This window comes from Hevea brasiliensis, chromosome 7 (assembly GCF_030052815.1).
Source record: "Hevea brasiliensis isolate MT/VB/25A 57/8 chromosome 7, ASM3005281v1, whole genome shotgun sequence".
Lineage (NCBI taxonomy): Eukaryota > Viridiplantae > Streptophyta > Magnoliopsida > Malpighiales > Euphorbiaceae > Hevea > Hevea brasiliensis.
In genome coordinates, this window is record NC_079499.1 from 87,641,920 (window position 1) to 87,714,008 (window position 72,089).

Genomic DNA, 72,089 nt, shown 5'->3' on the forward strand with positions numbered 1-72,089 from the left:
CAGTAATGCAATTTTTTTTTTAAGTTGATTAAAATCTTTAAATTCTTCACTATAATGAGGTAATGGTTATTTTTCCCTATTTTGTTTTCATTTGATTTGAGTTATGGCCATTGATAATGTTCAAATATGTTGTTTCAAATGGCCATATTCTTTGGTCAACGTTTTAATATTAGGTGATCAATTTTAAATATTTTCTTGCAATGAGTTAACATTCCTTTTTTTCGATTAAATAATAATTAGTGATAAAATAACACTTTAATTTAAATGACTTCTTTTTTTTACCTATAAATAATTGATACCTTGTGGCCCTTGGGACACACCACCAAACAATAATAAAAGTCATTAGAAAAGGTTTTTCTTCTCATATTTTGCTCTCAAATTCTTTCTTTGATTTGCTCCATTATTATTATTTTTATTTAATATTTATTGTTCTTGATTCTCAAAACTTATTTATATTCTCAAAACTTATTGGTCAACTGCACCAAAAACTTGTCTGCTGGTTTTACAACTATCACAAGTGTACGGATCGCTAACAAGTAATAAAGTAATAAGTAGAGTATCGTTCTCATGAGAACCGTGTTGAGTACCGAACTATAGTGATTTTAATTATCTAAACAATTGAATTGTATAGAAATAGTAATTAAATCTAAATTAAAAGAAATAAAATCTAAAACAATTAACTAAACTTGAATATTAATGGATAAAGGCATTCTAGAGCTGAGGGTTCACACTTCAATCAATTATAGAATCAATCTAATTCATTCAATAAATGAAAGATTATTACTTTGATAGAAATTAATCCTAAGTTATCTTAAGTCCTCTCTCAAGGCACTCAAGGTGTATTTTAATTAATCTAAACCCTGCTTTCATTGGTGATTAAATTAATTAAAATCCTTTAAGATCTTTGATTAATTTTGAAACTCCACAAAGGTCATCAGCCTATTTCTAGGTCAGATTTCTTAGGTTTAAAATCTTGATTTTCTAATACTAATCTTCACCTTTCAGTTCTTCAATTAGTATCTTAGATCATAGTTAGGTGGGTACCAACACATAGCATGCATTAAGAATACAAGAGATTGAATCATAGAACAAAACCTCAAAATATATTAAATAAAATCAAATCAGATCCATAATTTAATTGAGAGTGCTACATCCCTAACCCTAGAATAAAGAGATTACTCACATATGGTGAGTTTTATAATCAAGTTTATAAAATAAAGAAAAGACATGAGAAGAAAAAGAATGGAAGAACCTAGATGGAGAATCGCAGCTTTAAACTTTTGGAACTTTAGTTGAAAATCTCTCCTAGTAATCTTACAAATCTTGTTTCTCCTTTGTCTTTCTTGAAGTTGATGTGTATTCTTGAATGTAAATTCTCCTCTTCCCTCTCAATTCTTGACTTGTTATATTTATATATAATGTAAAACCCTAATTTTAGAGAGCTAGAACCCTTAGAAGCCCATCTGGGTCAGGTTGGAAGCAAGAAAAGTCGAGTCAGAATTATTGTCAGGACACTTTACACAGCCCGTGTAAACAACCCCATGTACTTTTCTAGGATCTAGCGCTTATCACCGTGCCAAAAGCTTAAACTGTTAGCAGAAGGGTAACCCAATTTACTTATTGCATCGCAGCTAGAGCCACTGTCGCAAGGTGTTTTGCGGTCGCCTGAACGAACCCTCACCGAAGTGAGAAAGAGTGAGGAGTCACCACTTTAATTTTGAGGGAAATTAAAGAAAACCATTTGCGAGAATAAATTAAAATGAAACCACTTCAAAAACAGAGATTCTAGGTTTGGGGTCCGTAAACGGGTGGGGAAGGTGTTAGGCACCCCACCTCGTCCCTCAATGAGGGTAAGCAGATTTAACTTCAAGTTCTTTATAAGCTAAAATTAATAGTTAAGAGGTTCGAACAGAGATGTTAATCCTCTTGGTAAAAGGGAATATTTGATTTTTCACTAATTTGGGTTTCTCATATACATAAATAAATGAGACGACCCTTAGTGAGTTACTGTTGCGTATCAGTTTTGTTTAAGGGGTTATTTTGCATATTTGTTAGAATTTGATTTGAGAATCGGATAAGAACTCTCCTCCGATCTCTTTTTAGATTAAAATTACGATTGGAGATCGGATAAGAACTCTCCTCCGATCTCTTTTAGATATTTATTAGAATTTTTGGATTGAGAATCGGATAAGAACTCTCATCCGATCTCTTTTAAATATTTATTAAATTTTTAGCTTGAGAATCGGATAAGAACTCTCCTCCGATCTCTTTTAAATATTTGTTAAAATTTTAGTTGAGAATCGGATAAGAACTCTCCTCCGATCTCTTTTAGATATTTATTAGAAATTTTTGGATTGAGAATCAGATAAGAACTCTCCTCTGATCTCTTTTAAATATTTGTTAAAATTTTGGTTGAGAATCGGATAAGAACTCTCCTCCGATCTCTTTTAGATATTTATTAGAAATTTTTTTGGTTGAGAATCGGATAAGAACTCTCCTCTGATCTCTTTTACTTGAATGGGAGTCGGGTAAGGACTTTTCTGACCTTTTGAAATCTTACATATCGTGAGAGCCTAAGGCTCATGGTTCTGGCATTCAAAGATGCCGGGGACCTGAATAAGGCTTCTTTTGACTCACTGGTACCCCATGACTTGACAGGGGGTACAGATCGAATTTTACCGAACTCCTATGTAGTCGCCTTAACAGCACCTTTTGGCAGGCGATACCCGATCTGTCCATTTGCTTATCTATGGTTTGGTTTTACTCCACCTTGTGACGTCTTACCCAATTGTCTTTTGTGTTATTCTAGTGATTCGACTTTACTATTTTCCTGACTTATTATTCAGACCTTTTATTATTTTAAAGAGACTCTTAAGATACAGTTATCTACATTTTATCCAACTACTTATACGCTACTCGGGACTAGAACTCTTGCATTTAAAAGTAACAAATATTAACAAAAAGAATGGACTGATCAACAAAGAAGTAAACTTGAGAATAACCTTCTTCGCGTTTTTTAAAGCAATATAAACTTGGAGAAAATTACATACATAAAAAGAACAAAGGAAATACGTAAAATAAGAACGAACACTTAATAAAGCGGCAATATGAGCACTCACCTGTAGGGAGCCGAATCTATTGAACTAACTACGAAATCACAAAACGTAATAGGACTGCGGGCTGATAGCCTGAGGGCTAAGGTTCGCCTTGAAATGAAGGATGCTTCTCTAAAATGCAGTCAGGTCAAAATAATAACCGAGTTTGAATGAAGTTGAGCTTGGACAATGGGAGTGGAAATAAAGATAACAAAGAACTGAAAGTGTCACAGGATAATGAACGAACTGAAAATGGAGAGTTTCAGTATTCAAAAATCCCTTTGCAAGAAAATACTTCAGAAAACTAGTTTCTAAAGTTTTTCTTATGAAAGCTTAAAAATAGCAGAGTAACGAACTAAATTAAGTTTCAGAGTCCTTCCGCTATAGTCACTACCTTTTTTTTCGTCCCCCTTGAACAGTTTTCATGCAGGTATTTATAGGAACCGGGTGCTCCCCATGAAGGGTCAGGATTTATTTTGAGGGAGATGGAATGTTGGGATTTTAAAGGACATGATCTGAGGTTCAGGAATTAAAGAGGATCAGAACGAACGGCTGAGATCCCTTTCAGAATATTTTTCCTTTCTCTCTTCTAATCTGACGGCCCAAAATTTCCTTGTCAAGGGCAATCCGAGGGCTGGGAGTGAAAGGCGCTGATCTTGTCGTCTTCTTCTTTGATCCAAGGGCTCCAGGCTCGTCCTTATAAGTAAGATCAACGGTGGAGATTGGGATGTACAGCACTGTCATGACATACTCTGGCACATGTCAGTAATGCGGGCGATTCTGGGGCGTGCGGTGGAGATTTCGTCTGCAACGCTTTAACTACCTCGGCTCTGATTATGACGACAGTTAGCGAAAGTTGTCTTATTCCCTTTATTTTCTGACCTCCCCTCCCTTTCGATCTTTCTAACATGATCCTTTTCTGATCTTTCATGCCGCGCTCCCCTCTTCTGACCTCTCCAACTCCGATCTTCTCCTTCATCTAGTCCGGTTCCGTCAAAGCATTTATTCCTTCGATTTCCGAGGCATCTGCTTCGTTTTCTGCTTGAAATAAATGCTCAGATTTTCCCTATATATATACCTTCAACGGGAAAGCCCTCCGCATTTGATTTTCTCCTCTTCCTTCTCACATTTCCTGTTCTAACTGCTCCGGCAATAGTCCCGGCCATGATAGTGGCCTTTGATCTTTTTCCGATTGTTCTTTTTATTCCCCGACAGAAAATTTACGATCCCGGTGATTGGGAAATAACCTCATTTGATGATAGTGAGAGAACCGGACTAATTTGCCGACCTGGATCGAGGACTTCAATCGTGTCGATCTCAAATCGTTCGACCGATATAATCAGTGAACTGATTTCGGGCGAGAAGACTGCTGATACTCCCCTTAACATTGGTGACTACCCCTTGAAGTTCATTTGGCTTCTCACCACATTGGGTGTCCCGACAGCGGCTCGATTTTGAGCGATAACATTGATGACGACCTCTCTCATCTTCATGAGAGTCATAATCCCCCCCATCTGAGCAGTACATCTGTCCACATCTTTTGATTCAGCCACGAGACTAGGCTTTGACATAGGTCTTTATTAGATGGTATGTACTGCCGATCTATAGAGATCACCCCTATGATGTGATCAGACCTTCAATGTAATCCGATCTCTAGAGATCGCCCAAATGATGTAATTCGACTTTTAATGTAATCCGATCTCTAAAGATCGCCCAAATGATATAATCCGACCTTTTCGGAAATAAAATTTTATTTTGACAACCATCATTTTTATTATTATTGCATTGACTATTTTCCGATCTTTGATGTGTTTATCCGATCCGGTTCCTAACTGAACAACCCTTAACCGATCCACCTTAATTCACCGATCTGTAAATAGCCGATCTCTTTTATTATGGAATTTCTGGAATATTCGTGAAACGTGTCAGAAAAGCTGGCGAATCCCGTTAACCGATGCACCGCCTGGAACACTGTGAGCATTAAATGCTCAGACGGGTATAAATAGGGGATGGGTCAGCCAGTTGCTCTCTTATGTCATTTTCAGCATCCCGCGAGCGATTCCAAAATTCTCTCGATTTTTCAAGTTCTTCCGACACCGATCAAGCTCCGGTAAGGGCTTTGATCCTTCTTTTAGTTTAAATTCTCTATTTCCTTTGAAAATGAGCGACGCCGAGGGTTAGAGAGCGGCAAGCCCCCCTTCCATTCAGATCTCATGGTCGTCTGATGAAGTGGAGGTGGTCGGACCAAGTGTGCGACCTGAACCTCCTAGGGCCTCTGTTCCAGCTCGGGAACAAGCAGCACCATCAAGGCATGTACATTCTTCAGGGAGAGAAAATCTTCCCATGGACGAGCTGCCATCAATCCTTCAAGAAACCGACCTGCAGTCGTTCAGCCAGGAGTACAACATCTGGCCTGATTCATACGAGCTGATTAAGTGTCACGGCGATCTTCGTGCCGATCACTTCTTCGAGGAGAACGATATGATCATGGTATACGAAGAACAATTAAAGGCCGGGCTACGGTTCTCTCTCGATGACTTCTTCAAGGAAGTTTTAAAATTTCACCAAGTGTGCATAGTCCAAGTTCACCCGAACTCATGGTGGATCCTAGTAGCCTTCAGAGGCCTTTGCCGAGCCAAAGGACTCAGCCCTACAGTTAAGGTATTCGCCGAACTACATAAGCTGACTAGTCGAAAGGACGACGAGTATTGGTTCTTCCAGGCGAAACCACATTGTGGTCTCTTTACCGATCTGCCCTCCCCCCTGAAGAATTGGAAGAATCGCTTCTTTATTCTGAGGAGCAAAATTCCAAATGGCTTTGAGGGCTTCCCTCTCAGCTGGCTGCACCAGGGCCCCTTACTTCCGAAGCGCATCACCCTGAATAGGGAAGAAGGCCTGATGGTGATGGAACTGAAGATCAGGTGGCCAGAGAGAAGTTCTCTTGTTTGGATGCAGTGACAGCCGAACTGCATCACTGGACAATGGAGTTGATCACTAGCGAAGATCGCGGGCTTCAGCTCTGTAACACCCTCTCAGTAGCAACTCCGTACATTCTACTGTTCCGGTGACCGGTGTCAGTCCGGATAGCTAGAACGTCCGGAAAAATATTTAAACTAAAGTCAGGAACCATAATTAACTCAAATATTAATAAGAAAAATTTAGGAAAAATTTTAGAAATAAAATACAACCAAGTTAAACGAGCCGGTGCCCAAGCGATGGGTAACCAGAGGGAAGTTGCGGTTCTCGCAACGAGGAGCCCTAGACCTGGGGAAAAATTCATAAAATAATTTTTGGGACTGCAGAGAAGGGTCATTGAGGTTCCTATGGCATTAGAATGCCAAGAAAATATTTAGAAAAATTTTTCAATCGGTACAGACAATTTTGACCCGTTAAGACAAACGGAGGGCATTTTGGTCATTTTGCCTTCAGAGACGATTTTTGGCCGACTTGTCCAGTTGAGTAAATAATTATTATGACACAAAATGTGAATAAACATTACTAAAAATTAAATTGAAAATGAGTAGAGATGAAAAGAAAAGAAAATGAAAGAAAATACCTAATAATGACATCATATGATGTCATTAAAAACCTATCCACCAATCACAATTTGTTAAACTCATTAAAAGAGATAAAAGTGACCAAAATTTTGAAAAACCAATCTGCATCTTCAACCTTTGGGCAGCCTAAAAAACGTTGAGAGAGAGAGAGAGAAGAGGTTCCACCATTAAAGCTCCCTTAAGCTTCGTTTTCCACTTCAAACCACCTTAAAACCTTGTCCTCCCTTCACTAAAAATTTCCCTTACCACTAGAGCAAGACTTGGGCAGCAATTAGAAGAAGAGAAAGTGGAAGAAAGTGAGGTGTGAACAAGCTTAGAAAATCACCAAAGAGGTTAGTGCCATAACCTTTGCTTTTACATCTTTCTAATCATGAATTTGAGCTAAGTTAAGTTAAAAATTTGACAAAAATTGAATTAATGAAGCATGGTTATATTCCATGAAGTTTTGGCAGCCTTGACATGAGTTAGGGTTAGGAGAAATCTTTGGTTTAAAGTGACATATTGCTGCCCCTCTTATAAATTATATGATTAGTATAGCAAATTAGGAGTGGGATGCATGAATTGGAGGCTTGGTCAATTAGGGTTAGGGTTTTGGAGAGAAACTTGGACCTTGCTTAGGTAATGGTGAATGAACATTTTAATGGTCAATTAGTGACCATTTGAGGTAAATTGACCATGACTTAGAGTGAATTATAGCATTGCAAACTGGTTTGGTATGCTGCCTAGGGTAACCAGCAGGGTGGCTGTGATTCCAGCCCACTTGGACTGCCATATCTTTGGCTGTTTTGGTCCAATTGGTGTTTGGCCAATTGGACATGAAACTAGACTTATAATGGCACATTTTTGCTGAAGAAACCATGCCCAAAAGACTAAAGAAAGAGGACCAAAAGTTGGCCCCAATCCGGATACCCTGCACCCAGAAACTGCAAAATGACCAAATGAACAGTAACTGTTCATTTGGCCATAACTCACTGTAGATTTGGTCAATTGACCTGACATTTTTACAGCAACAAGTTAAGACATAGGCAAACAACTTTCATGAAGAAACCTACCCCAAATTATGACCAGAACCTAACCCAAATGGCAGTCACAGTCACTGTTTATTGTACTGTAGATTTGGTAATTCTGCAGTTTTTCCAATCCGGCCAGCTGTGGTTTTTGGACCATATCTGGAGCTACAAAACTCTAAATGGAGTGATTCAAAAAAGAAAATTCAACTAGACAAAATAAGGAACAACTTTCATGTTTACCATTTCCTCAAATTTCCACTGTAACAGTCCCTAATAGAACAGTAAACTTATGGTACAAAAACTGAAAATTCTGCCACTTAGTGTTAGGCTTAGAAATGGTAATGGTGATCACTTCCAACAAGTTTTAAATGCAAAATGTGGTATGTTTGGAGTGTCAAAACCAATGTACCTATTTTCTATCCAAAAGTCAACATTTTTGTTGACCAATGAGGTGAATAGTGACACCAAAACTTGAAATTCAAATGTGAAATTAGAAATGCATTTAGGGGACTTTAAATTGCAATTGGCAATTAATACTAGCAAATGTAAAACTCAAAATGTGGGATCTTGGTGTAATTAGAATTAATATATCCACTAAGTATGAAAAAAGTCAACATTTTGGTTGACTAGTAAGGTGAATAGTAATCAAAATGATTAGTAAATTAAGATGAAAACCTAGAACCAATTCTAAGCTTAAATGCTTAGAATTGTATGACAAATGTAGACTATGCATCCTAGTCAAAATTGTTAAAAAGGAATTAAGGCCATAAATTTGAAATCCATGAAATGTTTATGGATTACTTGAAACATGAAAAATAAGTCACCTAATTGATGTGAATAGATAGTTAGAGCTTATATGCCCATCACAAATTGAATTCATAAAATATTAATAATTCAACTTGAAATATAAAATTTGTAATTATATAAGTAGATTCTTGAATATATAAATGAGAAAAGGGAAAATGTTTTGAATACAATGGTACATGTGAACCATTGTTTAGAATTGTGATTAATATGAATAACATAAAGAATGAATAAATGAACCATATTAATGTATGAATGAGACATTAGTTCTCATTATTGTAGAAAGGAGAAGTATTTTGAGTACAATGGTATAAAAAGGATAATTGATGTGAATTGTGATCATATAAATGATCAAATGAATGTATGAATTATAATTGAAATTTATTATGAAATAATGAAGTCATAAAACACAATATATTAATGTTTAATGATATTATATGCCCTTGTATTGCCTAGACATGTGTGTCAGATTGGATAGTTTGGCATGCCAATAGGGTATTGTTTTAGCAGTACTGTGAAAGGCTTTATGCCTGTATTCATGGCTTTATGCCCGCATTCATGGCATTATGCCAACATTCATGGCTTCTATGCCCGATTATGTGTTATCATGGCTTTCTAGCCATACTGACTGCATACGTGGTTGACGTTCTGCGTCCCATGGTATGACGGCCCGAGGCACCAAGGTGTCCAGTGCCAACGACCCGTTATCCAGTTTAGTCAGCTTGTCATAGGTTACTTGGGCAGTGAAATTTATTGAGATAAGTTAAGAATATTAGCAATTTAAAATATTAGAAATTAAATAAAATAAATGAGTAAGATGACCTAAAATAAATTAGAATAGTTATTTATTAGAAAGAATCGAAATGAACTGGACAGATATTAAAATTTACTTATTATGAGATAATCTGAGACAACCTAGCAAGTATTGGGAAAATGCTAAAAGATTAGCAAAGAAAATTATAAAATAAATAAATATTGCAAATGAGACTTATATAATAATATAAGTATAAATTTATTATTTTCAGATCATTTTTTTTTCTTGTACATTATTACTGTACATTGGCGAAATAAACGCTTTCAAAGAAGACTAAATTAGGATAAAACATATTAAATTTTAGAAACCGCATGTGAAGTATAAATAGATCTTAATTATTTGAATGATGTTTTATTTCTATCTTTATTTGTATATTATTTCCTTGTTATATTATTGCACCACTAAGCAGCAATGCTTAGCGCGATGGAATTGTTTCCTCGCGCAGGTACTGAAGCTAGAACCCATTGGACGTTTGACTGGAAATTTTGAGAGTTCAGATCTGCAGAGTGTCAAAGGTTGTCACCTCCTCAGCAATGCATGTAGATAAGGCTCACATTAAGCATATCATATATTTTGTGTATGTTAATTATTTCTTATATTGTAATATAAATTAGCAAATTGTAATTAATTTGTATATCATGTAAATTATGAAATTTTGTAATTATTTTGTAAATTATGTAAATTAAGGAAATTTGAAAATTTTGCTTATCTAAATTGAGAATGTTTACATATGAATTGAGTACGAATGGAAATGTATGGAAATGATTATGAAATTGAAATGTATGAATGAGATTTGAAATATGAGAAAATTATGAGAATGATTGATGAGAAAATTATGATTAGCATGGATAAGATTTTATTTTGGAAATATTGTTGAATTTCAAACAGGTGAATATCGAAATACGCTAAACGATAATAAAATAGGGGAAACTCCACTGGTTTCTCCGTTGAAAAATAATTGATATTAAATTAAATGAATTCAAAATTATTTAAATAAAAATAAAGTAAGATAAGTTAGGGTGCTCCGGCACCGATTGTAGCATGCCTTGCTCGGCTACACTGTAGTCGGGTGAGGGGTGTTACAAGCTCTCTGACCTCGGCATCGGTATTTTCTATATCTCTGATCTTTGGGCCTTAGGGATCTCACTGACCTCTTCTTTGTGCAGGTATGGCAAGCGGCGAGGCTTCCAAGGAGAGCCGAAAGTGGAAGAGGGAGGTCTCCCGGAAAGTGCTGGAGATGAAGCGTTCCGAGTTGCTTCAGACACCCAGGCATGATGCTGGGGAAATACAAGGAGGCTCGTCTCAACCCTCGGGACAGCCGAAACCCGACATAGAAGTGGTCCGGTCTCCTCCTTGCCAAGAAGAGCAGCCTCCACCTCCTCCAGTTGCTTCCAGTGCGGAAGGGGGCCCTTCCCAACCTCCTGTGAGGACCCTTTCCCGCGGCGCTCAAGTTCTGATCCACTCGCTGGAGAAGAACCTGACTGTTCGGGAAAATCCGGGCTTAGCCAAGGTCTTGGGGGCCTCGATCTGCCTTCAAAAGGATCGGGATAGGTTATCCCTGAACAATCTTGATGACATCCTGACCCGGACAATGAGCCTGAACGTGGAGAGTTTGGTGAACCAGCACATTGTCCGGGAGAAGGCTTACCGTCTGAGTAAGGAGGTCGAGAAGATGGGTCACGAAGTGGCTTTCCTTCGATCCCAACTTTCATCCGCTCAAAACTACATATCTGAAATTGAGGGGCAAATGAAGTTCTACGAGGATAAGCTGGCTGAGCAAGCTCAAGTTCTGGCCGAGCGAGCTCATGTTCTTGAAGAAGTTCAGGCTCTCCGAGCCGGTGAAGTTGCTCACCTCACTGAGGAGCTCAAAGCAAAAGAAGAAGAGGCGATGACAAGGGAGGCCGGCGCTTATGTGAACGCTCATAGGGATCTCTTAGCCGAGCTCAGAAAACGATATCCCGAGGAGGACTTCTCTTGGATGGTAGATCTGGCTCCCCAGGACGAAGGTGAGGATAGTGAGGAGGAGGCTAAAGGTGAGAGAGGGAGTGACCAAAATGTAAATCAGGCTGGGGGTGATCCCCCAGCCGAATGACTTGTATAAATTTTAATATGAAATGAAATGAAATTCCCTTTTTGTTCAATGATTGGATGTGATTGGAAAGTCTCTAAATTGCATAAGCACTTGATTGTCTGAGGATATTAGAACAATATCTAAAAGTGATTATTAATCTAAGTGTAAGAGGTCGGAAAACACAATAAGCATGAGATCGGCTGAGAACCAACACTAAATGGGACTTGATTAAAATTGGAAATTTGACTTGAACACTTAAGATCGAGATCATCATTAAAACGGATCGAAACCTTAACTTTATTATTCCTAAACTTTTAAATGAGAGATCAGCAATAAGACTGGTGGCACGAAGGCCTAATGTTGGTTCAATCTCATTTGACAAGAAAGATCGAAAATATAATTGACTGATCAGGGGACTTGACAATTGGTTTGAGAGATCGGTGAGGCTTTAAATGATATGGGGACTTAGTATTGATTATATTCCTTTTGAGGAGAGATTGGAAATGTGGTTAGTTGGCAAAGGGAGACTATGTGTTGGGGATCGGCTTCAAAGTTTATTGATTTCGGGGATCAGCCAAAATATGGTGTCGATAGCCACGTTTCGAATGTGACTCAGCCCACTTGGCCTCTGCCATGGCAGAGATGCTGGACACCCCCAACAATCCCTCCCCCAGCACACTATTGGGATTCGAATACGCAATCTAATCTGATACCAATTGTAGGATCGAGTATTTACCACCATGTCAAAAACTTAAGCTGTTAGCAAAGGTGCAACCCAATTTACTTATTGCATAGCAGCCAACGCCACATTTTGAATGTGAGTCAACCCACCTAGCCTCCACCACGGCAGAGATGTTGGACACCCCCAACAATAATGTTAGAAAAAGTTTGTTAGTTATGCTAGAATTATGCCATCAAGCCTCGGACTGATATTTTGATCATCAATCATTTTATTATCATTCATTTTCAATAGAATTATTTTCCAATTTTAGTTAAATAGCTATATTTTTATGTAGAAATCATTTATCAACTAACTATATTTTTTTATACCAACAGAATCTCAAAGATAGATGATAAATATGATTATATTGAAAATTTAACTATAAATAAAGATTATTAAAAAATTAAAGTTATAGTATCAAAATTATGAGAATTATCTTTTGAAAAATAGTATATATTTTAATATTTATTCATATTTGGAGGTAGAACATATTTGGCATTATTTTCCTTCTTTAAATTGAGTAACCATTCATCATCGTCTTTTGTATTTTATTTCCTTCAATAGTTTTATAACAAGGGTGTATCAATTTTAAGGTTAATGGTTATAGAATTAATGCTTTTTTTATATATTTATTTGTCTAATACTCTTATTCTTTTGTAAAAGTGACTATGAAGTCTGCTTTGCACATGGTTTAATAAGAAATTAAAGTTGTTCAATGAAAAAAAAAAAAATCAAAGGATCTTATGTCAAAGTGAATTATGTGCTAGTGCTTAAACATTGAAAGAGACTCTTAAAAAAGAATGGTACCGTGGGAAGATGAGTAATCTTCCGTTTAAAGTCTATTATTTGAGTAAAGGCATGCTCATATTCCTCTAACCTGTTTTTTGATCAACAAGCCATTGTAACAAATTAAGCAGCCCATGAAAAAAATTGTCCCAAAAAAAAGAATTCAGGAAAATTTCATGAAAAAGGGGGAAAATTTTAAATTCAACTATTTCAATGACAATACTATATTAAGAAAAATTACTTGCACTTATTGTTAGAGTTCAAATTAAATTAGAATTATGAAATTAGATAAAATAGGAAGTTTAGTAAAATTTAAATTATGAAGTTTAATAATTTGAGTCCCAAAAGGACTAAGAATTAATGGCTTATATATATGAATAGTTGATTAGTCATTATATTGTATTTGTAGAGAGTTCACAAAGTGGAGAGGTTTGTCAAATTTCATGAGTTTTTGTTTGAGTGACTTGGAAAGATGAGAAAAATAATTAGTTGTTGTAATTATTTTTCCTTGATAGTGAATTTATTTGGTAGAGTAGGTTTATACCGAACCATATTAAATTTTATATTCTTTAATTTGTGTATGTGATTTTCATAACAATTAATATCAGAGTTATAGTTCAAGATGTCAAAGATGGCAAGAACAAAATTTAAGGTGGATCCATTTGATGGAAAAAGTAATTTTAGTTTGTGGCAAAGCACCGTGAAAGATGTCCTTGTACAACAAGGATTAATTAAAGCACTGAACGAGAAGTAACCAACGATCATGAAAGATGATGATTGGGAGGAGCTTTAACAAAGGACCATGAGTACGATTATATTAACGTTAGCCCCTTATGTGAAGTATAATGTCTTGGAGGAGACTTCGCTAGTTGTTTTATGAAAGAAATTGGAGAGTCTGTACATGTTAAAGTCACTCACAAATCACTTATACTTGAAGAAGGAATTATACCAACTCAAAATGAATGAAAGTACTGATGTGAGGGGTCACCTTAATGTTTTTAATAAATTAATTACTCAATTGAATAGTATTAGTGTGAAGGTAGATAATAAAGATAAAGCCCTCTTGCTTCTAACCTCTCTCCCACAATCTTATAAAAACTTAGTGACAGCCCTAACAATTGGGAAAGAGATTTTAAATGTGGAGGAGGTTATCGTAGTTATTGGAAGAATACAAGTTGAAGCAAGAAGCAACATCAACAATTAAGAGTGCAAAAAAGAACCCAAGAGAAAATTGACTTTTGCAGAAGTGTTGATGACTAATTGTATTTGACTTGCAGGTGGGGTTGTTAAAGTCCAAGTTAAATTAGAATTAGGAAATCAGATAAAATATGAAGTTTAGTAGAATTTAAATTATGAAATTTAAAAATTTGAGTCTCAAAAGGAACTAGGATTTAGTGACCTTATATATGAATAGTTGGTTTATCATTATATGTATTTGTAGAGAGCTCACGAAGCAAAGAGGTGTGTCAAATTCAGTGAGTTTTTATTTGAGTGACTTGTAAGGGTGAGAAAAATAATTAGTGATTGTAATGATTTTTTCTTCATAGTGGATTTGTTTGGTGGAGTAGGCTTACGCCAAACCACATAAAATTTTGTATTCTTTAATTTATATGTGTGATTTTCACAACATTTACCTTGAAAGGAGAGTCTAAAGTTGTGCGGTGGGAGAGTGAATGTGTGCTTGAGAGAAGTGAAAATGGTGGAGGAAGGAATTCAAAGGGACAACAGTACTACTAAATGAGGCAAGTGAGAATGGGGGAGGATTTTTATATTAGGGGTAGGGCTTGTGAATTTATAAAAAAGCAAATGGTATAAGAGTAAAAATGAAGTTCAATCCACTCTTTGAACCTCTAAACATTAGGAGATATAATTTTTTATAAATCACTAATTGAATCTCTAAAAGCTAGTATAAAAGATAAGCTACTAAACAATATAAATAATAAAGGTAGTGTTTTGACAATAGTCAAAATGCTATCTCAAAAATTGTTGCTGAACAGAGCCCAACTGTGAGGCATGCAGGAGCCCTATAGTAACGTCAAACGCACAATAGTTGATCCATTCATCAATCCCATCACAAATGAGATCTGACTTTAATCCATTTCTTGCTCTCAGATAGCTTAATGTTAGCCACAACAGAGGATATAAATTGATATGGCTCGAATAACAAAATTTGAAAGTTTGTTTAAGCAAAAAGTCTATCCAATAAATAAGTTCTACAATATAGCAATTTACTCATGCATGACTACATAGTAAGAGAATACAACCTTCATAGCTCCTTCGAAAAAAAATAATAATGAAAGGCAAAATGTCATGAACCATATGAAGTAGAGTGGAAATAGGCAAAAGGTTCAAGTTGAGTAAATTGTGCAAGAAAGCAAGATGTTGATAAACATCAGAAGTTTTAGTAAAAAAAACACTTAAGAGGTTCAATTTGGGATTAGCCCGATATTCCCCCCACAAACACACCGATATTCCCCCCACAAACACACACAACCCCACAAAACCCCCCTTCCAACCCCCACCCCCCCCCCCCCCCCCCCCCACAAGGTTCAATTTGGGATTAGCCCGATATTCTCCTCCCCCCCCCCCCCCCCTTATTTTCCTTTTTTCAATATTTTGCTCTTAATTCCAACTCAATTTAATTAAATTTTATTTTTTAAATTAATTAAAACATAAAAGATTTATGATAAATTTTAAATTAAAATAAATTTTATTTGTAAGTATTTAACATAATATTTTATTTTTTTATTAGGTGAATTTCATATTAATACATTTTATAAAGAAATAATCTTTTATGTGTCACGTTATGAAATTAGGGTATTTATCACTTAAATAATAAAACATTAACAGATGATGTCAAAGTGTTCAAAAAAATAATTTTAAATACCAAATAATAAAAATACAAAATCAAATACTACTTTTCCATTAATTCTGCTGAAAATAGCATATCAAATTTTCATATTAATCAAATGCATCATTACACACTTATCGTGTTTAAAATTTATCGATTGAACATTTGAATTATTTTTTTTAACTTATTAAATATTTAAATTTTTTAAATTAATTACACTTAAACATAAATTTAAACAATTTAGAAAAAGTGAATTGCACGGCTCGGTGAAATATTTATCTTACGCCAAATAACAGAAAAATACAAGCTACCAATTATAAGAGCTTTGACCTTTGCAACGGTCAAACTTATATATATATATATATATATATATATATATATATATATATATATATATATATATATATATATATATATATATATCTTATGACCGAGGAGATGAATGGATTAGACTTGAGCCGGACCTTTTATTCATTATGATTTTAGTGACTTTAAGGGTTCTTTCGGAATAAATCGATTGTAAGGAAAAAAAAAATCTCACACAATAATATATGAATTTTATTTCTTTTAAAATGAATTATTTTTCAAAATAAAAGAAATAATCCTGTTTTTCATTTTAAATATGAAAATTAATAAAAAATTATTAAACTGAATTATGAAAAAATTATAAAAAAGTGCTATGTGTTTTCACTTATTATCACTTTAAAGTTTATAATTCACTTTGTGATAAAGTGATATCCTAAGGTTTCACACAATTAGCAAGACTTTTTGTCTTCTCTCCTCAAAAAGCGCTGATGTGGAAGAGAAATATTTTTGATGTGGAATAAAAAAGAGAAAATTATAAAATGGTATCATTATTTTCACTTCAAGGTCTGTGATTCATTTTGTGGCAAAGTGGTACTCTGAGGTTTTACACCATTAGCAAACTAAGTGACTTACTTAACTCTCAGAAATAGTCAGAAACTGAGATCCTTCACTTTTGGAATACCATAAAAAAGTTTTTGCATGTTCTCTTTAAAAAACTTAATTTGATGGTTTCAGTTTTTTCTGATTAGCCAAGTCTCTAGGCTAGTGCCTAGAAGTGCTAGAGAGTTCGGGAGGTAGCTTTAGCGATAAACTCCACAAGGCAGTGTTGATAAAAGCCATGCCCAAAGTGAAGAAAAGTATCAACCATTAGGATTGTGTATGATTCTTAGGGGTCCCAAATCAAACCGAAATTATTTTGATGGTTTGGTTTAGTTTTAGTTCTTCACTAAAAATTAAACTAGAATCGTACCAGAACAAAATCAAAAACTGAATTTATATATATTTTTTCTATGATTTTTTATATGTATTATATATATTTAATATCATTTTATATATATAATAGTGATTAATGTATTTATAATTAAAATTATTAAGAAAAATATAGAGAAATTATATATATATATATATATATATATATATATATATATATATAAACACATTTGTATCTTATAGTTAAATATTGTAATTAATAAATAGTTAAAATATATATTATATGATATATATATACTATTATATTATATAATATACTTAATTCTAAAATATATATACACTTTAAAGTTAAAAGATTATATAATTTAGAAATATCTAAAAGATATATTATATGATATATTATGCATTAATAACGAAATTCAAAACTTAAATGCTAATTTAAATGTGACTTTTTAAGGAAATAATTATGTAAAATTATTTTAAGAATCAAGAACCGAATTGAAATCGTATCGAACCGAATCAGAATCGAAAAACTGAGAGCCGTATCTAATCAGAACCAAAACAACAAAGAACCAAAAAAAAAAAAAAAAAAAACTAGAATCATATCGAAATTTCAATTCAGTTTTGGTTCCTAGACAGACTCCAAATTGAATCGGAGCCGCACACCTCTGTCAGCCACCTCATAGAAGGGAGGAACAGGTAATTAGTCAGCCAAAAGCACTTGTTCAATCTAGCAAATCTAATAGTAGAACTATTGCTCATATCCAAATTCTTAGTAATACGAATCGAATAAGTCATCTAGAAGTTTATGCAATATCAATTATCTTTGATAGTGATTTCAACAATGAAGGTGCAAACTCCAATTTCAGAAACATGTTGATAGTAATTTCGAAAGACAGGGTCTTAATGTAAAACTTTAGATCAACATACTTTCACTTTGGGAATCATTGTGACTAAAGTGAATAAAGTCTCTTTCTTGTATGAAATATCTCAGCGGCATGTGAATTATTATTTTTTATTTAATAATATTATTTTGATATAATATCAGTGAAATTTGATACCGTCAAACAAAATACTGTGATTTACTAATAGAGTCTTACCACAACATATTACTTTATCGTAAAGTAAAACTGAGTGAAACCATATGATACTTTTTTTTATAATTTTTTCATTATTTTGCATTCCATATCAGCAATTTTTTCTTTAACATTAATCGTTTTCTTTTTCATATCAGTAATTTTCTCTTTCCCGTCATAAACTTTTGATAAAAAAAATTGGAAAATCGTTTGTTAACTGTATAAAATTTCAGGATATTACTTTATGATAAAGTGAATGACATTTTTTTTAATTTTTTTTGCAAAATTATTATTTTCAAAGAGGGGTGAGTATTTAACAAGTCAAAAAAATTAATTTAAATTTTTAACCAGTAAATCTCAAACAGCAGCGGACCTTTTCATAAATCTTTCCCGAGTCTGTGGACCGGGTCCGGGGCCGGGCCCGGGTCTAAATGATTTGTAAAGTGCCAGGATCAAAGCCTGCAGAGCGTAGACTATTGTCGTCGTCGACTTTACCTTCGGGTGTTAGAATCGCTAACAAGATTTATTAAACTGAAGATGACAAACGCTTGAAAATATGACCACTGCCACCGCCGCTGCAGCTGCCGCTGCCGCTACCACCAAAGCTGAAGTGACCATGACCTCTCCGACTAACTCTCAGAATCAAGCCCCAAGCTCTCCCTCACAAGATCCCAATCACAATCAACAACAAAACCCCCCACAATCAAATGATCCCGAATCCCCTAAAACCCTAACGCTAGAAATTCCGGAAGCAGAACATCCTAACCCACAAGACGATGATCCCAACCAAGATGACCCAGAAGATATCATCCCTATTTCTCCAACAATCTGCGATCCCCACGTCTCCTCCACCTCTGTTGCGACTAATTTCACCGCCTTTCGCCGCGGCGGAGGCGGCGGGAAACGTAGTAAGCGAAATCATCACCAGGAAAGGAAGTATCAGAAAAGGCTCAAAATTCTTGTTGGAACCCTTAACCCCGTACCGTTTGTGCTTGTCAAAGCCCTCGATTTCCCCTCCCATGAAGCTCTCCTAAGACGACTTGGACTATGGGAATTTGTTCACCTGCAGTTCGATGTCAACATCCGCACCGATCTTATTATGCAATTGATTCTGACATTTAACCCCGCCGGTCGCCATAGCTACGTCAACGGGTGTCGCATCAAAGTCAGCCGCGCTGATTTGGCTCGCGCATTGAATCTGCCGACGAAAAAGGATAAGGTGGACACTGTGCAAGAGTTGAAGGAGAGCGAAGAATCTATAGGATTCATGCAGGAATTCGTGTCTACTTGGTTGTTGTTGCATGAAGATACCTGGATGATGACTGACGATATTTTGAGTGTGACTAATGCGATTAAAGAAGGGCATTTTGAGAAGGTCGATTTTGCTAAGTTAATTTGGCTTATGCTCGAGAAGGAGTTGGCGGCAGCACCCAATTTAGGTAATTGTTATTATGCCTCACATTTGCAAAAACTGATAGAACATCAGAAGAGTGACTTGTTTAAGGAAGAGCCTGTTAAAATGGAGGTCGATGTGAAGGACGATGGAGAGGAGGAAGATGTGAAAATAAGTCACGAACTTCGTGTAGGATCAGAGTTGGAAGAGCATAATATTGAATTAAGTCTTGGTGGACTGGATAATTCAGGGAAAGATGATGGTGGAAAAGAGGGAAAGGAACAAGTGGGTGATGAGGATACTATGGATTTTGAGGAAAGTAAGGAGGATGAAGAACAGGGGCAGTGGCTAAAGAGCAGCGTGGGTGGGCATTTTCTGCGGCAATGTAATCTTGGTGAAGTTGGGGATGTGGAATGTGAGGAGAGAAAGCAGAAAGAAGAGGTGGGAGAAGAAGAGGAAAAAGAAGGTGAAGATGGAGAAGAAGATAATGATGAGGAAGTGGGCTTTAGTATTTCACCGAAAGGGGATACTTTGGATGGTGTAAATTCTGAGAATCTAATTGCAGCCATGGAGGCAGCACAAATTCCTTTTAGTTCAGGGTTACAAATTCGTGATAATGTGTCCTCAGGGGACTTTATTTCAGAGTTACAAATTCGTGATAATGTGTCCTCAGGGGACTTTCTTGCATCTAGGGTTGATACACAAACAATTCCTGGTAGTTCATCACTTTTCAGTAACGGTAATGGAAATAAGAGGGAAATTGAGCATCTTGAGAATGATATGCCCCATCATGCACTTAATGGGGGTAATAAGAGGATTAGGAGTGATGGACTTTGGGATATGAAATCAGCATCCGATTTTGAAATTTGTATGGAGCAAATGGAACATTTTATGGGGAAAGCTAGGATGTTGTATGAGACAAAGGAGCAGGCTTACCAAGATATGAGTATGAGTCAACAGTTGTTGCTTAGTGAGTTGCAGAAGCGGGATATGGCGATTCAGCATTTACACAAGGCCAAGATGGAGGAGCAACAAAAAAGGCAGTTAGAGGTTTATAGGCTTGAACGTGAATTATATACGATGGGAAATCTTTTAGAAGGATATAGAAAGGCTTTGAAGGAGACGCACAAGGCATTTGCTAATTATCGAGCAAAATGCCCACTGCCTGAAGAACCAATTTACAAGGATACTGGGTCTGGGGGACTTGTTTTGAGCACCATAGAATTGGAGAAGGAGTGTTTGAAACAAGTGGAAGAAGAAAGGCAAAAACGTTTGCTGATTGAGAACAAGATTAAGGAATTTGAGGTAGGTTGTATTACTAAATTTGAAGCATATAAAGATGGGGTGGAGTTACTGGGTAACAAGTTACTGGAGGTTGAAAAGGAATTCAATGTCTTGAAGGAAATATTTGCAAAACGGAAGGTTTCAGAGATGCCAGAATGTCCTCCTGCTGAAGAATGAGTTTGTTGAAAGTATATGGAAATGAAAGTGAATGCCAGCTATTATATGTAAGTTTAATGGCACAACTGTACCTGTGTTGTTGGAAACTAGAAGCTCAAATTAATGTTAATTGCTTACGGTTTTCTTACTTGTGATTTGTTGTATGTTTGATCAGTAGTTTGGGGGTGACACTGACAATGGGTTTTTTACTTGGTGGCTAAGATGTGAATTTCAGGTCCGCTTAAAATGGGGTAAAACATTGCAGCAGAACTCAATTTTACAGATTTCATGTTTGGTCCATTTCTTGTTCACATTGGTTTGGGTTGGATTGAGCGCACATGTATGCTGTAATCTTCAATTTGGCCCCCTATAGGAAATTTGAATTATCCACTTATTAAGAGGTATGTGCTGCCACAAGGCACATATTAATCTTAACCATTTGTGTCGTAAACGCAACCCACAAATGCAAAATAGATGTACCTAGAAGGTTAGCTTCTTGACTAGCTTAGATGTTTGGGGTTTGCACTGGTCTGCTTTCAAATTTTATCCAGAATTGAAGTTTAGCAGGATAGTATGCTATAGGACTGTTAGCTTGCTAAGGGCTAAACATTTGATGTTTTGTAGTGAACTTTTGCTAGATTTACTTGAAGATTAGAAGATACATCCATACTTGGTGCCAAACTCCAGTTACTCAAATTGATAAGCATCAAACTGGGAGAGCCACATTTTAGTAAACAAGCAACCAAAATAAAATAAAATAAAATAAAATAAAATAAAACAAAACAAAAATAGTGCTAATAGAAATCCTACAACAATTTTTCCATAATAATATTTATGTTACATGTGTACCGATTAAGCATTAGAGCTCTGATTTCTGATCCAGAAGCTCAGGTATTGGATGGTAAGGCTCACAAGTCATAACCCATATAAGAAGAGATTGAATTTGTTTTGTGGAAATAAATGAATACAAATATAAGCTAGCAGTAGATGCAAAAGCAAATACGTAAGCAATGAGGCAATATTAAAAAATCTGGATAACTACTTGTCTGCTGTGCAAAACTAGTTAATAAAATTGTCCATGACAACAGACTACTTCTGTAGTCAGGAGAATAAAGGTTCTGCAAAAATGATGATGATCAAATATATATGAATGTGTACTCATTTCTAATTGACAATAAGAATGGTTCAAAAAAATACTTACACAAGGACATAGTATACCTAAATTGGACACAAAACCGGAATCACGAGCAATTTCACTTCTCTCACTTCTCTGTACTCTCCCATTTGCAAAAGATTCCACATGAGAAACCACCCCATCATTTATTTTCTTCTTAATATTATCAACTAAATATGTTTCATTACTAATCACTGACAAAAAATTTTCATGGGTAAAATTTTTAAATCTTTTTAAAATTTTTCTTTTCTATTTTCTTCTTAGTATTATCGTAGGTAATTACTGATAAAAAAATTTTCGTAGGTAAAATTTTTTAAGTTTTTTTAAAATTTTTCTCTCCTATTTTCTCCTTAGTATTACTGACTAAATATGTTTCGTTTGTAATTACCAATGAAAATTTTCGTAGTTAAAATTTTTAAAATTTTTCTTTTCTATTTTCTTTTTAGTATTACTGACTAAATATGATTCGTTGGTAATTATCAATAAAAAATTTTCATAGATAAAAATTTTTAAGCTTTTTAAAATTTTTCTTTCCTATTTTCTTCTTAGTATTACTGACTAAATATGGTTCATTGATAATTATCGATGAAAAATTTTCGTAAGTAAAATTTTTTTAAGCTTTTTAAAATTTTTCTTTTTTATTTTCTTCTTCTTATTACTGACAAAATATGTTTTATTGGTAATTACCGAAGAAAATTTTCGTAGGTAAAATTTTTTAGGCTTTTTAAAATTTTTTTTTATTATTTGTTCTTAATATTACTGACTAAATATGTTTCGTTGGTAATTACTGACGAAAAATTTTCGTAAGTAAAATTTTTAAAATTTTTCTTTCCTATTTTCTTCTCAGTATTACCGATTAAATCGTTGGTAATTACCGACGAAAAATTTTTGTAGGTAAAAATTTTTAAACTTTTCTTTCTTATTTTCTTCTTAGTATTACAGAATAAATATATTTCGCTGGTAATTACTGATGAAAATTTTTGTAGGTAAAATTTTTTAAGCTTTTTAAAAGTTTTCTTTTCTATTTTCTTTTTAGTAGTACCAACTAAATATGGTTCATTGTTATTACCGACGAAAAATTTTCGTAAGTAAAATTTTTTAAGCTTTTTAAAATTTTTCTTTCTTATTTTTTTTCTTAGTATTACTGACTAAATATGTTCGTTGGTAATTACCGATAAATAATTTTCGTAGGTATTTATTTTAAAATTTTATTTTTTATTTTCTTCTTAATATTACTTATAAAAAATAAGTTCGTTAATTGGCAATCACCAACGAAAAATTTTTGTAGGTAAAATTTTTTAAGTTTTTTATTTTTTTATTTTTTTTAATATTGCCGACTAAGTCCAAACTAGTCGATAATTACCAATTAATCTTTTTATCGGTATTTTTTTTATTTAATCGCTAATTTTACTGCCAATATTAGATGCCATTTTTACCTATAAAATTTCATCATCGGTAAAGGGTTCATCGATAATCGGTCGGTAATTTCATAGGTACAAATTGGTTTAAATTTTATTTCTCTTTTTCGTCAGTAAAGTGTTGGTAAATTACTAATGAAATTCTGTGATCGGTAATTTTCGTAATTATTTTTAAAATTTCTTGTAGCGTTTGGCAAATTAAGTTGCATACTTTAAATTCATTATTTAATTCTACTTTGGGGAATTAAAATTGTCATTTTATACTCATCACCTTTTGGAGACTTGATAGTATTTGTTTATTTCTATGTTAATTTCAGAAAATAACTTTCAAAGTTAATTGAAAGAAATAATACAAGTTTAATTATATGTTAACTTTTAAGTGGGAGCATCTCAAATTATGTTAGAGTTTACTTTGCTTCATTTTCTCAAATATTGCCTTTGATCTTTTTTACTTGGCTCCCGAAAAAAAAATGTAACAATTTCTAATACATGATTTATCTCATATGACGCCCATACACTCATAAATATTAAAAGTCTTTGCTAAGCAAGAAAAATTTTCATTTATTGTCAGTCAAAATCAATATATAGACCTCTTTCGGATGTGCAATAAACACTTAACACCATATTATTTTATGAAACTATTGAGCAAATTCACAACATATTTTATATGGAATTATCTTCACAAAAATACTTGTACAAAACATTGTTTTTGTAGATGAAAAACAAAAGGTATTTAGCCCGTCCTTAGTGATAATTCGCCATTATCAAGTTCAAGGTGATAGTCCACGCTTCAAAAATTATGAGGTGATGGCCAAAATTTTATTGTCTAAGTACAACAAACCTAAAAATTCGTACTCGGATGGGGGGACTAATGATATAGCTCCCCAATATATATATATATATATATATATACAAAATTTTATTGTCTAAATACAACAAACCTAAAAATTCGTACTCGAATGGGGGGGACTAATGATATAGCTCCCCAATATATATATATATTATTTCTTTTGAGTATGGGTTTGTGTCGAAAAATAAAAAATCAAATGCATTCAAGTGGGGTTTTCTAGAAAGTATTAATGAGCTAGACCCATGCTTCGAGTTATTTCATGTCATAAACAAACTTAAACTCTCAAGAAATCCGTTAGACAGGCAAATTCACATCTCTTACAACCGACACAATAATACAAATAAGAATAATAATAATCAAGGATTCTCTTGAGAATAAAATTGTGTTATTTGCCTCCCTTTCACAAAAAAGGAAGAGATGAATTGATGTATTTTTTTTATTAGATTATTGGATTTGGATCCGTTGAGGCTGACGGGGCTCAAACCCGATATTAGCTCTAACTTGAGCGTAAAAGGGTTCTTATCAAGAATACCCTGATAGATTTCTGACCCATTTGTTATCTATTTTGTAGGTCTATACCAGCTAGAAATTTTCATGAACTGCAATATATATATATATATATTCTTATAAATTTAATTATTAAATTTTCTTTTTTAATGACAAATGCATTTCTGCAAATGGCAAATCAACTGATACACTTTTTTATTGAAAAATATCTTGACAATAGAAAATTTTCTTATTTTAACCCCAGAAAAAATTTTTTAAAATTGCCACTGAGTTTACAGAGAGTTTCTTCGACCATAAGAACTGGAAAAATAAAATTTTTATTAAGGGACTATTTTATTAATAAAATAAAATATCAAAAATTAAATTGTTTCATATTAAAAATATAGTTAAGGAAAAAATAACTAAAAGTTGAATGGAGAGACCTACTTGTATATATAACAAAAGTGAGAGATTAGATTACTTGATTTTGAAAATATAAGAGTTAAATGGTAGGTTTTGACATTTTGCTAAATTTTAAGTATTAAATTATAATTTTGTTGTTTTTTTTTTTTATATATGTCAAGCATAATGCGGCTTTGCGTCTGTCACTGTTTTTTAACTTTGATAAAATAAGCTTTTACACTGTTTGAAAAAATAGCGAGTGTGGTAAATGCTCCAAAAATAGAGAACAAAACTAAAATAAAATCCTTGAACTGCCAAATTGTGCTTATATTAAATCTATTAATATTAGTAATTTTAATAATAATTTTGATTGGAAGAAATTTATTTTGAAATATCACATAAAAATTTAATTATTTTAATATAAATTTCTAAGTTTTATTTTATATTTTATTAAAAATTGTTAAAATTATCTAAATCATTGAATTGAAAAATTTTTACAAGATTGAAATTGAAATTATAACCCTAACGATTTTTAATATATAGTAAAGTTTAAAAATTAAGGTACATGTTGATATTTTTTCATTAACTTTTTCAAATGTAAGAAATAAATAATTTAAATTTATTCCTTCAATAAAATCCTTTTAAATTCATACTTCAAAAAATAATAGTAGTAGTAGTTCTTTTATTTTTGTTTAATTTTCTTAATTTATATGAGAGTGTAATTATAAATAGACAAAAGGCCTATCTTAACCTTTAAACTATGAGTCAATAATTATATAATCTTTTAAAGTGTTATATAGTCCAAATAAGCTTTTTAAATTTTAAAAAAGATCAAATTAGCTCTTTATTATTTTAGGGACAAGTGAGCCTTTTAACTTTTAAAAATAAATAAAAGGCTAAACTATAATTTGCCTCTTGTATAAATTAATTAATGAGGGACTTTAGCGAGATTTGTATTAGAGGTAAATTATAATTCAGTCTTTTTTATCTATTTTTAAAAGTTAAAGTATTTATTTATCTATAAAATAATAAAATGATTTATTTAATTTGTTTTTAAAATTTAAAAAACTTATTTAATTTTTTTTTAAATTGAAGAGTTTAATTAGACTCTGAAATAATTAAAAAACTTATATAACTATTTAATATAATTTTAAAGGTCTAAATAAACCTTTTGCTTTATAAATAATTACAACTAGAATAAATAGTTTAAAGATTATTTTGAGCTTAATTAGACATGGAGTAAAAATTAAGTGGCTTGTTTGAACTTTATTATGAAAAAAAAATTTTTTCTCACTTCTTTTATCATTTTTTTGACGCGTGTCTCCCATATGCTAACTTTTTGTTAGATTTTGGGCTTAAACGGACTTAAATGAAATTTTTTATTTTGTTGAGGTTAATTTTGGCATTATTTGAGCATCAATCAAAAGTTTTTAAACTTATTTAAAATTTGTTCCCACTGTTTTTTCGTTTGGTTCTGTAAATAAAATTAAATTTGAGTCCTCTTGAAAAAGCTCAACGAACTGAGTTGAAGATTTATTTATAGATAATAGGGTAAACTATAATTTAGTTTTTGAGATTTGATAAAATCTATAATTTAGTTCTATATTTTTAAAACTAAGCAATTTAGTACCTGAAATTTTATAAAACTTACAATTAGTCCTTGCCATTAGAATTTTATTAAGTTTTCGTTAATTTTATTAAAAATGGCTAAAATGCCCTTACCTTTGTTTTTAATCTAATAACAATTTAGTCACTTAGATTTTATTTTCTTAATAATTTAATCCCTGATATTTTATTTTATTAATAATTTAATTCTTATATTTTTAAAAGCTAGGTCCCTTCTAAAAAAATTAAATTTAAACTATTAAAATATGGATTACTTACTATAAGGTCCTTAAAAAAATATGAATATGGATGTAAATTGTTATTAAAAGAAAACTTCATCGATTAAATTATTTTCAAATTAAAAATGGAGTTAAAAAGATTTTTGGTATTTTTGCTAAATTTAATGGGACAATGGAGATTCACTTATAGGTTTATTAAAATATCAAGGATTAAATTATTTGGTTTTAAAATTATATGGACTAATTTATAGCTTTAACAAAATTTTGGGGACTAAATTGCTAATAAAATAAAATCTCATATATTAAATTATTTTTAGATTAAAAATAGAATTAAGAATATTTTGATCATTTTTACTAAAATTAATAATAACTTAATACAAATTCCAATAGCATGTATTAAGTAATAGGTTTTGTCAAATTTAAGGGACTAAATTGATTAGCTTTGAAAACATATGGAATAAGTTGTAGTTTTTATTAAACTTAAGAGATTGAATTGTAGTTTATCCTGGAAAATAATAATAATGATAATCTCACTCCTCCAAGGGCTCTGGGCTTCTGGGCGTCATTCGCCTATTACAGTAGACAACTTCTGTAGCTTTAATTTTCTACATTAATAATCTCTCTTTCTGCCTTTTTCTTTTTCTTTTTTTTTTTTGTTTTTTGAAAGAGCTGTGCTTTTTCATCGTGTGCCCTTTTTCTTCTTTTCTATATTAAAAAAAAATAAAAATTACTTTCATTTGTCTTTTGTTGCCATGTTTAAAGGTTGCTTTGTGGGTATTACAATGCTTATTTTAACGATCATGCCCAAAAAATTGTGGCGAGTTATGTGGCGAGAGGCAAAAGATCATATATCAAAACTGTATAAAGTACACTAAGTAATAGGATAAATTTTGATAATTATCCCTGAACTTATCCAGTTATAATATTACTGTCTCTCAACTTAAAAATATAACATAAAACCCTATCAACTTTTAAATTTTGCACAATAAAATCTCTTTAACATCCAATTACTAGTTTTTCAATTAGACGCTGACCTGGACAGTTCTAGCATTGGGCTTAGTCAGTATTTCTCTTTTCTCTCTCAAGTCATGAATAAATTGAATTATTTTTCTCTCTATAGACAGAATAATTTTTCATGCGTAAAGAGAATAATTTTACACTTTGCATAAGAGAGAAGAGAGAAATGTTGACTAAGTGACATGCAGGAGCTATTCACATCAGTTTCTAACTGAAAAATCAGTAATTGAAAGTCAGAGAGATTTTACTGTATAAAATTTGAAAGTTTAGAGGGTTTTATGTTACATTTTACAATTAAAGGACTATAGTGTTATAACTATATAAGTTCAGGGACAGTTGTTGAAATTTATCTCTAAGTAATGCTTAGAAAAGATGGTAGAGTTATATTGATCCCACTTAAGTACCATCTCCTTGGATAATATTTTCTAGACATGCAATTCATACAATCCTAATAGAAATAGATCTACTGGTAAGTACCGTTTTCCCATAACACTACTACGGTACTAAAGATTTATGTCATAAAGGCATAGATAGACAGGAGTCGCCACTCAAATAATAACTACGACATGTTCATTGTTTCTTCTAAAGGATATTAATTTCCAATAGGGTCATAGATGGCAACTTATTCTTTGCAAAGGTTTCACAACCATCATCACAATAGTCAAATGTCTAGATTCGAGACAGTGGGTACGTAAAGAGAAGGGTTAGGCACCCCTTACGCCTGATCTAACTTCGTTAATTCAAGTGTCAATCCTCTACTAATATTTCTAAAAGTCTTCTTTATTATTCCTTTATCAAACTTCCTACCTAAACATGCAATTTCTAAACTTACGAACGCAAGTAATTCAAACAAGGATTGTTGTTTATAAATAATTTTTATGCGCAAGTACTCTTTATCTATGGGGTTGCTAAATCAAATTAAGTGAAATTTACTGAATGACTAAAAATAGTCTATTATTGACAATTTAATTTACAAACAAGTTCATTTTACAAACAACCCTAAGTTTATATGTAATTAATTAATTTATTTATTTACCCTAAGGATAATTAAACTAATTAAATTATGTATATGTTGCAATTTATTCTAACAAACATATAAAGGCTCAAGCAATTACGTCCTAAAAAATATTTATTTCTAATTTCTAATATGCTAATTTATTTTATTTCTTATCAAATATTTAATTACATTTAATTTATATGTCAAAGTTGATTTTTTATACAAACAAGATTTAATTTTAATTTATCTAATATTTATTTAATTAAATTTCATACACCAGTGGTTAGACTTCTATTTGGTTAAAACTACCTAATGGCCAAAGGCCCTCTAATCTAATCTTAACACTTCATAACACTATATCACATCATATACATCATTAAAATTAGATCTAGATACAATTTAAAACTTGAACACAAAAAAAATAAACACATGAAATTTTCAAATCTGGCAAATTCACTATTTTTTATATTAAATTATTACTAAATAAATTAAAAAATTGAAAATTTTAACAGTAACAGATTTGTATTATTTTTTTAAAACTATGATATCTCTCAAACTACAAAAACCTTTTTCATGAAAGCAATGGAAAAAGTTAGGTAAGATCTTAAATTTAATTTTAGACTCAAGAATCGCAGAAAAAAAAAATGAAGAGTTGAGAGAGATATGAGCCTTAAAAGTCGATTGCATTGCAAATTGCGAATGACTAAAATTAATCTATTATTGATAATTTAATTTACAAACAAGTTTATTTTACAAATAACCCTAAGTTTATATATAACTAATTAATTTATTTATTTACCAAGTTACCCTAAGAATAATTATATTGATTAAATAATTTATATGTTGCAATTTATTCTAACAAACATAGGATAAATTTTGACAATCGTCCTTGAACTTATCTAGTATAACATTATAGTCCATCAACTTAAAAATGTAACATAAAACCCTTTCAACTTTCAAATTTTGCACAATAAAACCCCTCTAATATTAATTGTCAGTTTTTCAGTTAGATACTGACTTGAACAGTTCTAGTGCGGAGCTTAGTCAGTATTTCTCTTTTCTCTCTTAAGTTATATGTAAATTGAATTATTTTTCTCACTGTAAATAGAATGATTTTTCAGGTACAGAGAGAATAATTTTACAATTTAAATAAGAGAGGAGAGAAAAATGTTAACTAAGAACCATGCGGGAGCTGTTCACATCAGTTTTCAGCTGAAAATTCAGTAATTAAAAGTTAGAGGAATTTTACTGTGTAAAATTTGAAAGTTTAGGGGGTTTTATGTTACGTTTTAAAGTTTAAGGACTGTAGTGTTACAACCATATAAGTTTAGGGATAGTTATTGAAATTTACCCAGCAAATATATAAAGGGTCAAGCAATTAAGTCCTAAAAAATATTTATTTCTAATTTATAACATGCTAATTTATTTTATTTCTTACCAAATATTTAATTATATTTAATTTATATGTCAAAGTTGATTTTTCATACAAACAAGATTTAATTTTAATTTACCAAATATTTATTTAATTAAATTTCATACTAGTTAGACTTATATTTGGTTAAAACTACCTAATGGCCAAAGGCCTTCTAACCTAATCCTAACACTTCATAACACTATATCACATTACATAAAACTCAACTCAACTTAACTAAGCCTTTATCTCAAAAATTTGAGGTCGACTATATGGATTGTCTTTCTCCACTCTAAACGATTTTGGGTTAAGTCTTCGGAAATGTGTAATGCTTCTAAGTTATGTTGTAGTACTCTCATCCAAGTCAGTTTAGGTCTACCCCTACTTTTCTTTCTATCCTCTAACCTAATGTGCTCTACTTGTCTAACTGGAGCCTCTGTATATCTACACTTCACATGACCAAACCATTTCAATCTCCCTTCTCTCAACTTATACTCAATTGATACTACTCCTACCTTTTCTCTAATACTCTCATTACGGACTTTATCTAGTCTAGTATGGCCACTCATCCACCTTAATATTCTCATCTTTGTAACTTTTATCTTAGACACATATGAATCCTTCAGTGCCCAACACTCACTACCATATAACATGGTCGGTCGTATGGCTGTACGGTAAAATTTTTCTTTCAACTTATTAGGAATTTTGTGATCACATAAAACTCCTGTGGCACGTCTCCACTTCAACCATCTGGCTTGAATCCTATGACTAACATCTTCCTCATATCCCCCATCTGCTTGAAGGATTGAGCTGAGATATTTAGAGTGATTACTTTGGGATAGTACTACTCCATCCAAACTAACTCCTTTTCTATCACCAGTTCGACCTTCACAAAACTTGCAATGTATGTATTCTGCCTTCGTTCTACTTAACTTAAAGCCCTTTGACTCTAGAGTGCTTCTCCAAAGCTCTAGCTTTCTATTGACTCCTTCTCGTGTCTCATCTATCAGAACTTTATCATCCGCAAACATCAAGCACCAAGGGATACTCTCTTGTATATGTTTCATTAATTCATCTAAAACTAATGTAAAAAGGTAAGGGCTTATAGCTGAACCTTGGTATAATCCAACTGAGATAGAAAAATCTCTTGTGTCCCCTTTCACTGTGCGCACAATAGTAGTTGCTCCTTCATACATATCCTTCAATACTTGTATGTACATAATAGATACCCTCTTTTGTTCTAACACTCTCCATAAGAGATCTCTTGGAATACTATCATAAGCCTTCTCCAAATTGATAAAACCATGTGTAGATCTTTCTTCACATCTCTATATTTCTCCATCAAGCTTCTAATGAGAAAGATCGCTTCCATAGTTGAACGACCGGGCATAAAGCCAAATTGATTGAGAGAGATAGAAGTGTCCTGACATAGTCTATGTTCCACAACTCTCTCTCACAACTTCATAGTATGGCTCATGAGTTTAATTCCCCTATGGTTTGAGCAACTCTCTATATCTCCCTTAATTTTAAAAATATGTACTAAAATACTCCTCTTCCATTCATCAGGCATTTTCTTTGAGTTTAGAATCTTATTAAATAATTTAGTTAACCATGCAACTCCCACATCTCTCAAACACTTCCACACTTCAATTAGTATTCCATCAGGTCCACAGGCTTTACCTACTTTCATTCTCTTAAGTGCTTCCTTTACTTCCAAAGATCTAATCCTTCTAGTATAATTCACATTCTTTTCTATTGCTATGTAGTCTACGTTCCCGCTATTACCACTTTGACTATCATTAAAGAGATCATCAAAATAATTTCTCTATCTTTCTTTAATGTCTTCACCTTTCACCAAAACTTTTCCTTCTTTATCCTTAATGCACCTAATTTGATTGAGATCTTGACATTTCTTTTCTCTCCTCCTTGCTAATCTATAAATATCTTTCTCCCCTTCTTTAGTTCCAAATTTCTCATATAACTTTTCAAAGGCCTGCGCTCTTGCTTGACTAACTGTCTTTTTTGACTCTTTCTTTGCTACCTTGTACTGTTCATATACCTCATTATTATCACACTTAGTTAATTTCTTATACCATTCTCTCTTTCTCTTCACTGCCTTTTATACTTCCTCATTCTACCACCATCTCTCTTTTGAGGGTGGTCCATGTCCTCTAGACTCTCCAAGTACTTTTCTGGCTACTTCTCTAATCTTTGATGCCATATGTATCCACATACCATTGGCATCCACATCCAGCTTCCATGCTTCGGACTCGAGAAGCTCATTTTTGAACTTCACTTGCTTTACTCCTTTGAACTCCCACCACTTTGTTGGAGCTATACTATTTCTTCTAATCTTACTTGAATTGTTCTTAAACTTGACATCCAAGACCACCAACCGATGCTGACTTATTAAAGTCTCTCCCAGAATGACCTTACAATCCTTGCATAAAGCTCTATTTGTCTTCCTGGTTAAGAGTAAGTCAATTTGGCTTCTATGTTGCCCACTTTTGAAAGTCACTAAATGTGACTCTCTTTTTATAAAGTAGGTATTTACTAGTATTAGGTCGTATGCCATAGCAAAATCCAGAATGTTTTTTCCCTTCTCATTTCAGCTACCAAAACCAAAACCTCTATGAATATTATCATAACCTTGCCAGTCACTTCCTATATATCCATTCAAATCTCTACCAAAGAAAACATTCTCTTCATTCGGTATGCTTTGTATTAGATCATCCATATCTTCCCAAAACTTTATTTAGTCTCACTATCTAGTCCTATTTATGGGGTATAAGCACTAACTATATTTATTATTTCTCCTTCTAGTACTAGCTTTACTAGTATAATTCTATCTCCTACTCTTTTCACAGCTATTATAGCATCTTTCAATATCCTGTCTATGATTATGCCCACTCTGTTCTTATTCCTCTCCTTTCCAATAAATCACAGTTTGTACCCTGATTTACCTACTTCCTTGCTTTTCTCTCCTGCCCATTAGTCTCCTGAATGCAAGCAATATTCACCATTCTCCTTTCCAAGGTATCCACAAGCTCCATTAATTTTCCTGTAAGTGATCCAACATTCCAAGTACCAACCCTGATTCTCTTCCTATTATGTTCGTTCCTAATTGATCTCCTTCTAAGATATGTTCTATTGCTCTCTATGCCTATCTTGTGTTCTGTTCTACTGTCTATTCTTCTTTCTGTCCTATGGACTAACTTCTTTACCCACACTCATCCTTGATGTGGAAACCCTTGCTAATTTAACACCACACCCAGGCATCGGCATGATGCATCGCTTTCGGTGAACTCCCTACAACCTTGCATATTTCTCACTATACTCGGGCTCCGCTGTAGTGCATCTTAAGTAGAGGACGCCCCAATGTTTATATCATTTGAATCTATAGCATGAGATGTGATGAAATTTTTATGCTGGTTTTCACCTACCGCAACCCTCCTTCTTTATCCGGGCTTAGGACCGGCTAAGCATAAACTGCTTAGGCGGAGTTACTATATCACATTATATACATCATTAAAATTAGAACTTGATACAATTTAAAACTTGAACACAAAAAAATAAACACATGAAATTTTCATATCTGACAGATTCACTGTGTTTTTATATTAAATCATTACCAAATAAATTATAAAAATTGAAAATTTTAATAGTAATAGATTTGTACTACTTTTTTAAAACTATGATATCTCTCAAACTACAAAAACTTTTTTCATGAAAGCAATGGAAAAAGTTAGATAAGATATTGAATTTAATTTTAGACCCAAGGATCGCAAAAAAAAAAAAAAATGAAGAATTGAGAGAGATATGAGCCCTGAAAGTCGATTACACTGCAAATTGAGATTTGCAAGCACTCTAATTTTGGACAGCTATAACTCATTCAATTTAACAACTTTTTTCACAATTCTTGAGTCTAAAATTATTAGAATTTCATGAAGATTACAAATAGAATTTTTATACAATTTTTACAAAGACAGAAGTACACGAAAATTAATTAAAAACATAATGATAGAAATAAGAACATGTGCAAAGTTGTTATCACCCTCAAATTTATCATATATACATGCAAATTATGAACATATAAGGCTAATTTAAGGCATATAAAAATGAAACAACTATAGTATAAATTTTGACAACTGTCTTTGAACTTATCTAGTTGTAATATTACAGTCTTTCAACTTAAAAATATAATATAAAACCCCATCAACTTTTAAATTTTGCACAGTAAAATCCCTCTAATATCTAATTACTGGTTTTCTGTTAGACGCTGACCTGGACAGTTCTAGCATGCAGCTTAGTCATTATTTCTCTTTTCTCTCTCAAGCCATGTGTAAATTGAATCATTTTTCTCTCTATAGATGGAATAATTTTTCATGTGTAGAGAGAATAATTTTACATTTTGCATAAGAGCGGAGATAGAAATTTTGACTAAGAGCCATGTGGGAGCTGTTCACATTAGTTTCTAACTGAAAAATCAGTAATTGGAAGTCAGAGGTATTTTACTATATAAAATTTGAAAGTTTAGGGGGTTTTATGTTACATTTTAAAGTTGAAGGACAGTAGTGTTATAACTATATAAGTTCAAGGATGGTTGTTAAAAGTTATCTAACAACTATAGTATGGCATGGATCTTGAACAAAAAGTATCAAGAACCCTCACCTTGATTAAATCTTGAAAAACCTTTATTGAACTAAAGAAAGAAAAGAAAACAAAAAGAAGGAAGAGAAAATTTAGAGAGAGCTTTAGGGGCCGATCTCTGAGTTTTTCTTTTTTCTTCTCCCTAGTGGGATATTTATAGGGTTTGGATGTAGAATTATGATACAATTGAAAGACTTATTGATAGAGTTTAGGAAGGGATAAAGTAAAGATAAAATACAAAAGAATTTTAGTGAAAAAAAAGAGAGTGGAGGATGCCACCTAGGGAGAGAGAGAGAGAGAGAGGGAGAGAGCTAATTGGTAGGAGAAAAGGAGAGAGGGAACCGATTGGTGGGAGAGTGCTAAGGAGAGAGAGTTTGTCCAGGAGAGGGAGACTGAGGAAGGAAGAGATAGTGTGGGAGAGGGAGAGTAAAGATAAGGATAAAATTTTCTTTTCTTTATTTATTTTCAAGAAAAAAAAGTTTGTTAGGTGGACTTTTTATTTAATTGAAATCCCTATTCAAATCTTATTGAACCTATAAAGGTCAATTAGGCTTAGTTAAGTTTTTTTTTTTAAAAAAAATAAATTCCCATTATTAAATTTAAACAAAATAAATTTTATTTGAATTTAATTTACCATTTTTTGCTATTCAAAAGATTTTCTTCAAAAATCATGCCATACATATAATTATTTATTTTTAATACCTTTAAATATACCTCATAGTCATAAAATTTTTTTTGTTATCAAGTTCTTACGGTCTCAATACACAGACTCACAAAATCACAAAAATAGAGGTATATAAAAATGCTTTTATTTTTGCTTGTTTGGAGGTGGGCTGTGAAATCTAAACGACAAGTAAAAGAGTTTGCTAATTGATTTGTTTTTGACCCCCATTTTTAGATTGTTTTGGTGGGGTGGGGGGGTGTGAAATTCTAGAATAGAGAATGGACTATTAAGTTATATTTGGGTTGAGTTTAATGAATTTCTCTTCTTGTCTGAACATTGGTGCAATTCATTAAAGAGGTAAACTTCTTTACTTTATATTTCTGTAGTTCATTTCTCTTTTTGATAAAAGCTAAGCCAACTTGACGCTAAAAATAAGAAAAATTTTAAAAAGCTTAAAAAATCTTACCTACGAAAATTTTTCGTCGATAATTACTAATGAAATATGTTTAGTCGGTAATTCATCAGTAAATCACAAAAAGTATGAAATTTCTATATCGTTTGTAAATAGATAGGAGAGGAGTAAGTTTCTCTATAAAAGGAAAGCCACTCCCCAATATAGGGCAATTGTGGCACAGCCACTATGTGGGGCCTACTTTGGGCCCCACGAGTAATTTTTTTTAAATCATTTAAATCTTAAAAATTTTAAAAATAATTTTACATTTAAATTAAAATAATTAACATTTAGTATTGAATTTAAAAAAATAAAAAATTTTAAAAAATTAAAAATAAATTAAAAATTTTAAATTAAATTAAATTTAAAAGTTAATTTAAATTAAAAATTAAATTAAATTAAATTAAAAAGTAAAAAATTAAATTAAAAATATGGAATAAAAATTAGCAATGAAAAGTTCTCATTGGTAATTACCTACAATAATTTATTGTCGTCAGTAATTACCAACGAAAAATATTATCGGTAATTTATAAGCGTACAATCTCCCACGAAATAACCTACAAAAAAAAATCCTAATTTACCTACGAAATAATTTGTCAGTAAATTTAGTGACAACATTTTTTTTTTGTCGGTAAAAATTACCTATGCTATAATTTGTGTACAAAAAAATTTTGTCGGTAATTCGTCGATAATCCTAATTACCAACGAAATATGGGAATATTTAATTGGTAATTTTTGCAGCTATTTTTTTTTTAATTTCTTATAGTGAAAAGAAGGATCAATGGATATGCAGGGGTATGGAACAAATGATGGCAAAATTGTGATCCCAAAATTTTGGGCCATTCATGTGATGGCAAAGATGGTAATTAATCCAATAATTCCATATAGACTATGTGATGATATCATGTAAATAAATTCTAAGGCAATTTCTTCGTTTAGTCAAAATAGTGGCAATGCTGGTAAAGAAAAGAGATAGCCTAGTAATAATGAGTAAAGCATAATGGCTCTCTCTTTTTATTATTATTATTATTATTATTATTATTATTATTATTATTATTATTATTATTATTATTATTATTATTATGTAGACAAACATAATGGCAATAAAGAATTGGTGCATTTGGGAAATCGATGGCAGATACAAATTTGACAACTAAGGATGGCAAATTTGTAATAATAGACTAATGGTACCATAAAATGTAATATTACAATGTCCAATTGCCTATCGGTTACTAATATGTAAGAAAAACCATCGAAATTATAAATAGTTCGGTTCTTATATTTATTTTTTTTTAATGTCAAATCTTTATAAAATAAAATATGAAAATAACGCTTAAAGCACATGGGTTATATATAGGCATGTAATAGTAAATAAGAAAGACTGATGCAATGACAAAATATTTATACTTACTACAAGAAGAATGTCATTAATTGATCATCCAATAGGATATAAAGTCCTCTGGCAAATTTAAAACAAAACTCATGTGACTGTAAATAAATTTTTTAGATTGTACTTAAGTAAAATTATAAATTTCTTGAGCATCATAAAAAATTTGATTGGGTTATTGCAAACTACAAGCCATCCTTTCACTTGGTTCATTCTCTAATTTTGAGTTCAGAATACAAAGAACAACTTCTTGTATTGTTTCCCACAAGCGGTGCCACTGTTGCGGTTCATGGAAATTCCTTGCGAGTATGGACCTGCAAAATATATAACAAATGGGTCAGAGGTCCACCGGGCTATTCCCAGTGAGTACCCTCCGATGTTCAAGTTAAATATGATATGAGACAATAGTGTATCAGATTGATTAGAGAGAAGAATATACCTCCATAGATGATCTGATATCTTTACATATAATATAGATAATGGTTAGTTAAGATAAACCAATTATGTAATTATAAGGATATTATTAGCTAGTATAGTTATAGGATTATATTTCTATTTATAGTGCATAATTATAGGCATTATTATATTTGGTAATTGCTTATCTTTAGTCAATATTATTTTCTTTTATTGAATGGGTCTTATAGTGGTTTAACTGACTAAATGAATTTCATGGTTAAACTATTAAATATGATTAGACTTGGGTAAATTTCAATAACTATTCCTGAACTTATATGGTTGTAACACTATAGTCCTTAAACTTTAAAACGTAATATAAAATCCCCTAAACTTTCAAATTTTGCACAGTAAAATCCCTCTAACTTTCAATTACTGATTTTTCAGTTAAAAACTGATGTGAACAGCTCCCACATGACTCTTAGTCAACATTTCTCTCTCCTCTATTATTCAAATTGTAAAATTATTCTTTCTGCACCTTAAAAATCATTCTATTTACAGTGAGAAAAATGATTCAATTTATACATAACTTGAGAGAGAAAAGAGAAATATTGATTAAGCTCCATGCTAGAACTGTTCAGGTCAGCGTCTAATTAGAAAACCGATAATTAGATGTTAGAGGGATTTTACTGTGCAAAATTTGAAAGTTGAAGAGGTTTTATATTACATTTTTAAGTTGAAGAACTATAATGTTATACTAGATAAATTCAGGGACGGTTGTCAAAATTTATCCGATTAGACTTATGAACTATAAAAAAACTCGAGTTATTGGTCAAGTATATATATATATAAAGAGTAATTTGAAAAAAAAAAGGTCAATTGACCCTATTTTTGTAAGCACATCCGCCACTGTGTACATGCTCGTCTCCGGTTGAGAGGCAAGGCGATTTTCAAACTGCTGCATCTAGGGTTAAGGCTGCTGAAAGAGCTTGGATTGGAGCATGATGCCAATGTGAGAATTGGCAGTGAAACAAGCTGGGGCATTTCAGGAGTTGAGAAGCGTAGAGTATCCATCGGTGTAGATCAAGCTCATGACCCTCCTATTCTTCTAATCGATGAACCAACATCAGGACTGTATTCAGCATCAGCTCTTCATGTAGTTATGTTGCTCAAATCTATGGCTACGAAGCAGAGTAAAACAATTTTGTTAACTACCATCAACCTGGTTTCCCAAATCCGAATCCTTGAGCTGTTTGATCAGATCCTATTGTCAAATGGCACTGTTGTTCACCAAGGATCTCTGCATCTCCTTTAGCAGCAGCTTAGATTTGCTGGTCATTCCATTCCCAGCAATGTTAATGTGCTTGAATTTGCCTTCGAAGTGACAGAAGCCCTAGTCACAGACTCAGGAGAAAGTGAAATAGAAAGTAGAGTGACAGAATAAGATTATGAAGAGATCAGAAGAGGTCCTAACCTTAGAAAAATGTCAAAGAGGCTAAAATATTTACCCCAATGGTAGATTCAAGGAGGGTTTAGTAATGGTTCAGTGATTCTCCACCATTATTTGCAGAACCGATCAGTTCTTCACAGCAAGAATAATACAAGCACTGTTTGCTGGGGTTATGCTTGGGACTATTTTTATGAATGCAACTAATGACCCAAAGAAATACAAACAACAAATTTGCCTTCAGCCTCACCTTGCTTGAATCCACAACAGAAGACCTACCAATTTTCTTGAAAGACAGAAGAATTTTTAATGAGAGAAACTTCAAAAGGATATTATGGAGTTTCTTCTTATTCTTGTGCTTCTCCCATTACTGTTAATTGTGGCACTCCTCTAATGCACCCCATTGGGTTGGCTAGTTGGACTGAGAAGGGAAATTGATGGATTCATCTATCTCTTATTGGTGGTATGGATGGCCTTTTTGATGTCAAACTCTTTAGTTGCATGCTTTAGTGCTCTTGTGCAAAATTTCATCATGGGAACATCTTTAATTGCTGGCCTTATGGGGCATTTTTTCCCCTCTTTCTGGGCATTCCACAGCAAAACAGGACATACCGTAGTTTAAATATCCATTTCAGTGTTTTATAATAAATAAGCATGGAAAAGGGAAGGGAAATAGGAGATGCTTGGAGAATATGGAAGGAAACTTCTACCTGTATGGTTACAGTTTCTGATGCAACAAAGTCTGAAAGACTCAAAGAAATAGGGTAAAATAGGAGTAATGTTAAGCTTCATTCGTGGATACAGATTTCTTTGCTTCTTGATTCTATACTACAGATCACAAAGAACTTGGAATTTGAAATTTTTTTCAGAAAGAAAATTGGAAAGTACAATAAAAAGTTAGACAGTTCTGCTTGTTTCTGCTCTTCTTAAACCCAACTAGCTTACTGTTTTTCTATTATTATTTTTTTCTTCAGTCATGCATTCTTCTGCATAAACTTTAAGTTCTTTAGTTGTTCAAGATTTCATAAGCATATTTAGATTGGGTTCAATGCCAATATGTCAATAACTCAATGTCCTCCAAATGTTTCGAAATAAATGGTTCAATTTAGACCAACCAATATCCTCATCTACAGGATTTCAAGTGGATTCAACCATTAGATCCAACTTTCTTAGTTTTTCTGTAATTGTCATAGATTACTTAAATTTAGCACATTTAATCTTTGATCAATTTATGTACAAATATGTTGCATCTAATATATAGTGCTTTGCAGAGCTAATCAGAAAGAAAAAAAAAGAACGCACAGCCAAAAAGGGATACTTAAGTGAAATTGTTAAAATAACGAAGTTCCAAAAAATTCAAATTATATTTATAATATACATCTCATCAATTATTAACACATCCTTGTATCAGTAAATTAACTTTCCAATAAAAATTACATCAAGACAACAAACCTCTGTTACATAATCAGTAATAGACTTTTCAGAAAATAGGTTTAGCAATCTACCATGCAGACACAAGGAATCTCCATTACACTCCCAATTTTATGCAGCAGAAGATAAAGTATGTTATTAGTAAACTGTATCCCCCCCTCCCCCCCTTCCACCCCGCCAAATTAACAAGCATACGGACATAGATAACATTATAAAAGGGCGCAACCCTAGAAATCAATATGTCACCACAGATCTCCTGATGAAGATGAGAAGGAAGGATCAAACAGAGAAATCCTTCGACTTTTGTGTGAAAATGTGGATTTTATCGAGAACTCATGTGAAGCAGAAAATTTGTCAAGTATGGATCTGATGGTCTGGTGGACAGAGCTTACAAGCAATTGCTGTACTTCAGTATCTTCACAATGCCCTTCTTTGCAGCCCGTCATCACAAAAACATTCTTCATCCTGCCTTCCAAGGTTGCAATCTCTGCCTTCATTACTATCAAATGGAGTGAATCAAGTGCTTGTCTCAAATCAGATAGAAGTCCAGGCTTATAATCACAGCTCAATGATACCCTGATTAAATAAGGGCCAACATCCAATCCATTCTCTTGTCCTTCTACTCTTACTTCATCAATATCCGTTGGCATGAGAAGACCTTCACTAGCTTCTGCAGCACTCCTTTTTAGTTCTTGCAGATGGCTTACAACTTCAGAAAGCAATGATGCCTTGTCCATCTGCAAGTCAAATTGTCGAATCAGTAAACCTATGCAACAAGTTCATAAGCAGGAACTTCGACAAAAACATCTAACCGAAACTAACAATTTCAACCAGCATTCCTTTATATGCATAATAAGTATGGGCTTAGGTCGGAGTGTACTGTTTACAGTCTGCAAAACTACACAAGTAGACAACCAAACAAGATTTGAAAGCACCCATGAGAACCAAATGAGTCCAATTGCATGTTAAAATTTTCATTTATCGAACAGTACAGAATCACCATTACACGCCATGATCAAATTTTTAACCAAGAACTCTCAGCAGTAAATTACTGGGAAGATAATCACAACAGATAAAACATAACTTTTTGCATAATAGAAGAGAGTTAATGACCATGCATTAGCAGCATAAGAGTCATTATTTTTATTTATTTGTCTACATTCACCAACAAATGCAACATAATGACCAATACTTACCAATGAACTTTGGTATTCTCATCAACATAAATGCCACAGTTCAAATCCAAGACATTGGCACCATTATACATACATAAACTAAAATGCATTATTTCATTGCATGATATAAGAACTACATAAAATGGAATTTTAATTTGAAGTTCTCCAAAAATTTCAATTAAAAATAATCATGACATGGTTCAAGTTTTACCAGCAAAATTAAACATCGAACAGCCAAATCAATCCACTGGTGTTATAATAAATACTTCAACTGCTTTCACCTATGATGTTATCATTAAACCATAATACGGAACCTCGTAAGGCAAAACTCAAACTGCAAAATAATCACCAGAACAACAAACAAATACCTTGTTGGCACCCGGTACCATGCTCCTAAGAGTATCGAGATGAGCATTAATTCTAGCTCTACGCTTCCTCTCTGCTTCACAATGATTTCTCAAGGCCACAATGCTTCTCTCTGCAGACACCCCCCCTCTCCCTACTCTCACAGTAGCCTCCACAAGCTCGCCCCTCTGACTATCCAAAACCAAGGAAGAAGTTGAACATGACCCATCTCTTGTTTTGGCTTCAAAGCCAGAATTCATAGAAAACCCATCACACAATCCCTCCAAATCAGAGGTATGCACGCTTGAGCTCCCAGAACGAGGTTCCATTGCTAACATAAGTATACTGAAGGGTACAATTGTAATTTTACCGATAGTGGGTGAGAAGCAGAAATGATAGAGTGACCAGGAAAGGAAGATTCGGTGGGGATGACAAGAAAGACAACCTGGAACGATTTAGTTTTTGTACGTTCGCAAAAATCCTATCCCATCTTACTGTTGTAGCTGTAACTTCCATTAGACAAAGAAGAAGAAGCTGCTGAGACTTGAGACGACGTAGAATGTGGTCATTCTTTAAAAGGGCAATAATGGGTTAAAGGACTGGAGCGGAGCAGAGGTCTAAAGTGGCGTATTCGGAGTGGCCGACTTGACCACAACTTTTATAAATGATAATAAAGGTATGAATTATTTTCCAAACCAGTTCGCCTGTCGTCGATCTCTAACCTTCTCGTTTCATGATGTTCTTTAATTCTTTTGTTGTTGCTGTCGCATGTCATCAATGTCACAACATCAACGGTGTAAGTCTTGAAGACATCAAACATGTATTTGTTACTACTCTTATACTTATATCAAATATTTTGTAATTTATGATTTTTTATTTATATGAAAATAAATATTAAAATTAAATTAATTAACTAAATTTAAAATATTAATTTTAATATTATTAATTAATTTTATAAATAAGAATAATTATTAATTAGAAAATTATTACATATTTAAGTTATATTTTTATGAAGATTTAAAATTTTAATTTTTTACAAAATTAATTTTAGTATAATAATTCTATATAAAATGTTAATTATAATAAAATGAAGTTAACTTCTAATTTTTAAAATTTAATTTTTAGTTAATTTAATGAATAATATAGTCATAAATGTAGTATATAATGGTATTATATTTTTTTAATTATTAAATAATAATGAATCTCTTGAAGGCTAAAATAAAAAAATAAAACAAAATTAAAATTGTAGTTTAAAATTGTTAATAAAATAATTTACTCTAAAAAACCAATTAAATTAATATTAAGGAGGTTTCAGGTCTCGATGCTCCCTTGTACTTCAATCACTGTTAAGATTTTAAAGGAGGTTTTGGCATGCTTAAGGGATGTTGTTAGATGTCAATCGACTACTTGCCTTTTGGTGGGTTCATCGGATGCTCCGAGTTTGTTTCAAAGGTTCTTGTATCTCCGCAACTGCTTACTTTGACTTCGTTTTGCTTTAAGTTTCTAATCCTTTAAGTCCAGCTCTTAAGAGGAGATAAAGTAAAAGTTTATGAAGTAAAGCTTAAACTTAATTTTTTTTTATTATTTTTAAACTTTCATAATTTTTTGTATTTGGGAGAGTGAAAAAGGTAAAAGGGAAAAAATTTTTATCCATCAATTCAGCGAGTTAAAAAATATAGGTTTTTGAATTTCAAAAACCTCTCCCAAACACAAGTTTAAAGTTGTTAAATCTTAAAAAATCTTCCATTATTTAAAAAAAAAAATTGTTTCCAAACAAAAGGGTAAAGGACTCCTCATGTATCCTAATTGATTACTTTACCCTATTGGGTGTGCACAGTCAGTCGGATGCATTCCTAAGTGTCTAGATAGCCCTCTTAAAGTGCCTTTTGGGCTATGACTGGGTGAGATCAAATTCTCTTCTTCATAAACCTTAACTAGGTAATAAGATGGTGTCCTAAGACTTTCAATGGTGTTGGAAACGTCATGTTCTTATTTGTTTGCTTTTTGATATAGTTAAGCCCAAAATTTGATCTTAATTGGGTTGGATTCATCATATCTAAACTCGATCTCACATGGATCAAATTTAGTCATAGACCAGCTCAAACATTGCTCAAGATAAGTCAAGATACCGTTTTATTACATACAGATCAAATAGTGCTAAACCTATAAGAGATTGGCGCTTTACAATCAAGATGTAGGTACATCTCCATTATGCATAATTTCATTACGTATGACTAAAGAGAATCACGCTGATACAAATATATCCTTATATATATAGCTAAAGGAGCATATGAAATTGATCAACACAATCTCTTAATTGACGCCGATATCTCTTACAACAATATAAACGAGTATAAAATGCCCATTCAATTATATTTTTTCACACTTTAGTAAAAATCTTATTTCATTGTCATTATCTCTAAATATTTTTTTTAACTTAAATATTAGAATAACTATTAAACAGCAACTGATCTCACCTTATTTTTAATTTCAGGCAATTCAAAACTCAATTCCATATTAACACTGGTCCAAAAATCCACAATAGCATCAGTATGAAATCAATCGAAATTTCTTCATGATTTTATGGCAATCTGTTGAAGTTTAATAATACTATTATATATATTTAAATTCTGATAAATGATAGAGTACGGATTGTTGGGAAAGTGAAGTTGATTGTTTGCAATGACATGAAATGCCGCAAATATGATCTCAAGCGACCACATCCTTGAACGTTGTTTTGGTAGGTGGCGACTAAAGCGTGGTACAAATTTGTGCATTAGGGGAAGAGACAAACGTGGATGGGACCCTTGTCTTTCTCGGCTAGCTCATCAAATTCTTTTTCTTTGAGCAGAGGCCAGCTCATTGCTTTAGCATAAGCCAATCACCACATACCAAATCTCTTTGCAGCTTTGACATTAAAGATTTGCCATTATCCACCTTACGTTCGCAGGTGACAATCACCAAAACCCACTTCATTAATTTTTTTCTTTATTGCCCGCTAATTTGCTTTGCTGTCATTTTATGTATATCTTTAGACCTTTTGATTTGTCAATGGCCGTAAATGAATCAAGTCATATTTTGATTAAATTACGCTTGATTTAATAAATTTTTTTTTATAATTATTATAATTAAGGAAAATTTATAAATTATAAAAAAATTATAAATTAAACTTTTATTAAATAATAATTAATTTTATTTTTTTTATAAAAATTATATATTTTATTTATTTTAGATAATCAGAAAAAACTTAATCAAGAAAGCCTATACTATACCTAGGTTAGTAACCCTATCCCATACACTCAATATAGGACCTAAAATGTTAAGTAAAAAAATTTGAATGCAAAATAGGACATAAAAATTTCAAAGGATTCTTCCAAAATATAACATATCAAAAAAGAGCACATTGCTATTTTAAATCATGAAAATCATCTGTAAGTGAATTTATAGTAAAATTTTCAAGAATTTCTTTTTTGATATATAGCAAAAAACAGCCAGAGAGGAAGTAATCTTCATTCTTGTTATGAAGTTTATTATTAATTATATTCATAGCTGAAAACGATCTCTCTGTAGTAGCTGTAGAAACTAGAAGAGTAAGAATAAGAGTTATTACTCTATATACGAGTGGATAAATTTTTGACTTTTTTTTGTTTTTACCAACCATTGACACAAATAAAAAATTGTTGATAGTGTTTCAAGATCAAAAGGCTGTCGCGCTTGATCAAAATGCTCAAATTGCACCTTCAATTGCATCATCTTATGTTCAGCAAAGTCTTGGGGATAAAATTTTTGTACCAATTAGCAAATGTCATCAATTATAAATGATGCACGAATCTTCTTTGAATCTAAAGCTGAACTAATAATCAACAATTCTATTGTATGATCATTAAACTTGTTGTTCAATGCTTGTAATTGAGAGTCAATCACAACATTGAAAATGTCGACTTTGTAATGATGGTCTATTGTAATATCATCCTGTTGATGGCAAGACCTTCCTCTTCTTGCAACATAAGGAGCATTCAAATCTGGGATAGATATGTTGACTAATTCACAAAAAGAGTTCACCTCAGTAATTAAATCATTCCATCTTTCATCTCTTAATTTTTGGATGAGTAACTTAGTAGATGAAACAAAATGCATTGCATTCAAAATGTTTTGAGATTGAAGTTGTAAAGTTTGGTAGAGCAAATTAGAAATCTTAAGAACTTTTCTCATAAGATGTAAAATAAAAATGAATTCAAAAGAAGTAAGTGCCTCACAAGCTGCATCTGTATCTCCACGCTAAGCAGATGTAGCTCCATCATCAATGATGTTCAATAGAATTTCACATGTTGCACTAAACATGTTAATCAAGCTAGAAACAGATCTCAAATGTGAACTCCATTGAGTGTCTCCCAACCTTTGCAAAGTACCAATTTGATTAAGCCCCTTTTTCACTTTGAAGCTCATCAATAGCAAGTAAATGAGCAATAGACATTTGCTTCCTTTTAGACTTATCTCGAGCTTCACCCATAATTATATAAAATTTAGCATCACCAATTTTTTTATGAATAGCATCCTTTACTTTACTTAAAAGGACTTGTAAAATTTCCTTGAAATATGAGGCATTTTTTGGAGTTCTGTCTAAAGCTTCTGTTACTTTGTTGTTGTTAGATGCTATTAAATTTAATAGCTCAAGAAAATTCCTTGGTCTTTATGATGTTTTAGTTTCATCATGACCTCTAAAAGCACATCCTTGAAATACAAGCCACCTAGCTCCCTTAATTGAAGCTTTTAATCGAATTCTATTTTCTACTATTTGTTGAGACGAAATGCACTCAAATATTTTTTAAATGTGTGAAGATTGATTCATGAGATCCGCACATGCTTTCTCAACATTTTGATGAGGAGAAGCGAGATCTTTTCCAACATGTGCTAAAAATGCACAATTTTTATTGTCTTTCACCTTTTCCAATTTCGAAATCCATTTACAGTGAATGTATCAAATCTAGAAGGACCATTTTGCTTATGAAATACATAACATGGTAGACAAAAAGCTGCATCTTTAGTAGGAGAATATTCCAACTACGATGAAAATAACCTAAACCGTGATGATTGAAAACTATGTTGATGTTTTTCCCCAAATTTTGGATACTTTGAAAGAATACATTGATATGGACTAGCCTTAATAAGAGCTCTTCGAATTTCATCATGCATGTCAATAGTATACTCCCATATCTGTTGTCATAAGCCCAGATCACGCTCTAAAGAATTAATATCAAAACCTTCTTTGATTTCAATTCTTTGAGATTTAGAAGGATGACTATTAGAAGTCAAATGACTAGGATCTGATTGCTTAGTAGAATTTGATGTTTCAACATTCTTCCTTTTGAAAAAAGCATCAATTTGAATGATTTTCCCATCTATAAAATAAAAATATATATTAATTTTTTTTATTAATATGCAAATGCAACCAATTAAAATAAGCAATATGAATTAACAAATATTCAAACAATTAATTTAAAAAAAATATTTAAGCAATACAAAATTAATAATATTTATATAAATAGACCACCACGCAGCAGGCCTTCTAGGGGCCACCAACAGACTCACTAGTGCACATCCCTTAAATTAAAAAGACTTTGTAGTATAATTGTTCTAATGCTAGACTAGTTATGCTTTCTCGATCAAGAACCTACTATATATTGTAAAAAAAAAAAATACTCATTTTATTAAAATAATATATTACCAAAGGAAATATAGAAGAAAAAAAATAAAATATATATATATATGACAACGTAGGTCTATGTTGCTACCTCACTTTCATCGACAGATCGCAGATGCATTATGACACTATCACAGTATCACTTTATATAAACCTATTGATTATTATATAAATAAACAAATAATTACTGATTTTCATAAAAAAAAAAATCTAGTAAGTTGATTTGTTCAGTTGTCTTATATTTGAGCATTAGTTGAATTTTTCTCTTTAAGGAGTGGACCCAATGGTTATTGATTTTAAATCTTTTCTAGTTTCAAAAATTTTCCAAGGGCAGGAACTTTGATCAATTTGATCAACTAATATGATTCTTATTTCACAATATTATATACATATATGCATGAAAGAGAAAGATTCTATATGCAATTGTAAAATTAGAAATTTAATAATTTATTGATTATTATACAAATAAATTATCGATTACACTTTCATTATAAAAAAAGAAAACTCATAGTGAGGATATAAAAGAATTGAGATTTAAGGGCTGCTATTTGCCTTCTTCCAACAGGATTATTTTAGCAATGAAGACACCCACTTGAAGTGTTGGTATTTACGATCTTTACTTCCCTATTATATTGCTCAATACGTTCGCAGATTATATTACTAATTTTGTCGACTCGAATGGTTATCATGAGTATTTCTTAATTTTTTTTTTCAAAAAAAAAAAAATAATACCTACAGTAGAAGGACTAATCAGTTATTTCTTTTATCGCCCCAAACATGCCAAGATTAGCATTGATAGTACAATTAAAACAATTTAGTTTCTTTTTTTGCCTCTTATGTGTTTATGTTTTAACCTAATTATACTTTCTTTTTTTTGTTTAGAACAGAAGATGCCATTAACCACGGGCCCATTTTTAAGCCAATACAATATCCTTTATTTCTGTTCAAAGGAGACGGTAGACCATAAGCCCATTTACAAAGCTAAATAATAAAAATAGTAAAGTTAATTTTTTTTTTAAGAAAAAAAAGGAGGGTTGCTGGGGTCCCCTTCATGTTACAAGTGCGTCCGCCCCTGGATTTAGTCCAAACTCCACTCATTAAATGAATTACATTATAGTTTCTAAGATGTTGAATTAAAAATAAAATTAGAAATTTAATAATCTATTGATTATTATACAAATAAATTAACGATTATAGATTTTCATTAAAAAAAAGAGAAAAAAAAAAACATAACTAATAGTGAGGAGATAAAAGAATTGACATTGAAGGGCTGCTATTTGCCTTCTACTAGCAGGGTTATTTTAGCAATGAGGAGGTGTTAAAATAATTTAGTTTTTTTTTTTGTCTGTCTTTATGTGTTTATGTTTTAAGCCAATAATACTTTTTTTTTTTTTTTTTTTTGTTTAAAAGAGAAGAGGCTACTAATCACAGTCTCATTTTTAAGCCAATATAATACCCTTTATTTTTGTTCAAAGAAGAGGCGGGCCATAGGCCAATTTATGAAGTTAAATAATAAAAATAATAAAGTCAATTTTTTTAAGAAAAAAAAATGGGGGTTGCCAGGCCCTTAGGTTACATGTGTGTCCGTCCCTCGATTTAGTTCAAACTCTACTCATTAAATGAATTACACACAATTTATTCAACAAAGTTTAAATTTGCTTTTATAGTTTTTAAGATGCTGAATTAAACTCAAAATGACTTTTTTAATTCGTTTAACACATTTTTCTTTTAAGTTTAAATTAAGCTAATTTTTTACAAAAAATTAAATAATAAACTTCTAATTTTTATATTTTAGATATTAGAAATTATTTATAGTTTTTTAAAAATTCAAAATTTAAAAAATATTCAAGATTAATTTTACTCATTGTCTCTCAATTTAGGTGATTATATTAGTAAAGTCTTTTAACTTCAATTTTTATTATAAAAGTTTTTGAACTTTAATTTGAATATCATTAAAATCCATATAAGCAACTATTACAGATTTGAAAGTTAACTTATGACTAAATTTTACTCATGATTCCTCAATTTAGAAAGATCAATTTAGATAGATATACCACTTACATTTCTCAACCCTTTTTTTTTTTTGTCAGGAATGCAAATCTATTAAGCCTTAAACAAGTAAAGAATGTACAAAGTTGAATTGCTCTAAAGAATTACAAGCAAAAGTGTCACTATGGAGAATTTTGTGAGTAATAGAATGAATTGCCCTATTACTTCTCTATGCACAAAATAAAAATCAAACACATCAAGATCGTAGGTTAAAATTGATATATCATTCAAAATACCCAAAAGATCACCAGAAATGGAGCCTCTTTTAGCCATGGAAATTACTAATTGTGAATCACTTTCAAACAAAATTAAATTGAAACCCTCATTCTTAGTAAGTAAAACCACTTCTCTACAAGCTAGAGTCTCCAGAGTAAGAGGATTGGTCATACCAGTATATCGTCAAGTATACCAACTTAGAGGGTGTTTTTATCGCATTCTTTGCTATCGCAGCAATACTGCCCAAATTCTTTCTTTAATTCACCATAGCATCAAAATTAATTTTGATGGTGTGAGAAGTTGAAGGAGTCCAAACAACATGCTTGTGAGGATGAGGTACCTGAATAGGTGGCAGTCCAAATGAGTGGAAGCAAATTCTTCAGCTGCTTTAATGGCCTTTGGTAATCACTTCTTGGAAAGACCATTGTTGATTATAAAAAATAATGGTATTCCTACCTTTCAAGATATACTAGAGTAGAAAAACTAGTAATTGAGATAAAAATTATAATCAACATGTTAGGAGAAAGCAACTAATAATTTTGCCAAATAATATGTAACACCTATCACCCAACTACAGTGTAGCCGAGCAAAGTATGGTATACTTGGTGCTGTAGCACTTTATTTTATCTTACTTTATTCCTTTAAAAATTTTGTTCTCGTATATTTTAATATCAATTATTTTTCTATGGAAACCAGCGGAGTTTTCCCTGTTTCTATTACTATTTAGCGTATTTCACTATTCACCAGTTTGAAATTTCAATAATATTTTCACAATAAAATCTTATCCATACTAATCATAATTATCTCATCAGTTCAAATATTCTCTATATAATTCAATTTCACATTCATTTTCATACATTATCATTCATGCTCCATTCACATATCAAAATTCTCATTTTTTCATTAATTTATATAATTTGCATACTAATTGAATAAATTTACAATTTACATAATATACAAATTAATTACATATGAACTAATCAATTTATTAATTTACATCACATAAATATTACTTACAAATCTTAATTTACATTATAACATACGAAATATTTATAATATACAAAATACATAAAATGACTAATGTGAGCCCTATTTACATGCATTGCTGAGGAGGTGACAACCTTGATCACGTCTGACACTTCTGTAGATCTGGACTCTAAAAATTCCAGTCAAATGTCCACTGGGTTTTAGCTTCAGTACCTGCGCGAAAGAAATAAATCCATTGCACTAAGCATTTCTGCTTAGTGGTGCAATAATATATCAAGAAAATAATATATACAAATAAGAAAGACTCAAGCATTCTAAATATTCAAGTATCAATTTGATTTAAAATGATATTTCTAGCATTAACTATCTTATATGCTAATTCGTTCCTCTTTAGAAGTACTGAGTTTATAGCCTTACAGTAATAATATTCAATATACATTTTATTCTAAGAGTATTGTATTTGAGGTCTCTCTACGATTCTGCAAATTGTATTTTTGTTATGTTTCTATTGCTAATCTTTTTTTTTTTTTTTTTTCATTTCATTCAATACTTTCTAATGTTTTTAATTACTAATGTTCTTAAATAATTTTAATAATTGACACTGCCCAGGTAACCTATAACAGGCTGACTAAACTAGATAACGGGTTATTGGCAGTGGATACCGCGGTGCCTCGAGCCGTTATACCATGGGACGCGGAACGTCAACCACGTATGTAGTCAGTATGGCTAAAAAGCCATGAAAACATATAATCGGGCATAAAAGCCATGAGTACGGATATAAAGCCATGAGTGCAGACATAAAGCCATGAATACAGGCATAAAGCTTTACGCAGTACTACTAAGACAATACCCTATTGGCATGCCAATCTATCCAATCTGACACACATGTCTAGGCGATACATGGGCACATAAGTACCATTAAGTGTTATGATAAGTGCATAATTTATTAATTTTACTCCCATGACATTTAGTGTTTTTAAAGTGTTTTTATGTTTAATTCAGTTGGTTAAGTATAGTTATCTAATAGGCACATATTTAGAGAGTTGAAATAATTGTGTTAAATGGAGAAATTTGACTCTTGCTGTAATTTTCAGGGTTTTGGTGAAGTTCCGGAGCAATATATTGTGGAAGGAAGCTTGGAAAGGTCGAAGGATTGAGAAGCATTATTGATACAAAGTACAAGGGCCTTGTAAGCATAACTAGAGACCCGTATAACATTCTGCCAGAAGGAATCCAGAGAACCGAGGAAGAAACAAAGTACACGGCCCGTGTAAATTGACTCGTGTAAATCCTGGAGACCCATGTAACTTTCTGTGCCCATGCGAAACATGCCCATTCAGCTCCAGTAAGTTACACAGCCCTGGGCCATGTAGTGATACATAGGCCGTGTATCCATCGACAGTCAGATTCCTGATTTTGCTCCAGTTGTAGTTTTTGATAGAGATTCTAGAAAAACCTAACCCTAGACCATTTATTATAAATAGAAGAGATAACAGCCATCTTAGGGGTATTGGAGACGCCTCCAAAAATCATTCAGCAGCCTCTCCATTCATCTTTTAGAATTCTTCTTTATTTTTCTTTTAGTTTTCTATAAGCCATGAGTGGCTAAGTTTTTATTCAGTTCAAGGGATTCAAGTTCTTTTGCTTGATTTGTGAGATCAGGTTCTTAATTTAATTTATATCTTTTTGAATATCTATTGTTTTCTGATTTATTTGTCTTTGATCTATTGAATGATTTGCTAAAAAGGCCTATTAGTTGATTGTTTGATGAGATCAATTGCTAGTTCATCTTCATAATCCGTAATTGTTGTGTAAGATTGAACATAAGTAGCAATTAGATTTTATTGATTATGATCCCAATTTTCGATAATAACCTAAGGAAACAATAAGGTGGATTAAATAATTTATGCTTCATAAATTATTATTCAGCTTAACTACTTCCTTTTCTTCCTTTTCTTAAAGCAATTATTAATTTGATGAGGATTGCTTAATACCAACTCAATTAATAATTAGAGTCAATAAGAGTGCTGAGCTCGAATTGATGAGTATAGAGAAGTCAGGGGTTTACCTCGCTGTTTGGTAAATCTACGTTAAGTATTCAATAAGAGATAATTGTATTTCTTTTATCTATGATCAAATCAATGCATTGGAATGTGAATTACCTTGGACTAAAATTTGTTTAAATTAAGATTTTCGTATTTAGTTCTTGAATTTCTGATTTCTTCTGATTTTGTGTTACAAAACCCCCCAATCTTGGTCTCTTTCATTTCTTATTACACAAGTGCACGAAAATCCAATAATTCAGTCTCTAGGGTTTGACCTGGATTTACTATTTGCTACTGAAAATATTTTATAGTTCGTAATTTCAGTTAATTTAATTTCTGATGGATTTGACACCCATCAAGAATTTTGGCACCGTTGCCGGGGAAACTAAAGTTTATTTGATTTCGTGTTTTTGGTGTTAGATATTCTGTTATTAATTTTATTTGTGAAGTGTTGTTATTTTTAGGTTTTTGGAAAATAATTACGGTGTTACTGTTCATTGTTACTGTTCATTAAGGATTTTGGTTGAATTTGGAGGGTGGCCCATACCTACTTTGAAGGAAACGATGCTCTGATCAAGACCAATAAATCCGTAAGATTTTTTGGCCCCACCCTTTTAAGGCCAAATTCCATTGTTTTCTAGGGTTTTGAGGCATTTTTCTATTTTTACTTTGATTTCTTTTTGTTTATGACAAGAACTTCTCAATCTGGTGAGTTGATCTTTGATCTAGAAGTAGAAAAAATAGCTAAACAGTTCTCAACTCATTCAAGCTTTCTAACATATTTAATTCAATCAAATTCATGCATTCTCTACTTAAATCTTAGCTGCCCAAATTCACAGCTAGTCCTCCAAAAGTTGTTTTCATTTCATTTTAAGTATTTTTTCTAGGTTTATTCAACTACAAACACAATTAATTTAACTAGAAATTCAAGTTTAGCTTACTAACCTTGATATAGCTTTTCAATCTTCACTTCCTTCAACTTTTTCTTGTTTCTTTCTCCTTTAATCTTCTTTTCAAGTTGCCCAAACAAAGTTTAATCATTGTAAGTGAATTTTCTATGGTGGGATTTTGGTTTCTTCAAGCACACAAATGAGCTTTCATGGAGATTTTGAGAGGGAGAGAAGAGAGAGATGGGGATGGCATGAAGATGAAGATAATCCTTTTTTTTTCTTTTTCTTTTATAAATTTTTAACCTTTAGTAAGACCAAAAATTACCCTAAAATTTAAATTTTTAATTATAAGATTTATCGCATCATGCATGATGTCATGCATGATGTAATCACTTTTTCACTTTTTCTTTTTCCTCTATTTTTTTTTCATTTATTTTTCTTTAGTTCTTTAATTTAATTCCCGACTCCAAAATTTTCTTTTTTCTGATTTTATTTGACAATTAGGTCAGGAGTCAGCTCCAGGGGTCACTTGACCAAATTGCCCCTCGCCGGTTTGACCCGGTTTGCAAATAATTCAATATTTCTTCCGGATGCCTGGCCTAATTATTTGACCGATTTAACAATTCCTTTTCGTGGTTTTCTCTTTTCCACTGTGTTCACAATAGTCCTAAGGACCACGAAATTACATTTTATGATTTGAAATTTGAGTTTAAATCGACTTCGCAGTCCTTCCCGAGAAGGTCACTCAAAATTGGCTAAGCAAGGTAGGTTGATTCCGAGTACATCTGAAGGAGTCCAATCTCCAAAGGAGCTAAGTTCAGGTTCGGGTTTGGATTCGGATTCAGAGTCAAATTCTGAAAAAGAAACCATGGCTGCTAGGACTTTAAAAGAGTTGGCTGCTCCTGATCTAAACCAACAGCCCTTGTGTATTCAATACCCTACTTTAAATGTTGCCTTTGAGTTGAAATCTAGACTAATCCATTTGTTGCCTAAGTTTCATGGTCTTGCAAGTGAGGATCCGCATAAGCATCTAAAGGAATTTCATGTTGTGTGTTCCAGCATGAAACCTTAAGGAGTTTTAGAGGATCAAATCAAGCTTCGAGCTTTTCCCTTCTCACTGGAAGGAACAGCGAAGGATTGGTTGTATTACCTTCCTTCCGGATCTGTCAACTCATGGAATGGGATGAAGCAAATATTTCTGGAGAAGTATTTTCCTGCTTCCCGTGCTGCCAACATAAGAAAAGAAATTTGTGGCATCCGACAGCATAATGGAGAGAGCTTGTATGAGTACTGGGAGAGATTTAAGAAACTGTGTGCAAGCTGTCCCCATCATCAAATAACTGAGCAGCTATGAATTCAATATTTCTATGAGGGACTTCTACCAATGGACCTTAGTATGATAGATGCTGCTAGTGGAGGAGCTTTGGTTGACAAGACACCAGAAGAGGTTGATTGCTAACATGGCCGCAAATTCTCAACAGTTTGGAATGAGAATGGATCATACATCTATGAAGGTTAATGAGGTAAGTACATCTAACCTTGAGAAATAAATTTCTGATTTAACTTCTTTGGTGAGACAGTTGGCTGTAGGGAATATGTAAACTGTTAAGGTATGTGGAATTTGTTCGGGTTCAGGTTCGGGTCTTGCTACTGATATGTGTCCTGCGTTACAAGAGGATGAATCAATGCAACATGCTAATGCAGTAGGACATTATGGACAGCCACAATGCAGGTATGATCCCTATTCGAATACTTATAATCTAGGATGGCGAGATCATTCCAATCTGAGTTATGGGAATCAACCAGTGCAAAACCGATACCAGCAACAAAGACCACAAGTGAACCAACCACAACCACCTCCACCTCTAACTCCCTCAAATCAAGGTATGTAACTTGATGAAATTATTAAGACTTTGGCTAACAATACCCAACAGTTTCAATAGGAGACCAGAAATAGCATTCAAAACATAGAGAGGCAGATTGATCAGTTAGCCTCATCTGTGAGTAAGTTGGAAGCTCAAGGTTCTGGAAAGCTTCCATCACAAACAGTCATGAATCCTAGAGAAAATGCAAGTGCGATACTGTTACGGAGTGGGAAAGAAGTTGATAATCGGACTCCACATGAGCCAATAAAAAAGAAGAAGCAAGGAGAAAAAAGAGTTTGAAGTTCCTAAAGTTAAGGTAAATACTGAACCCAAACTGAATAAGGTTAATAGTTATATTCTTCCTCCATTTCCATGCAGGTTGGCTAAGATTAAGAAAGAAGAACAAGAGAAAGAAATTTTGGAGACTTTCAGAAAGGTGGAAGTGAATATACCTTTACTTGATGCGATCAAATAAGTTCCCAAGTATGCTAAATTCCTTAAGGAACTATGCACTACAAAGTGCAAGTTGAGGAATAATGAGAAGATCAGTGTGGGGGAAAATATGTCAGCATTAATTCAGCAAAAATTACCCCCTAAGTGTAAGGATCCAGGTTCCTTTTCTATTCCCTACAGAATAGGTGATTCTAAATTTGAACGTGCAATGGCAGATTTAGGAGCATCTATTAATGTTATGTCAAATTCAGTTTTTCAAACTTTAAATTTGGGTCCTTTGAAAGAAACCAGTGTCATTATTCAGTTAGCTGATCGTTCTAATGTTTACCCATTGGGAGTAGTTAAGGATGTGTTGGTGCAGGTTGGAGAATTGATTTTTCCTGTAGATTTTTACATTTTGGATATGGAGGATAATGTTCCCACATCAAAGTTAGCTTTGATTTTGTTTGGAAGACCTTTCCTAAAAACTGCCAAGACAAAAATTGATGTGGATGATGGCACCTTAACTATGGAGTTTGATGGAGAGACTGTCAAATTTAATATTTTTAATGCCATGAAGTATCCTGCTGATGATCATTCTGTTTTCTCTATTGATGTTGTTGATACAATAGTGCAGAATGTTTTTGAGTTAAGCATGGAGGATGAGTTAGAAGTGGTGATTAGTCAAGGAATTCAAGAAATCAATACTAATCAACCATTAAGTGTAGAGGTTCAAGAGGTAGTAATGGCATTGTAATCATTACCTCCTGTTCAAAAAAGGTATGGAATATCAAAGATTGACGTACCTATATCTCACACAAAATTATTACCTTCTGTAGTGCAGGCACCAGTTCTTGAACTCAAGCCTTTACCTGAGCATTTGAAATATGTTTACTTGGGTAGCAAATCAAGATAATGAACTTGTTCCAACAAGGATTCAGAGTGCATGGCGAATGTGCATAGACTATCGCAAGCTGAATTCAACAACAAGGAAGGACCACTTCCCACTGTCATTCATTGATCAGATGCTTGAGCGGTTAGCAGGTAAGTCTTATTTCTGTTTTCTCGATGGCTTTTCTGAATATAATCAAATTGTGATTGCACCGGAGGATCAAGAGAAGACAACCTTCACGTGCCCTTTTGGAACTTTTGCTTTTAGAAGGATGCCCTTCGGGCTTTGTAATGCACCTGCCACATTTCAGAGATGCATGATGAGCATATTTTTAGATTACATTGATACTTGTATTGAGGTGTTCATGGATGATTTTACTACGTATGGTGATTCATTTGATGCATGTTTACATCATTTAACTTCTGTTCTTGGGAGATGCATTGAGAAAAATCTTGTTTTGAATTATGAGAAGTGTCATTTCATAGTGGAACAGGGGATTGTTTTGGGTCATGTTATCTCTAATAGGGGTATTGAGGTGGATAAATCTAAAATTGATTTAATTATGAACTTACCCTACCCCACAACTGTGAGGGAAGTACGCTCTTTTCTTAGTCATGCAGGTTTTTATCGCAGGTTCATTAAGGATTTCTCGAAGATAGCATTGCCTTTGTCTAGACTCTTGCAAAAAGATGTTCCTTTTGAGTTCAGTAAAGAGTGTAAGGAGGCTTTTGACAAATTAAAATCTGCATTGACATCACCTCCTGTTATCCAGGCTCCTGATTGGACTATACCATTTGAAATTATGTGTGACGCAAGTAATTATGCACTGGGAGTAGTTTTAGGGCAGCGTGTTGGGAAGCTCTTTCATGTGATTTATTATGCATCCAGAACACTCAATTTAGCTCAGTGCAATTATTCTACTACCGAAAAAGAGTTTTTGGCTATACTTTTTGCTTTAGATAAATTTCAATCATATTTGCTTGGTTCTAAAATAATTATCTTCTCTGATCATGCAGCGTTGAAGTATCTCTTAGTAAAGAAGGAAGCAAAACCAAGATTGATTAGATGGATCCTTCTGCTGCAAGAATTTGATCTTCAAATCAAGGATAAGAAAAGAGTTAAGAACCTGGTAGCAGATCATTTGAGCAGGTTAGTAACACAAGAAAATCTCTTCCTTTGCAGGAATTTTTTCCTGATGAGCAGTTATTTAAATTGCAAGGTATGATCCCTTGGTATGCTGATTTAGTGAATTATTTAGTTACTAAGGTTGTGCCTTTTGATTTGAGTAGAGCTAAGAAAGAGAAATTGAAAAGTGAAGCCAAGTATTATGTGTGGGATGACCCGTATTTGTGGAAATTTTGTTCAGATCAAATTATTAGGAGATGTGTTCCTGATAATGAGATTCAATCTATTCTTGCATTCTGTCATGCCTATGCATGTGGAGGTCATTTTGGACCCAAGAGGACAGGTAGAAAAATATTAGATTGTGGTTTTTACTGGCCCATTATATTTCGTGATTCATATTTGATTTGCAAAAATTGTGAATAATGTCAAAGAACAGGAAGTTTAACCCATAGGAATGAGATGATTCAGAATCCAATACTTGTTTGTGAGATTTTTGATGTGTGGGGTATTGATTTTATGGGTCCATTTCCTTCTTCTTTTGGCTTTGTTTATTTATTACTTGCTGTTGATTATGTTTCAAAATGGGTGGAAGCCAAAGCCACCAGGACTGATGATTCAAAAGCTATCGTAAGTTTTATCAAGTCAAACATTTTTAGCAGGTTTGGAGTTCCTAGAGCTATAATTAGTGACCGGGGCACACATTTTTGTAATAGAACTGTTGAGGCATTGTTGAGGAGATATTTTGTTTTCCATAGAGTATCTACAGCTTATCATCCTAAAATAAGTGGGCAAGCAGAGGTGTCTAATAGAGAGATCAAGTCTATTTTGGAAAAAACAGTGAAACCAAATAAAAAAGATTGGAGCCTTAGACTTGATGATGCATTGTGGGCTTATAGAATTGCTTATAAGACACCAATAGGTATGTCCCCTTTCAGATTGGTATTTGGTAAGTTGTGTCACCTTCCTGTGGAGTTAGAACATAAGGCTTATTGGACTGTGAGACAATGTAAATTGGATTGGGATACTGCTGGTGTGGAAAGAAAATTATAATTACAGGAATTAGAGGAAATTCGACTTGAGGCTTATGAGAACTCTGAGATCTATAAAAAAAAGACCAAGGCATTCCATGACAAACTAATTCTAAGGAAGCAGTTTGTGGTTGGACAAAAAGTTTTATTGTATAATTCTAGATTGAAGCTGATGCCTAGTAAGTTGCATTCTCGTTGGATTGGACCCTTTATTGTTACTAATGTGTTTCCTTATGGTGCAGTTGAAATTCAAAGTTTAGGAACTAATAAGGTATTCAAAGTCAACGGCCATAGACTCAAGCCATTTTATGAAGGGTTTCAGGAGCAAACAGTGGAGCAACTCAAATTGAGTAACCCAATTTATAAGGATTAAGGAGATTTTCCATGTCGAGCTAACGACAATAAACAAAGGCGCTACTTGGGAGGCAACCCATGGGTGGCTTGTTACCCACCATCAGATTTATTTTCTTTCCCTTATCTTATTTTATTTTTGAGCATTTTTTTTTCCTTTTCTTTTTCATTTGGGCTTTACATTAGGGACAATGTAAGTTTTAAGTGTGGGGGAGGAGAAATCTGTTGCTTTAATTTAAAAAATAATAAAAAAATAAAAATAAAAAAAACAAAATTTGTTCTTATAAGCTTGATTCATGATTTTGTATTAACTCTCGGAGAGAAGTGCTTTATCCTTGAAATGATTTTTCTATTTTAGATTGAATTTTTGAAATTTTAGGCAAGGTAATAGTACCGTTAATGATGGATTTTCCCTCTTCTCCATACCATAGAGAAAATTTTTTTTTCCTGCATAAATCATTTAGGCTTGATTTAATGGTGAATTAATTAATTATGTGTGCTTTAAACTAGTGTCATGCATATTTTAGAACTTTATTAATCTATCAGGGAACTTTATAATATGTAGATGCATAAATTGGGGGAAATAAAATCTTGAACTTGAAAAATGCTCTGCTATTTTAGTTAAGCAAACTAACTAGGGGTCTTCATGAACCCCATGTCGATTCTCAGGCCAAAATCTAGCTAGAATATGAGCAAGGTACTTCTCTGAAGGTGATGGTTAAAAAAAAAACTGTGACAAGAGAGAAGTACAAATTTCAAATATAAAATAAAAAAAATAAAAAAAAGGGCATTCCTACCTCCCCTAAGATTTGCAAAGAGCTATAATTGTTGTGCCTTAATAAATTAACCTTGTGTTTTGGTATGTATTGACTTAAAATTTTATGGAACTTTAATTGTGTGAGCTTAATTGATGTCAAGCCTTTTATTTTATGTTGGAAAATTATTGATATATTGGTATGGTGTTGATGGAATTTATTATGATGGTTATTACCTTACTTGCCTCTTTTTTCAAACTTTTAATCTTTTGTTAGAAAATATTGTGATAGGGTGAAGTTAAGGAACTTCTAAGTGGAGTTGATTGAGAATTTAAGTCATGCTTGAGGACAAGCATGGAATAAGTGTGGGGGAATTTGATAAGTGCATAATTTATTAATTTTACTCCCATCACATTTAGTGTTTTTAAAGTGTTTTTATGTTTAATTCAGTTGGTTAAGTATAGTTATCTATTAGGCACATATTTAGAGAGTTGTTGAAATAATTGTGTTAAATGGAGAAATTGGACTCTTGCTGTATTTTTTAGGGTTTTGGTGAAGTTTCGGAGCAATATAGTGTGAAAGGAAGTTTGGAAAGGTTGAAGGATTGAGAAGCATTATTGATACAAAGTACACGGGCCGTGTAAGCATAACTAGAGACTCATGTAACATTCTGCCAGAAGGAATCCAGAGAACCGAGGAAGAAACAAAGTACACGGGCCGTGTAAATTGACCTTTGTAAATCTTGGAGACCCGTGTAAATTTCTGTGCCCATGCGAAACATGCCCATTCAGCTCTAGTAAGTTACACGGCCCTGGGCCGTGTATTCGTCGACAGTCAGATTTATGATTTTGCTCCAGTTGTGGTTTTTGATAGAGACTTTAGAAAAACCTAACCCTAGACCATTTATTATAAATAGAAGAGATAGCAGTCGTCTTAGGGGTATTGGAGACACCTCCAAAAATCATTCAGCAGCCTCTTCATTCATCTTTTAGAATTCTTCTTTATTTTTCTTTTAGTTTTCTATAAGCCATAAGTGGCTAAGTTTTTATTCAGTTTAAGGGATTCAAGTTCTTTTGCTTGATTTGTGAGATCAGGTTCTTAATTTAATTTATGTCTTTTTAAATATCTATTGTTTTCTGATTTATTTTTCTTTGATTTATTGAATGATTTGCTAAAAAGGCCTATTAGTTGATTGTTTGATGAGATCAATTGCTAGTTCATCTTCATAATCCGTAATTGTTGTGTAAAATTGAACATAAATAGCAATTAGGTTTTATTGATTATGATCCCAGTTTTTGATAATAACCTAAGGAAATAATAGGGTGGATTAAATGATTTATGCTTAATAAATTGTTATTCAGCTTAACTACTTCATTTTCTTAAGGCAATTATTAATTTGATGAGGATTGCTTAATACCAACTCAATTAATAATTATAGTCAATAAGAGTGCTGGGCTCGAATTGATGAGTATAGGGAAGTCAGGGGTTTATCTCGTTGTTTGGTAAATCTACGTTAAGTATTCAATAAGAGACAATTGTATTTCTTTTGTCTATGATCAAATCAATGCATTGGAATGCGAATTACCTTAGACTGAAGTTTGTTTAAATTAAGATTTTCATATTTAGTTCTTGAATTTCTGATTTCTTCTGATTTTGTGTTACAAAACCCCCCAATCTTTGTCTTTTTCATTTCCTATTACACAAGTGCACGAAAATCCAATAATTCAGTCTCTAGGGTTAGACCTGAATTTACCATTTGCTACTGAAAATATTTTATAGATGGTAATTTTAGTTAATTTAATTTCTGATGGATTTGACACCCATCATGTTAATATGTATTAGTATATCATTAATTTATTATAAGTTTTAATTACAATTTATATCACTTAATTCTGTTCCCAGTGGGAACATAAATTTTCTAAATCACAATTGTACATAATTTATGCATTTATCAAAATTTATACATTCATTTTATCCTTCATTTTGATCACAATTTACAACAATGGTTCTCATGTACCATTGTACTTAAAACATTCTTTTTGTTTCTCATATGCCATTAATTATGTAATGTATTAATTTCTAGTTATAAAAGAGGCATAAGCCTTAGTGATAATTTCGCCTCATTTTCACATTTAATAGTCCATATATATAATATTCACATTTTATATTCCCAGTTGTATTATGAATATATTATGAGGTCCAGAACTGAAAATTAAATTTTCCCTAGCAATGTAGTTGAGATACAAACTTATTTATGTATTAATTTTAATCTCTTTTTCCTAATGATGAGAACAAGTATTCATAATTCATCTTAATTCCTCTCATGTACCACTTATTGGGTAGGATATTATTATTGTTTTAATTACAATGAAACATAATTCCTCATGTTGACTTCATTTCATTTATACATTTGACAATTCACTTATGCTAATTACAATTTCATATTTCCAATTGTATTACTAATGTATCTTGAATTCTATTTGTAATGGGCATATAAGCCCTAACTATCTATTCCTCATGATTTAGGTAAATTTTCATTCATATTTTAAATAATCCATGAATATTTCATGGATTTCAAATTTATCTAAATTTTCTTTAAATCCTAGTGTCACTCAAATTCACCATTCACAATTTACCTACCACATCCTATATTAATAACTACAATGGTTCTTATAGTTTGATTTTCTTCTTCACATAATTTAGTGGTTACTATTCATTTGACCATTTCTATTCAAATGTTGACTTTTTGATTTATAATAAATTTGTTTAGCCTAAATTCACTAAGATACCACATTTTGCATTTTATTTTTGTTGGCATTGATTGCCAAACTCAATTCCTAGCCTCCTAGGTTTTATTTCAATTTTTTAGAATTTGAGGTCCAAGTTTACTATTCCATTGGACCTTGCTACAGTAGAATTTTGATAAAACTTTCTTCATGAAAGTTGTTCCTTTATGTGTCTTCTTTAATTCCCTTTTTGAATCACTCTATTTGGAGTTTTGTAGCTCAAGTTATGGCCTAAATACCATAACTAGCCGGATTGGTCTTGTCCAGAAATTCTGGGCAGAATTTGGTTCTGCCAGATTTAGTGTCCTAACTTGGGCTAGAAATTTCAATTGGTTAGGTTCAAAATTTAAGTTTGTGTTCTTCATAAAAGTTGTTCTAAATTATCTAAGCTTTCCATTGATATAAATATCAGGTCAATTGGACATTTCTACGGTGAGTTATGACCAAATGGATAAATACTGTTTATTTGGTCATTTTCCAGGGACAGCTTGTTGGTCACCGGGATTGGGGCAATTTCTAGGTCATTCTAACTTGGTTTTCTAGGCAAGGTTTCTTCATGAAAGTTGTGTTTTTATGTGTCTAGTTTCATCTCCAATTGGTGCTGCACCATCTGGACTTGCACAATTCTACTTATGGCCTAAAAAATACACTGGACTCAAGGTCCAAAAAATCCTGCATAAACACAACACCACACTCCCTTAACTCATTTGGTATCTTCTCAACATATTTTAACAATCATACATCCCAATAGCAATAATATTTGCTTAATTGCAATAAATAAGACATAGATAGTAAAATTTCCAAATGTATCAGACCCTAACCAAATTTATCAAACTTCAAAATTAAATGAAGTTCATAGCACTAACCTTGTGTGCTAGCTTTAATCAACCTTCAAGCACCCTTCCCTTCAATCAAACTTCAATTCCCCTTGGTAAACCCTTATTGGTAGAATTTTTTGCTCTTCCAAGTTTCCAATTTTTCTTGATTTCTTGAGTGTTCTCTTCTTTTCAAGGCTAAGTTTTATGGTTTTTATTGATTTCTTAAAGAAATTATGTGAGAAACCTAGGAATTCAAGCTTTATTTTGGGTGTTAATGGAGGAAAATGTAAGAAAGAGAGAGAGAGCAAGGATGAATGGGAAACATGAAGAAGGTGCCTGAATTTTTTGCCTAAAAAGTGATTTATATATTAATTAAATATTCAATGGCAATTTTGTAATTACCTTGAATTTCCTAATCATTTTAGTTTAACTATTTATTTAATTATATTTAATTTTTATAATCTCCATTAATTAAACTAATTTGGCTTTATGACTTAATAAATTTCATTCCTGGTCAATATGGGACTTCAAAATTTCATTGACCAAATTTTCACTCTTACCGAGTTTTCAGTTCGCCTTTTTCTTTAGTACCCGATAAGTCTTTCTTTTACTCATTTTTAATTAATTTCTCATCAATATTAATTCATATTTTTTGTCATATAATTCACTTACTTAATTGGACAAGTTGGTCAAAAATCATCTCTGAAGACGAAATGACCAAAATGCCCCTCGTTTGGCTTAAAAACCCAAAATTGTTTGTACCGATGTTAAAAATTCTCCTAACCTTTTCTTGGTATTCTAATGCTACCTAGGGCGCTGTAACTCTTCTCTGGCATCCCAGAAACTATTTCACAGGGTTTCCATCGGGTTAGGTTCGACAACTGTCTTTACAGTCGTTTCCCGTTGGGTCACCCATCGCCGGGGCACCGGCTCATTTAACTTTATTGTATTTTATTTCTAAAATTTTTTTCTTAATTTTTCTTACTATTATTTAGTCTATTTATGACTTTTTACTCTAGTTTAATTATAGTTCTAGACATTCTAGCTGTCCGGACAGACATTGGTCACCGGAACAGTCGAATGCACAGACTAGCTAAAGTGAGGGTGTTACATAATAAGCCAAATTGGAGCTAGTGAGAAGTAAAGATCTCACTCTGAATGGTGAATGAAGCCAAATTTCCATAGCTTTAGGACTATGAAAGAAGAGATGTTAAAGAGATTCAACTGCTCCATGTAACTCACATTATTAAGGAATAGAAGGAATTTTGTGATTAAGAAGTTCACCACAAGGCAAACGTTCTTTAGCCAACTTCCATGAAAAGATAAATAATTTACTAGGCACGTCTATATTCCATAATGATTTCCAAAACTTGGAGTTCATTGTCAAAGAAGCAGGCCCTGGCCTTGTAGAGACAATGGAATAATAGAACGACTATCTCTTGCCACTTGATAACCCGATTTGACTGAATAAGCATTCGATTTGGTATAGTGCCAAATATGCTGAATAAGGAAAGGGGAATAGAGAGAATATTAGCTACTTCCTCATAATGGAAATTTTCCTATAATCCATTCACCATAATTACGGTGCATAAGTTGTGAAACCTAATGAACAGTAAGATTGTGAGAAGTTTTCACCTTAAGCAAGAAAGGAAAAGACTTTGGAATCTATTTGTCCCCTTTATAAAGAAATGAAGTCCCATCAGTAATTTTCCAATGAGTACCTTTTTCCAAAATAAATCACCCTTACATAATACTTTGCCAACCCATAAAAGCTTTAGATGTGATAGAATCATTCATAAAAGAAGAATGAGGAAAGTACTTGCCTTTGATGACTCTCGCAAATAATGAATTTGGATGGAAAATAAGTTTCCACCCCTATTTAGCCAAAAGAGCTAGATTGAAATCCTATAGATCTTTGAATCCTGGACCACCTTTAAATTTAGGTTCACACATAGTTTTCCAAGAAACCTAGTGAAGCTTTTTTCATCCCGTTTTTAACTATGTGAAAATCTAATCACCATTCGATTCATTTCCTGACAGAATGTAGTAGAAAGGAAAAAATAACTCATAGAATATACTGGGATGGCCTAAGTAACTGCTTTAATAAGAATTTCTTTCCCCCCTTGAGATAGTATTTTTTTCCTTCCATCCTACTATCTTATTATATATCTTGTGTTTGATTACGAAGAAAGCTTGTTTTTTAGATCGAGGGATATGTGAAAGAAGATAAGAAACTGATCATAACCTGAAGTCTTCTGTATATGCAGCATATTTGATATTTCATGGATGACATATGAAGGGGTACTCAGGTTGAAAGTAAGAGCATATCTCTAAAGGTTCATAGATTGGCATATTGTTGAAGTACAATACCAATGAGACGAGCTTCATGAGGGGAAGCTGTAGAAAAAAAAAATGATAAAATCATTAGCAAAGAGTAGATAAGAGATGGTACACCCCTCTTGGAGATAAATTGGTGTTGAATCCTTGATCTTTTATCATATAAGAAAGCCCTTCAGCATAAAAGAGAAACAAATAAGGAGACAATGGATCACCCTATCAAATACCACATGAAGGAGTAAAGAGTTCCATTTGATGGCCATTTATTAGAGAGAATAAGATATATGTAATACCCACCATTTTTTTGATGTCGAAATATCTGTCCTTGATAGAATATTCTGGTGAAAAGTAAAACTTAACTGATAAAGGAGTGGTGGTAAGGTGTGAAAGAATGTTCATGTATGTGGGTTTAAAATGTTCAAAATGTATTTAAGAATGAAAAATGTTTTAAAAATTTTAATTAAGTGTTTCTGGCAGAAGAAGTTTCAATAGCCAAAGCATTCACTTTTGGCAGCCGAAACCCATTTTCTTGTTCAAAAGTACTTTTGGATAGAATAGACCCCGGTAGCCAAAAGCTGGACTTTCGGCAGTCAAAAGTCCCTCGACAGAGAGGGTATAAAAAAGGTCCAAAGCTTATTTTGCTACCAAAAACAATTAGGGTTTTCTTCTTTCCTCTCTAACAACTTTAGGGCATACAAAGAGCTCTTTGAAGAGAATTTTTTTGGTTGTTTTGAAGATTTGGAGGTGGATTCTTTCATTTAGAAATGTGGAAGAGAATATTGGAGCTTTAAAGTTGTGGTTCTCTCACCTCCAAGCTCTAAGAAAAGAGGTAACCCTTTTTCCTTCTTGATCTAATGGGTAGATCTAAGAAAGTTGATGAGGGATGAGGTTTCTACACCTTCAATTTTATGAAAAGTTGTTTTTCAATTGAGTTTTGGGGAAATTTATGCATGTTAGGGATAAGATTTTGTGATCTTCTATTGAAATTGTATGTTTTATGGTTAGAATAGTTATGTTTAAGTGTTATGGGCCTTAAATGGCTAGTTTCCCTTGATGGATTTGAAGAAATCCATGTATATGCTATGTTGGGTTTGGGGAAAACCTAGGATTTGAGTTTTTGATGAATGTATGTGCGTTTTAAGTATGTTTTCAAGTTGTTTTAGGCCCCAAAGATGTGTATATGTGATGGGATTGTGCTTTGGAACATTAAAATGAGTTTGGGTGTTAATGAAAGAAGGAATTTGCAGGTTTTCGGCTTAGAAATTCTAGAAATTCTTAAGTTTGGTTGCCAAAAAGCCAAAGGTTTGGCAGCCAAAGCATGCAGTTTATCGAAAAATCTAAAAAATTTCCAGGTTTGGCTATCAAAGTCTAGGACTTTGATAGCCAAAGTCAACAGCCAAAGTCAGCACTAGACAAAAGTGCTGTTTGAAGCCTAAGACTTCAACAGCCAAAGTCCTGACTTTTTCTCCCTTCTTTTATAAGGTTCCAAAACATGGTTTCATGGTTTCTAAGGACCTATAATAAGATGTTTATGATATGTATAGATTTTTAAAACCTTTTATAACATTTGATTTTATAGGATCGGCCTTGAGGGACTCAGAAGGGTAAAGTTTTGAGGATAGCTTCTGTTCTAGTAAGGTGGTTGATAGGCTACAAGAGGTGAGTAACTCTAACCTTAATAAAATGGAAACTATTTACAAGTAATTAATAAGCATCCTCATGCATCATGTTATATTTATTTAGGATGTATACATCTAGAACATGAAGATGTTGCATAATTGCATAGTTTGTTGTTGACACAATGATGGATGTTAGATGACCCACTAACTCTCCCCATGATATAACTATGTAATATTACATATGTTATGGATCCATAAGTAAATCTCATGGGGAGATCTTTAAGTTGCCCTAAGGTACATGACACAGGTCATGTTTAAAAGGAAAGTTTGGGGAGTTATTGGTGATGATATCCATCCTACGTGAAATATTTGTATTGTAAAAAACCATGTGAATGATGAAATGCACGTGTATGAATTAAATGATATAATTTAATGATGGTTAGTTTACTCACTGAGCTTATGTAAGCTCACTCCCTTCCCTTAACCCCCAGATGCAGGATTGCATAACTAAAAGAGTTACTGGAAGAGAGAGCATCAGAGGTAGCCTTAGCCCCTCCTTTATGTACGGTGTATGGGTAGATGGACATGTAATTTATGAATAGATAGTACTGTGCTGGTGATTAAAAAAAATTGGAAATATGTAATTTTTTTAAGTATGATGATGTATATGTTGTGTTAACTATTTTGAAGGTACACATGTTGAACCATTACACTTTGGATCTTATGTATGTTAAGGTTCAAATTATGAACCATTATTGTGTTATGGATGTTTATGTTTAAATGAAAAGATAAAGGTGTAATGGTTGAAGTATGTTTAAATGGTGAGATGCAAGAATGTATGTATGTTTCTCCGGTTTTAGGCTTACTACGGGTTTCGGCAGCCTGAAGTTGACCCGATCCCTAGCGCCATGGCTCCTAGTTTGGGTCATTACAATATAGAAGTCACACACTCCATGATCAAAGAAATCCACTGAGGATGAAACCAAATTAACAAAGCATGTGGTGGAGGTATTGCCATTAAACACACTTATATGCTTCACTAATATCAAGCTTCACTGCCATGCCCCAGTTAAAACCCTTTTTTCTTTTAGAAAAAATATGCATAATTACATGAGAAATGAGTTTATTATTAGAAATCAACCTTCCCCTGTGAAAGCACTCTATTATTCCCCAATAAATGTATCCATAAAAGGATGGAGTCTATGGACAAGAATCTTAAAAATGATCTTATAAAAGACCAAACATAATCCAATGGGATGAAGATCTTTCATGGATTGGACATATTTGACCTTGGGAATTAGAGATAAAACAATGTGATTGAAAGTCTTAAGACTAATACCTGATTGAAAGAATTCTAACACAACTTTTTGGAGATTTGTTCTCATAATTGTCCAGTAAGAATTGAAAAAAGAGAGCATTAAAGACATCTACCCTAGAAGCATTAGTAGGATTGATAGAGAAGACTACTTGTTTAATTTCCTCCATGGAAATTGGATGAATTTGCTGAAGATTCATCACTTTTGAGACTCTAGGATGAAAATTGAGAAAAGCATTGTCAGTGGTAGAAGGATAACTACAAGCATAAATATGGCAAAAATAATTCAAAGTAGTGTCCTTGACTTCTGTGAGACCATATTTCCAAACTCCCTTTTCATCCTTAATTGCATGGATATGGTTCCTTCGGCATCCTTAAATCACTTGGGCATGGAAAAAGGAAGTATTTTTATCCCTAAGTTTTAACAAATTCTGCCTAGCCTTTTATGCTCGATTGGCTTCCTCATTTTTAATTTCAATGGCTAATTTTTGTTCCAATTGTCGAATGTCAATTACATTTGTGCCATATGAACTATTTTTAATGTGTGCAATTTGATCTTTCAAATGCACAATACAAGATTGAGCATTATATTGATGATTCTTACGCCATTGGGAAAGATCAAACCTGCACTTCTTCAACTTAGAAAAAACTTGAAATAAGTTAGTACCTTTATGATGAATATTCCAAGCATTTGCCACCACTTATTCAACTTCCTGATTTTTCGCCCATCTGCTGTCAAAGCAAAAAGGTCACTTCGCTTTTAATTGAGGAGGGGAAGTAGTGATTAATAAAGGCTTATGGTTAGAACCTTGATCATCCAAATGTGTCATAAAAAACAAAAGGATAAATAAATAGTTGTGAGGAAGAGATTAAACATTTATCAATTCGTTCTTGAATATTGTCTAACCCATGCTTTTAATTATTCCAAGTAGTTGGATGACCTTTAAAACCAATGTCTACCAAGCCCCATTTTTTTTATAAAATCCTAAAAAATAGATATCTTGGAGTGAGAAATGCTATTACTGCCTATTTTTTCTTAATCGAATAGAATTGAATTAAAGTACCCAACAATAATGCATTCATCATGTATATGAGCCTTATAGGTGAGAAGATTTTGGAATTGAGTAATTCTTATCTCATCCTTACTACTAGCATGAAGAAAAATGACATCCCAAATCTTATGCATTGAGTTATCAGTGATGCGGCAATGAATAAAAAACTTATCCATGGTAATGGTGTCTACTTGAATAAGATCATGAACCATTGAACTCAAACCACCAGCAATGCCTTTTTGTTCAATTGTATGCAAACTATAAGGACCGTTTGCTAAGTTTCTTGGAAATAAAATGAAATTTGTTCTTGTTTTCCATAATAACAACTAATTTAGGTAAGTGTTCTTAAAACATAGCCTTAAGATGATTAACAGTCAATGGATTTCATAATCCTTGATAGTTCCAATGCAACAACTGTATGATTAATAATAAGAACACCAAAGACCAGAACAACAAGAAGAAAAAAAATCATATTATGAAACCTTAAGTGTCATAACCCAAATTATGGGCCGGAACGGCACTAGGGCTTGGGTCAGCATAAGCCCCCAAAGCCCGTAGTAAGCCTAACTATTCCTAACCTAACTATAAGGCCCATCATTGTAATCCATTTTCCAAAAAACAAACGGATAGAGTCTGGCCATAAATTAGACTATTCAATGGGGAGTTTTCAACTCACCCGACCTCTGAACATAAAATAACTCAACATATCTCAATTTGGGGAGCTCAGCTCACCCTCACGATCCTCAATATAGTCAATCAAACAAATGGGAGCTCAGCTCCCTTATCCAAGGAGGTAACTCTCTCAACATCCACACATAATCATAATAAATGACAATAACATCAAAAGATTTAAATTATACAATCCCTGATAAGAGTAGAATACTAATATACACGTGGAGTTCTAGATTTCAAATTAATAGAATGAAATACACATATTTGCTATTAATAGACCTGCGAGAAAGAAAGCAGGTTAATTATAAAAAGATCATCCTATAACTTGGAAAAATAGGTTGAACAAGAGTGGGCATTTGACTTATAGAGTAAGATATTAATTTTAGATACAATTTCTATAACTATCTAAGTCTAATGCATCCCTGAAGATGAAATACAACACATTCACATATTTCAAACAAATAAAATCACTTTCACAAAAAAAGGTAATTTGGAGCACTCACACACCCATGTGTTAAATCCATACATACATATATATCTATATATGGGAGCTAATCCCTATACAGCTCTCTTATTTCCAACCTCTGCCAGCGAGATCAACTCGAGCTAAACTTTCACTTAATAATCCAAATGCGGGGGTCAACGAGATCAGCTTAAAGCCGTACTCACTCTAACTTATCCACAAAAAGGATCGGGTCCCAACGAGTCAAGTTTCAGCCACATCTACCCATCCTACCCATATCCATAATCACACCACC

General features: G+C 32.6%; 3 protein-coding genes, 1 non-coding gene and 1 pseudogene across 4 annotated transcripts; 3 read left to right on the forward strand and 2 right to left on the reverse strand.

The window, feature by feature from the left end:
- The first annotated feature begins 18,456 nt into the window (after positions 1–18,456).
- Positions 18,457–21,002, forward strand: LOC110644695 (uncharacterized). The gene has a single exon (XM_021797601.2). The coding sequence runs from the start codon at positions 18,578–18,580 to the stop codon at positions 20,873–20,875; it is 2,298 nt and encodes a 765-aa protein (XP_021653293.2). The 5' UTR covers positions 18,457–18,577; the 3' UTR covers positions 20,876–21,002.
- A 17,885-nt stretch (positions 21,003–38,887) lies between these two features.
- Positions 38,888–40,367, forward strand: LOC110644700 (ABC transporter G family member 10-like; the record flags this gene model as incomplete). Its single annotated transcript, XM_021797605.2, has 1 exon — positions 38,888–40,367. A coding segment is annotated over one exon (426 nt), but the record flags the coding sequence as incomplete, so codon positions are not given.
- On the forward strand, positions 39,438–40,367 carry LOC110644699 (ABC transporter G family member 10-like; annotated as a pseudogene).
- Positions 40,368–40,790: 423 nt separating this feature from the next.
- LOC110644698 (transcription factor bHLH30) lies at positions 40,791–43,193 on the reverse strand. Its single transcript, XM_021797604.2, has 2 exons — positions 42,420–43,193; positions 40,791–41,613 (listed from the first exon to the last, which is right to left on the reverse strand). The coding sequence occupies exons 1-2, from the start codon at positions 42,732–42,734 to the stop codon at positions 41,119–41,121; spliced, it is 810 nt and encodes a 269-aa protein (XP_021653296.1). The 5' UTR covers positions 42,735–43,193; the 3' UTR covers positions 40,791–41,118.
- Positions 43,194–55,515: 12,322 nt separating this feature from the next.
- Positions 55,516–55,622, reverse strand: LOC131181957 (small nucleolar RNA R71). Its single transcript, XR_009150427.1, has one exon. It is a non-coding gene; the product is annotated as a small nucleolar RNA R71 (small nucleolar RNA).
- Between the last annotated feature and the right edge of the window lie 16,467 nt (positions 55,623–72,089).

Coding starts and splice junctions, on each gene's coding strand:
- LOC110644698 (XM_021797604.2), bottom strand. CDS start 42,734: ATGTTAGCAATGGAACCTCGTTCTGGGAGCTCAAGCGTGCATACCTCT. Junction 41,614..42,419: donor TGGTACCGGGTGCCAACAAG/GTATTTGTTTGT, acceptor TTTGACTTGCAG/ATGGACAAGGCATCATTGCT.
- LOC110644695 (XM_021797601.2), top strand. CDS start 18,578: ATGACCACTGCCACCGCCGCTGCAGCTGCCGCTGCCGCTACCACCAAA.